Genomic DNA, 72,089 nt, shown 5'->3' on the forward strand with positions numbered 1-72,089 from the left:
ATGGGGGTGGAAAAGTGTAAATGATTCTCACTTAGCTTCTCACTCAGCTTCAAAAAATGATGCACTTAACTTGACATTTTTGAGCACCTGAATGAACTTAATTGGAAATTGCAAGGACTGTCAGGCCAAGCTGTCCTTCCAGCATTCAGGCTATGAAAAGCCGTTTCAAATGTGCAAGAACCCAGGAAATACTGTACTCACAAGCCCTTCCCAAGAAAGCGACCAGAAGGCTGGTGGTGAGCATTAAATATGTGTAATTGTAGGTCTCAGACTAACAGAAAAACAGAGACCAGAGTAGAATAATAACAGATAACTATTATATGTTCTGACAAAATAGAAATAATGAACTTAAAATGAGAGGAAAAAAAGAGAGATCAAGGGGAAACAGAACAAACTCATTGATTGTCACATAAATAATAGGTGGCAGACAAAGGATGTCACTTCACGCTGACAAACCAAACAGTATTAGTTTGCACTGTGTGAAACTGACAATATCTGACCATCTTTTCCCTACAAAAATGCTAATCCTATATTGCTCAAGCTAATTAAACATTACAAAGGATATTAGAATAAAGACAGTCACTCAATCAAAAACACAAACGTGCCTAAATTGCAAAAGAAATGTAAAAACAAAAACACACTACAATGTAGGTAAACCATGAAAATACTATGCTTAGTGAAATAAGTCAGGCGTAAAAGGACAAATGTCTGATTTCACTTATATAAGGTACTTAGAATAGGCAAATTCATAGAGACAGAAAATAGAATAGAGGTTACTATGAGCTACGGGGAAAGGGGAGATGGGGAGTTATTGCTTAATGGGTGCAGAGTTTCTGTTTGTGGTAATAAACTATTTTGGAAATAATGGTGATAGTTGCACAACAACATAAATGTACTTAACACCACTGAATTATACACTTAAAAATGGTTAAAATGATAAAGTTTATATTATCTGTGTTTTACCATATGTTTAAATACTAATGTAATAAACCAAAAACCACTGACTTGTACACTTTAAATGGGTGAGTTGTATGGTATGTGAAGTAAATCTCAAAGCTGTTTAAAAAAACACACACATAGAAATAAAGTTATGCTTTAAAAAAATAAGAACAAGGAAAGCATAAAGGAAGTTGTGCTTTAAAAAAGTAGAACAAGGAAAACAGATGACATGGAGAAAGAAACAATAAATATTATATACAATAACATAGAGTGGAGACCAGCATATCAGTCATAGCAGTAACATGAATAGGCTTAACTCACTTATTAAAAGAAAAAGATTTTCAAATTGGCTTACATAGCAAGCCAACACTCTAAACACAGTGACTTAGGAAAATGGTCACAAACAAGCAGGGATTTGACTCTGCTTATTTACAGCCATCATTTTCAAACAAGGTAGAATTCAGGCCAGAAAGCATCAAGTGTGAAAAAGATGTTACATTATTAGGCCAGTGGAAATGTAACAGTTAAGAATACCTATGTGGCAAGCAGCACAGCAGCCACTTTAGAAAGCAAAAGCTACAGGAGATATAAGAAGAAATAGACAAAAATATACTACTAATAGGAGACTTATACACTGCTCCTAGTCAAATGAACAACCGAAAAAGCAAGGTTATGGAATAACTGAACAGTATAATCAATAAGGAAGATCTTCTGGTTATGCGTAAAATTCATATCACAACAAAGATACACCTTATTCTCAGATACGCATGGAACATTCACCAAAATAAACACACACGCACAGATCACAATACTCTTCATAAATAGAAATGATACAAATAATCCTTGTTGGTTATAATACATTAAAACTAGACGTTAAAAACTAATTCAAAAAGCAAATTTTTTGCCTGAAAATTTAAAATCTCTCTCAAATAACTGTCAGCTGAAAGTTAAAATACAAATGGAAACTGCAGAGCTTTTTTAAAAAATATATAATGGCAAGGCTACATACCGGCATTTTGGGGATACTGTAAGATGGTCGTCAAAGAAAAATTCACAACCTCAAATACTCGTATCAGTAACAAAGATAAGTGAACTAACTTTCCAATTCAAAAAAATTAGAAAGTTAACGAAGTAAACCAAAAGAATATGCAATAGGGAAATAACAGAGATTAAAGTAGCAGGAAGGTAAAATGATATAGCCAATTTGGGAAAACAGTCTGGCCGTTCCTCAAAAAGTTAAACAAAAAAAAATTACCATATGACCCAACAATTCTGCTCCTAGGAATATACCCCAAAGAAATGAAAGCATATGTCCACACAGAAACTTGTACATGAATTATTCATGATGCCCAAAAGATAGAAACAACCCAAATGTCGTTCAATGGATGATGGATAAACAAAATGTGGTCTATCCATACAAGGGAACATCACTCAGCCATAAAAAGGAACAAAGTACTGATACCTGCTAAAATTTGGATGTACCTCAAAAACGTTAAGTGAAAGTAGCCAGACACACAAGGTCACATGTTGCCTGGTTTCTTTTATATGATATATGCAGATTAGACAAATCCACAGAAACAGAAAGCAGCTTTTCTAGGAAAGTACAATTTACCAAAATTGATCCCAGTAAAGATAAGAAGTTGAAACCATTTAGTTCCACAAAAGAAATAGAGAAAATTGTGAATATATGTAAAAAGAAATAGAATAAAACAGAAACCAACAAAATTGGTTAACTATAAGAGTAGACACCTTAAATACAAATTTGTAAATGCTCACCCCCACTCATAGTAAGGGAAAGGAAAGAAAATGAGACTTCTCTGAATACATCTTTTTTAACTATTTTGACTTTTAAATCATGTTAATATATTATACATTTATAAAATAAAATTAAATAAGATTGGAGGAAAACACTGAAATCACATGAACAGAAACAAGTGGAGATAACTGTATATCAGTTTGATATCATAACTGTATAGGAGAAAATGATAATAAATGCAAACACTTTTTGAACACATTGGTCTGTTTGTGTAGAAGAAGAAGAACTTAAAGAAGTCCTGAACTTTATTGAAAAGTTTGTTGTTGGCAGTGGATTTGGGGCTGCAATCCCTAAACTATTTTCTGTTCATTGTAAGATTGAGCAAAAAGTAAGTATATGGATGTTATTGAAAAGTGGGGTTCTTTTGGAGAGAAGGAGGATTCAAAAATAAAATGGGAGGAGGGGAAGAACTTCAGGATGTTGGAATGACATTAGAAGTATTGGTATGAAATAATTTTTGAATATTTACTTTTTATCTGTCTCCACTAAACTGTCCTAGAAGCTAATTAATAGGCCTGGGGCAAGGGAAGTAAAAATTATTTGTGCCAGAAAGTAAGGAAGCATTCAAAACTGATGGAGACACGTCAAGTTTTCAAGAACGCTTGAAGAGGCTATCGTCTGACAAATTGGTAAAAATTTTATCCTCGATGTACCATAATGCATTAAATTTTAAAAAGAAATTCTGAAGGGGAATGGGATTCTGACTCTAGCCATGATAGAATGACTTGTAGAGCTAATCCTCTTACTGACAACAACTGCAAAAGATAGTTAAAGCATGTAAGACAATTATATGAAGGCATTAGAGACCAGCCAAAGCCAACAGAACTTGAAGGGTTATGAACACTGAGAGAAGGTAAGTACATAGCATACATTTCACAAATATCCTCACATTTTCCATAAGGGCATTTTCTACTTCCCAGTTCAGAAAAACAAAGTCCAAGAAGAAAGTAAAAGTCTTTGTGGGTTTAGGAAACAGAAGTTGGAGTTTAGAGTTGCCTAACCATCTGAGACTTAGGGGATAAAATTCTGAAGTGGTGGGAACCATGAGGAAGTAAGTATAAAACTCTCTGTACAATTCAAATTAGAGTTTTATAACTAGACTGTTAAACATAATCACCACAGTAACCACAAATAAAATAGCTAAATAATATACAAAAAAAATGGAAATGAGAAAGAAATTTAAGTGTGTCGTTACAAGAAGAAAAAGTAAATCAGGTAATGACGGACAAAAGAGCTATGAGGCTTACAGAAAACCAGCAGCAAATAACAAAACGACAGAAATAAGTTCTTTCTTATTGGAAATTACTTTAAATGTAAATGGATTAAACTCTCCAATCAAAAGTGATTGGCAGAATGGATTTAAAAAGAATGATCCAACTATATGCTGTCTACAAAAGGTTCACTTTTCATCCAAAGACAGAAATAGGCTGAAAGTGAAGAATGTAAAGAGATATTCCATGAAAATAATAGCTAAAAGAGAACAGTAGTAGCTATACTAATGTCAGATAAAATAGATTTTAAATCAAAAAAGCTCGTAAGAGACAGAAAAGGACTTATATATTAGTAAACGATTCAATACAGAAAGATGACCTAAACAGTTATAAACATTTTCACAACTAGTATATAAAGCATCAAATATAGAAAGCAAAAACTGACAAAACTGAAGAAAGAAATAGATCTATAATAATAGTTGGACAATTCAGTATCCCATTTTTAATAATGGATAGAACAACCAGACAGAAGATAACTAAGGAAATATAGGACTCGAACGACACAATAAACCAATTAAATCTAATAAACATGGACAGAACACTGTACCCAATAACAGTATACACATTCTTCTCAAGTGTTCACGAGATATGTTCCAGGATAAAACATATGTTAGACTACACATTTGCCTCAATTAATTTTAAAAGATACATATAATACAACGTATCTTCTCTGACCACAACAGAATGAAGTTAGTGATCAGCCACAGAAGGAAAACTGTAAATTTCACAAATTTGTGGAAATTAAATAACACACTCTTAAACAGCCAATGGATCAAAGGAAAATAACAAGAGAAGTTAGAAAATACTTAGAGATGAATGAAAACAGAAACAACACACACCAAAATGTATGTAACACAGCAAAATCAGTCCTAACAGAGAAATTGATACCTATAAATCTTCCATTAAAAATTAAGAAATATCTCATATCAACCACCTAAACTGTACAACCTAAGGAACTAGGAAAATGAAAACAGACTAACCCCAAAGCTAGCAGAATGAGGAAAATAATAAAGATTTTAAAAATCTTAAAGAAAAATAATAAAGAAAAGGAACAAAACCAAAATTTAGCTCCTCAAAAAGATCAACAAAATTGACAATCCTTTAGCTAGATGGACCAAAAAAAAAAAAAAAAACCCTCAAGGGAGAGCAAGAGTACTCAAATTATTGAAGTCAGAAATAATTTCTAAATTACTGGGAATATTACTACGAATTCTACAGAAATAAATAGGATTGTAAGAGAGCACTATGGATAATTGTACATCAACAAGTTAGATAACCTAGATGAATAGACAAATGTCTGGAAACCCAAAACCTGACTAAATGTGAGAAACTAAAATGTGAGAAAATGGAAAATCTGAATAAACCTATAACCAGAAAGGAGATTTTAGCAGTAATTTAAAATCTTCTAACAAAGAAAAGCTCCGGACATGATGACTTCTTTTGTGAATTCTAAAAAACATCTAAAGATGAACAAATACCAATTCTTCTCAAACTTTTCTAAAACATTGAAGAGGAGAGAACACACCCAAACTTATTCCATGAGGCCAGCATATGCTGATATCAAAGCCAGACAAAGATACCACAAGAAAACGACAGACCAAGATTCCTTAGAAAATTATGCAAAAATTCCTCAACAAAATACTAACAAACTGAATTCAGCAACATATTAAAAGAATTATACAGCATGACCAAGTTGGATTTATTTCTGCAATGCAAGGACGTTTCAACATATGAAAATCAATCAATATAATACACCACACTAACAGAATAAAAGGGGGAAAAAAACATGGTCATCCCAACTGATATAGAAAAAGCATTATATAAAATTGAACACATCTTCATGTTAAAAACACTCAACAAGTCAGAAATTGAAGGAAACTGCCTTAATGTAATAAAATCCATATATGAAAAATCCACAGTCAACATCAAATTCAATAATGAAGGACTGAAAACTTTTCCTCTAAGATCAGGAGTAAGGTAAGGATACCACTGTTACCACTTCTACTCAACATAGTACTGAAAGTTCTAAGTAGAACAACTGGGCAAGAAAAAAAGGAATCCAAACTGGAAATGAAGAGGCAAAATTATCCCTGTTCACAGATGATATTGTGTGTAAAAAACTCTAAAGATTCCACCAAGAAAAATATCTGTTATAGAACTAATAAATTCAGCAAAGTAACAGGATACAAGGTCAACAAGCAAAAATTAGTGCATTTCTATACACTGTCATTGAAAAATCCAAAAAGGAAATTAAGAAAATAATTTCATTTATTATAGCATCAAAAAGAGTAAAATGCTTAAAAATTAACCAAAGAGATACAAGATATGTACAATGAAAACTATAAAATATTGATGAAAGAAATTAAATAAGACATAAATAAGTGGAGAAACATCCCATGTTCATGGATTGGAAGGCTTAATGTTGTTAGGATGTCAGTACTATTCAAAATAATCTACAGATTCAAGGCAATCCTGATCAAAATCTCATTAATGTTTTTGCAGAAATAGAAAAAGCCATCCTACAATTTATGTGGAAGCTCAAGGGATCCCTAATAGCCAAAGCAATCCTGAAAGGAAAAAAAAGAACAACAAAGATGGAGGACTAACACTTCTTGATTTCAAAATTTGATACAAAGCTATAGTAATCAAAACAGAGTGGTATTGACATAAAGACAGACATGTAGACCAATGAAATAGAACAAAGAGTCCAAAAGTCTTGCATATATGGTCAAACTATTTTCTACAAGGATGCCAAGACCACTCAATGGGGTAAAGGCAGTCTTTCCAACAAGTGATGCTAGGAGAACTAGATACACACATGCAAAAGAATGAAATTGAACCCTTACCTAAAATCACATACAAAAATTAACTCAAAATGGACTAAAGGCCTAAACATAAGACCTAAAACTATAAAACTCCTAGAAAAAACATAGGGTAAAATCTTCATAACATTGGATTTGGCAGTAATTTTTTTGGATGTGATACCAAAAGCACAGGCAACAAAAGAAAAAAATAGAAAAAACTGACTTAAAGAAAATGGAAAAATTTTGTGCATCAAAAGACATAATCAACAGAGTTAAATGAAAATCTACATTACAGAGAAAATATACAAAACTCTTTAAACTCAAACACCAAAAAACAAACAACCTGATTCAAAATCAGGCAAGGATTTGAATAGACATTTCTCTAAGAAGTCTACAAATGGCCAATAAGCACAGGGAAAGATGTTCAACATCACTAATCATTAGAGAAATGCAAATCAAAGCTACAATGAGATACCACTTCACACCCATTAGGATGGCTATTAAAAAAAAAAAAACAGAAAATAACAAGTGTTGGCAAGGATATGGAGTGGTTAAGTGATTAGAGCATTTGTACACTGTTGGTGGGAATGCAAAATGATATAGCCACTGTGGAAAATAATACAGCAGTTCCTGAAAACATTAAAAATAGAATTACTGTTTGATCCAGCAATTCCACTTCTGGATTTATACCCAAAATAATTGGAAGTAGGTTCTCAAAGAGATATTTTTACAGCCATACAAATAGTACCATTATTCACAATAGTTAAAACATGGTAGCAACCCAAGTGGTCATTGATGAATGAATGAATGAATGAGCAAAATGCATTTTATACATTACTGGAATATTGTTTGACTTTTTAAAGAAAATAAATTCTGACATATGCATGGATGAAACTTGAGGGCATTGTACTAAGTGAAATAAACCAATCACACAAAACCGGTCACAGACCATACCTTAGGAGTAAGGGGAAATTGAAATAGGCCAAACCTAACATAACTTAAAACCAATGCTCAGCAAGATCAAGGTGGCCTGTTACTCTGCATGCCAGAAGAAAAAGTTAACTCCCTCAGGAGGAAAATAACATGTCCATAGTCTCTTCATATTTATACTTATAAGGCCTGACATCCAAACAAAAATTTTGAAGCATGCTAAAAAGTGGGCGGGGTTCTGTGGGGGTAAAAAAATGACTGAAAACCAAGAGATAAAAACAAACAATAGAAACCGACCCACAGGTGATTTAGATAATTGATCTATCAGTGAAGAAATTTTAAAATAACTATAATTACTATGTTCAAGAAAACAGATAAATTCACTAAGGACTTGGAGTTTATACTTTTAAAATATTCTAATGGGAATTCTAAAAATGAAAAATGTTAGAAGAAAAAAATTAATAGATGGTAGTAGGAGCAAAAGAAAAGAAAGAGAAAATCCAGATTGAATCACATAAATAAAAAATCTAATGAGATTGGAGATTATTCTAAGTGAAGTAACTCAGGAATGGAAAACCAAATATATGTTCCCACTGATATGTGGGAGCTGAGCGATGAGGATGCAAAGGCATAGGAATGATACAATGGACTTTGCGGACCTGTGGGGAAGAGTGGGAGGAGGACGAGGGATAAAAGACTACAAATGTGATACAATATTTACTGCTCAGGTGATGAGGGCACCAAAATCTCACAGATCACCACTAAAGAAATTATTCATGTAACCAAATAAAAACTGTACCTCAATAACTTATGGAAAAACAAAAAAATAAAAAAACTAATGGACAGAGTGTCTCATACAACAGAACAGACTGCAACCTCAAGATATTCATAACCAGGGATGACTGAAACTAACTAGACCAACAACCCAGAACTGATCCAGTTCCTAATCAGTTCCTAATACTATCTTCTTCATGGCCTTGTCAAGAATTAGTTTATGGTACACGCTTAGGTTTATTTCTGGGCTCTCTATTCTGTTCCGTTGGTCTATATGTGTGTTTTTTATTCTAGTATCATACTGTCTTGATACTATTGCTTTGTAATATAATTTAAAATCAGGAAGTATGATGCCTCTGACTCTGTTTTTCTTTATCTCTATGTATAGATATATATAGATATATATACACACACACACGAAAAGAATATATATACACACACTGTTTTTTAGTTTTCTTTTAATTGACATAATGATTGTGTATATTAACGGAGTACAATGTGATATTTTGTTACACGTATACATTGTGAAATGATAAAAATCAGGCTAACTAACATATATATCATGTAAGTTTTTTTTTTTTTTTTTTTTTTTTTTTTTTTTGAGAGGCTCTCTTTCACCCAGGTCGCAGTGTTGGAGTGCAGTGGTGCAATCACGGCTTACTGCAGCCTCAACCTCCTGAGCTCAAGCAATACTCCTGCCTTAGCCTCCAAAGTAGCTGGGATTACAGGCACATGCCACCATGTCTGGCTATTTTTTTTTTTTTTTTTTTTTTTTTTTTTGAGACGGAGTCTTGCTCTGTCGCCCAGGCTGGGGTGCAGTGGCCGGATCTCGGCTCACTGCAAGCTCCACCTCCTGGGTTTACGCCATTCTCCTGCCTCAGCCTCCTGAGTAGCTGGGACTACAGGCGCCCGCCACCTCGCCCGGCTAGTTTTTTGTATTTTTTAGTAGAGATGGGGTTTCACCGTGTTAGCCAGGATGGTCTCGATCTCCTGACCTCGTGATCCACCCGTCTCGGCCTCCCAAAGTGCTGGGATTACAGGCTTGAGCCACTGCGCCCGGCCTATTTTTTAAAAAATTGTGGAGTCTCACTGTGTTACCCAGGCTGGTCTCAAACTCCTGGGCTCAAGCAATCCTCCTGTCTCAGCCTCCGGAGTAGCTGGGACTACAGGCACACGTCACCATGTGTGGCTATATGTTTTTTAATTTTTTTGTAGAAATGGGGTCTCACTGTGTTACCCAGGCTGGTCTCAAACTTCCAGGCTCAAGCAATCCTTCCACTTCAGTGTTCCAAAGTGCTGGGATTACAGGTGTGAGATGCCACACCCAGCCTTTATCTTTCATTCTGTTAATGTGGTATATCACATTGATTGTTTTGCACATGTTAAAAAAATTTTGCATCCCGTGACAGATCCCACTTGGTCGTGGTATATAATCTTTTAGATATGTTGTCAAATTTGGTTTGCTAGTATTTCATTGAGGAATTTTGCATCTATGTTCATCAGAGATATTGGAATGAGAAAGACCATCACTAACACTGAAATGATATTGATGTTGGGATTCTCCAACAAGAATTTAAAGTGGTTCATCATAATGTGCAATTACAAACATGCTTGAAACAGAAGAAAACCAATAAAGTCTCAACAAAGAAATAGAAAATATAAAGAAGAACCAAATGGAAATTCAAGGATTAAAAAGTATAATAAGCCAAAAGGTAAGAACGCACTGAATGGGCTCAACAGCATAATAGAGAGGACAGAGGAAAAAATATCAGTGAACTTGAAGATAGAATAGAAATCAATAAATCTTAACAGAGAGAAAATGGAATGAAAAATATGAATAGAACTTTAAGGAACTATGTGATGATAACAGATGGTCTAATGGTCTAAGCGTCAGAGTTCCAGAAGGAAAAAAGAAAGACAATGGGGCTAAAAACTACTGGAAGAAATAATGATGGAAACTTTCTCAAATTTGGCAAGAAACATAAATCTACAAATTCAAGAAGGTGATTGAACTCCATACAGGATAAATGCAGAGAAATCCACACCAAAATGCATCATAATCAAACCTCAGAAAACTAACGACAAAGAAAAAACTCTTCACACACTGAGAAATGACACATAACCTACAGGGGAAAACCATTCGAATGACAGCGGATTTTTCATCAGAAACCATGGAGGCTATAAGGAAGTTACGTGACATTTTTCAAGAGAAAAGAACTGCCAACCTTTAATTCTACATGGAGCAAAATTGTCCTTTAGGAATGAAAGAGAAATAAAACATTGTAACATGAAAGAAAACTAAGAGAATTTGATGCCAGAAGCTCAACCCTAGTGGGCTGGCCAAAGGAAGTTCTTGAAACAGATAGAAAGTGATAAAAGAAGTAACCTTGGAACATCAAGGGGAGAAAAACGGAACAATATAAGGAGCAAAAAATGGGTATACAAAAGAGTTTCCTTCTCTTTTGAGTTTTCTAATTTACATCTGATAGTCAAACCAAGAAGTATAACAGTGCATGATGCAGACATCAATGAATGGAGAGGAAACATTAAGACAACTTTATTATAAACAGGGGAGGTAAAGAATATAAAGGGAAGAAGGTTTTGTTTTTTGTTTTTTGTTTTTTTTTTTGAGACGGAGTCTCGCTCTGTCGCCCAGGCTGGAGTGCAGTGGCGAGATCTCTGCTCACTGCAAGCTCCGCCCCCCCAGGTTCACGCCATTCTCCTGCCTCAGCCTCCCGAGTAGCTGGGACTACAGGCGCCCGCCACCTCGCCCGGCTAGTTTTTTGTATTTTTAGTAGAGATGGGGTTTCACTGTGTGAGCCGGGAGGGAAGAAGGTCTTACATTTCACTCAAGCTAGTAAAATGTTGACTCCAACAGATCTTTGTGGTATGAAATAGGTCTGTAACTTGATTGCAGTCGTGGTTACATGAATCTACACATGCCATAAAATGGTATACAGCTTTACACACATTTTGTACCAAATGTCAGTATCTTGGTTTTGATTTTGCACTACAATTAAAGTGTAACTATTGAAAAAATTGAATAAAGAGTGCATGGATTTATCTGTGCTATCTTTGCAACTTACTGTTAATCTATAATGATTTCAAAATAAACAGGTTTTTTTGTTTGTTTGTTTGTTTGTTTGTTTGTTTGTTTGTTTTGAGACGGAGTCTTGCTCTGTAGCCCGGGCTGGAGTGCAGTGGCCGGATCTCAGCTCACTGCAAGCTCCGCCTCTGGGTTCACGCCATCTCCTGCCTCAGCCTCCGGAGTAGCTGGGACTACAGGCGCCCGCCACCTCGCCCGGCTAGTTTTTTTGTTTTTTTTTTTTTTTTTGTATTTTTTTAAGTAGAGACGGGGTTTCACTGTGTTACCCAGGATGGTCTCAATCTCCTGACCTCGTGATCCGCCCGTCTCGGCCTCCCAAAGTGCTGAGATTACAGGCTTGAACCACTGCGCCTGGCCAAATAAATGGTTTTTAAAATATGAGGTAAAATAAAGACATTTTAAGAAAAAATAAAATCTAAATCACCACCAACAAACCAGCAATACAAGCAATACTTAAGCAAATTAATAGCCCCAGATGGAAACACAGAATCATGAAAAAGAATGAAGAGTATGGGAAAGAGTAAATAAGTGGGTAAATATGTATTTACATTATTTATAAATAATGTATGTTAACTATTTGGGACAAAAATAATAATGTGTTATGTGGTCATAAAAAGGAAGCAAAAATATATGAAAATTAACATAAAGAGCAGAAGGGAAGCCAGGCACAGTGGCACTCACCTGTATTCCCAGCTACTTGGGAGGCTGAGGCAGGAGGATAGCAAAAGCCTAGGAGTTCCAGGCTATAGTGTGCTATGATCATGTCTGTGACTAGCCTCTGCACTCCAGCCTAGACAATGTAGTGAGATTCCATCTCTTTTTAAAAAAAAAGTGAAAGGGGATAAATAAAGTTAAATTTTTGTAAGATTCTTGCACTTTTTGGGAAGTGATATAAATACTAACTTAAGGTAAACTATAGTAAGTCAAGAATGCACACTGAAATCTCTTGTCTTTGGAATCCACTAAAAATGATATAAAAATGTCTACCTAAAGATCTGATAGATCTAATGAACTAATATCTGATTACTTCTAAATAAGACAGGAAAAGTCAAATAAGGAACAAAAAACAGATGGAACACACAGAAGGTGTAGTAGAATGGTAGATTTAAACCCAACTACATCAGTTAATTTTTATTAAATGTAATGAAATAAGCATTGTCTGGATAAAAATCAAGACCCAACTGCATGCTGTTTACCATGTCCACACTTTATATATAAGGACTGAAAGACACAGAAAGGTTGAAAGTGAAAGGATGGGAGAAGAAAAACCATGCTGTTACTAACCAAAAGAAAACTGGAATGATTACAATATCACAGCACAAAGTTAACATTAAGGCCAGAAGTATTACTACAAACAAAGGTATTCCATGATGATTAAAGAATCGATTCAACAGAAAAACATTAAAAATTCTAAAATAGGTCAAAGAATAAATAGCAGGGGAAATTATAAAATACTTTGAAATGAAAGTGAAGACACAACATACCCAAACTCATGGGATACTTAGAGGAAAATGTATAGCTCTAAATCTATTTATAAAAAGAAGAAAGAAGTCAAATAACCTGCCACCTTAAGACACTGGAAAAACAAACACAAACTAAGCCTAGAGCAAACAGAAGAAAGACAATAAATATTAAAGAAGAAACTAATGAAATGGAGATAGAAAATCAATAGAAAAAATATCAACAAAACCAAAAGTTAGTTCTTTGAAAATATTAATAAAATTGGCAAATTCTTACTCAACTGGCCAAAGAAGGGATAAATTTCTAATTACTAAAATCAGAAATGAATGAGAGTACATTACTAATAGCCTTGTAGAAGTAAAAGAATTGTAAAGGAATACCATGAAAAACTATATGCCAATAAATTAGACACATTGGATAAAATGGAAATTTTTCTAAAAAAGACTCAAACTAACAAAATAGACTACAGAAGAAATAGAAAATCTGACTAGACCTATAACAAGTTAGGAGATTTAATTAGTCATGGAAAAAAGTCACCAACAAGGAAAAGCCAAGACTCAGATGACTTCACTGGTGAATTCCACCAAACATTTAAAGAAGAATTAGCGCAAATTCTTCACAAACTCTTTAGATAAATAGAAGAGGAGAGAAAACTAACTAATTGATTCTATAAGATTAATATTACCCTGATAACCAGACAAAGACATCACAAGATAAACAACTACAGACCCCTATATCTTGTGACTACAGATGCAAAATCCCTCAACAAGATACTAACGAACAAAATTCATCACCTAAAAAAAGATCCCACCATAAGCAAGTGGGATTTACCACAGGAATGCAAAGTTGGTTTAATTAATTAAGAAATTAATTGATATAAAACATCATATGAATAGAATTTTTAATAATACAAAGACTACAATATTATCTCAATAGATGCAGGAAAAGCATTTGACAAAAATCCAGCATGCTTTCATGATAAAATACACACACACACACACACACACACACACACTCAACAAACTAGGAATAGATGAGAATGTTTCATAGATGCTCTTTGAGGGGTCCTCAATCTGACAAGCATCTATGAAAGCATCTATGAAAAACCCAACTCATACTATTGGCTAATATCACACTGAATGGTGAAAGACTGGATGCTTTTCCCTAAGATCAGAAATGAGACAAGAATATTCACTCTTGTCACTTCTGTTTAACATAGCACAGGACATTGCAGCCAGGGAAACTAAGTAAGAAAAATAAATAAAAGGCATCCAGATTAGAAAGGAAGAAGTAAAACAATCTCTATTTGCAGATGACATGATCTCATATGCAGAAAATCTAAGGAATTTATTGAAAATCTGTCAGAACTAATAAATATCTCCAGCATCTGTAAGATTCACCAGGTTTCTTTAATTTGTGAATTATGTTTTTCATCAATTTTGAAAAAATTATTGAGCAGTATCACCTCAAATATCACTTCTTCCCCACCCTCATCTAGGACTTCAACTAAATGTCAAACCTTTCATTCTTTCTCACGTGCTTCTAATGTTCCTTCTATATTTTCCTCTGTATGTTTCAGTTTGAATACATTCTATTGGTCTGTTATCTATTTCATTAACTCTGTCATTGGCTTTGTCTAATTCTTTGTTAAATCCTTTTGGAGAGTTCTATTTCAGATACTGTATTTTTTAGTTATAGAATGCTTGTTTGATTCTTTTTATGGATTTCAATTCTCTCTTGAAATTCGCCAACTTTTCAAGGGTTTTCTCAATCTTTTTTCTGTTTTCTTGAGTGTATTAATCATGGTTACCTTAAAATTGATATCTGCTACCTCCAGTATCGAGATCAATTTTGATTCATTTTTTGTTGGGTTTTTGTCTTAGGTCTCAGTTTGGAGCTATTATAAATAATGTCCTCATCATCATACGTATACATGTCTGTCATGTTTGGGCATTTGGGGTGGTCCTAGTTGGCTTGCTTCCACAGGGGTGACTTCTCCCTTTCTGCTTGATTTGCACCAAAGATGAGTCTTAGTTGCTGTCTGATGCACAAGCAGTTTTTTCTGGACCACTCTTCTTTTCTAAGACTGATTGTGGGAGCAGGCTAGTGGCGTGAACCAGATACAGTCAGGGGTCAGAAGAACGACTGACCAGGAGGGTTTTCATCTAAAGACCATTCTCAGGGTTTGGAAGATTGTTCCCCCTTTCTTATACCTGCATCTAATCTGCATCCGTTTCCAAGTGTTTCTTTCATAAAGGGAATTTAAGCTATTCTTCTAAAGGTAAGCTTTGTTTTAAGTTTATGAAAGTTACATCTTTGCTGTGGTGGCATTGTCTCCTGGAAATCTCTGGGTTGGAAATTCCCAGGTCAGGCTGCATCACATTGCTAAATGACATGCATTAGCCCCGTGAGATGCTTAAGTGGGCCTTATGGCTACCATTAATCTGATAGCCATGATATACCTCTTACAGTATACTATAATCTTTGTGTTTAATGTCTTATTTTCCTAGTTTAAAGTGGAAGAAGAGGTTATTGATTTGAGAATTATCATTTGTAATTTATGTTTATTGCTACAATTCCCCATCCCGCTGTGGTGCTTTTACAGCATCCCACAAATCTAATATGTTGTGTTTTTATTTGCATTCAGTTTCCAATACTTTCTAATGTCTGTTTTGATACCTTATTTGATCTATGAATTATTTACAAGTATGTTGTTTAATTTCCAATTACAAGAGGGTTTTCCAAGGATTCTTCCGTTACGGATTTCTAGTTTAATTCCACTGTGGTGAAAGAGCACACAGGCATTTCGCATTTCATTGCACTTTGCTTCATTAAGATTCACAGATCTTGTGTTGTTTTGTGGCAACCCTGCATCAAGCAACTCTATCAGCATAATTTTTCCAACCGCATGTGCTTGCTTCAAGTCTCTGTGTCACATTTCAGTAATCCTCACAATATTTCAGAAATTTTCATTATTATCATATCTATTATGTTGACCTGTAACCAGCAATCTTTTATGTTACTATTTTAATTGTGTTGGGGGCACCACAGACTGCATCCGTGTGAAACAGCCAACTTAATCGATAACTGTTGCGTGTTCTGACTGCTCCACGGACTAGTCATACTCCCATCTCTCCCCCTCTCCTTGTGTCTTTCTATTCCCTGAGACACAACAATTCTGAAATTCAGTCAGTTAATAAACCTACTGTGTTATTAAGTAATAAGCCTTTTAGTGTTCAAGGGACAGAAAGAATCACACATCTCTCATTTTAAATCAAAAGCTAGAAATAATTAAGCTTAGTGAGGAAGATATATCAAAAATGGAGATAGGCTGAAACTTAGGCTCTTGCATCAAAAACAGCCAAGTTGTGAAGGCAAAGGAAAAGCTCATGAAAGAAATTGAAAGTGCTGCTCCAGTTAACACACAAAGGATAAGAGAGTGAAACAGCCTTATTGCTGATATGAAGGAAGTTTTAGTGGTGCGAGTAAATAAAACCAGCCACAACATTCCCTTAAGCCAAAGCCTAATACAGAGCAAGGCCCTACCTCTCTTCAGTTTTATGAACACTGAGAGAGGTGAGGAAGCTGCAGAAGACAAGTTGGAAACTAGCAGAGGTTGGTTCATGAAGTAAAAGGAAAGAAGCCATCTCCATAACATAAAAGTGCAAAGTGAGGCAGCAAGTCCTGATGTAGAAGCTGCAACAAGTTATTCAGAAGACCTAGCTAAGATCATTAATGAAGGCGGCTAGATTAAACAACAGATTTTCAATGCAAATGAAACGGCCTTATATTGGCAGAAGATGCCATCTAGAAGTTTCATAGCTACAGAAGAGAAGTCAATGCTAGCCTGAAAACATCAAAGGACATGTTGACACTCTTGGCAGGGGCTAATGCAGCTGGTGACTTTGAGTTGAATCCAGTGTTCATTTACCATTCTGCAAATCCTAGGGAATTATGCTAAATCTACTCTGCCTGTGTTCTCTAGATGGAACGACAAAACCTGGATGACAGCACGTTTACAGCATGACTTACTGAATATTTTAAAGCCACTCTTGAGACCCATGCTCAAATTCCTCTCAAAATACTACTGTTCACGACAGTGCCTGTAGTCAACCAACAGCTCTGTTGGAGATGTACAAGAAGATTAATGTTTTTATGCCTGCTAAGACAACATCCATTCTGCAGCCCATGAGTCAAAGAGTAATTCTGACTTTCAAGTCCTGTTATTTAAGAAACACATTTCGATAACGCTATAGCTGCCATAGGTAGTGATTCCCCTGATCAATCCTGGCAACGTAAATTGAAAACCTTCTGGAAAGAATTCACAGTTCTAGATGTCATTAAGAACATTTGTGATTCATGGGAAGAGATCAAAATAGCAGCATTAACAGGAGTTTGGGCGGGGCAGAGTGGCTCATGCTTGTAATCCCAGCATTTTGGGAGGCTGAGGATGGATGGCTTGAGTCCAGGAGTTTGAGACCAGTCTCAACAACATAGTAAAATGGTGTCTCTACTAAAAATACAAAAATTAGCTGGCTGTGGTGCTGTGCACCTGTGGTCCCAGCTACTCGTGCACCTGTAGTCCCAGCTACTTGGGGGGCTGAGGTGGTAGGATTACTTGAGCCCAGGAACTTGAGGCTGCAGTGAGCCGAGATCACACCACTGCCCTTCATATTCCTGGGTGACAAAGCGAGACCTTGTCTCAAAATAAAACAAGAGTTTGGAAGACATTGGTCCCAACCCTCATGGATAACTTTGAGGGGCTCAAGACATCAGGAGAGGAAAGAACTACAGATAAAGTAGAAATAGCAAGAGAACCAGAATTATAAGTGGAGCCTAAAGATGTGACTGGATTGCTACAATCTCATTAGAAAACTTGAACAGATGAGGAGTTGGTTCTTATGGCTGAACAAATAAAGTGGTTTCTTGAAATGGAATAACTCCTGGTAAAGCTGGTGTGAACACTGTTGAAATGATGACAGAGGATTTAGAATATTCCACAAACCTAGTTGATAAAACAGTGGCAGGCTTTGAGAGGACTGACTCCAATTTTGAAAGTTCTACTGTGGGTAAAATGCTGCCAAATAGCACCACACACTACAGAGAAATCTTTCATGAAAGGAAAAGTCCATCAATGTGACAAACTTCATTCTTCTCTCACATTAAGAAATTGGGGGCCGGGCGCGGTGGCTCAAGCCTGTAATCCCAGCACTTTGGGAGGCCGAGACGGGCGGATCACGAGGTCAGGAGATCGAGACCATCCTGGCTAACCTGATGAAACCCCGTCTCTACTAAAAAATACAAAAAACTAGTCGGGCGAGGTGGCGGGCACCTGTAGTCCCAGCTACTCAGGAGGCTGAGGCAGGAGAATGGCATAAACCTGGGAGGCGGAGCTTGCAGTGAGCTGAGATCCAGCCACTGCACTCCAGCCTGGGCAACAGAGCAAGACTCCGTCTCAAAAAAAAAAAAAAAGAAAAAAAAAAGAAATTGGGAAAGGCACAATGGCTCATGCCTGTAATCCTAACACTCTGGGAGGCCAAATGGGGAGGATCACTTGAGACCAGGAGTTCCAGACCAGCCTGGACAATAAAGAGACCCCGACTCTACAAAATATTAAAGAAATCAGTCAGTCACAGTGGCACATGCCTGTAGTCCTAGTTACTCAGGAGGCTAAAGTGGGAGAATCCCTTGAGCCCAGGAGTTTGAGGTTGTAGTTAACTATGATTGTGCCACTGCACGCTAGCCTGGGTAACAGAATGAGACCCTATCTCACAAAAAAAAAAGTAATTGTCACAACCACTGCAACCTTCAGCAACCACCACTCTGATCAGTCAGCAGCCGTAAACATCAAGGTAAGATCCTCTACCAGCAAAAAGATTATGACTTGCTGAAGGCTCAGATGATAGTTAACATTTTTAGGAATGAAGTATTTCTAATCAATATATGTACATTGCTTTTTACATATCATGCTATTGTATCCCAAATTGGTGGGTTCTTGGTCTGACTTCAAGAGTGAAGTCGCGGACCCTTGCAGCTTCTGGGTTACAGTTCTTAAAGATAGTGTGTCTGGACTTGGTTCCTTCAGACGTTCAGATGTGTCTAGAGCTTCTTCCTTCTGGTGGGTTGGTGGTCTCGCTCTCAGGAATGAAGCTGCAAACCTTCGTGGTGAGTGTTACAGCTCTTAAGCGCAGCACCTCTATAGTTGTTCATTCTTCCCAGTGGGTTCGTGATCCAGCTGGCTTCAGCAGTGAAGCTGCAGACCTTCACGGTGAGCGTTTCAGCTCATAACGGCAGCGTGGATCCAAACAGTGAGCAGCAGCAACATTTATTGCAAAGAGCAAAAGAACAAACCTGCCACAGCCTTGAAGGTTGCCACTGCTGGCTGGGGCAGCCTGCTTTTATTCCCTTATCTGGCCCCACCCACATCCTGCTGATTGGTCCATTTTGCAGAGAGCTGATTGGTCTGTTTTACAGAGAGCTGATTGGTCCATTTGGACAGAATGCTGATTGGTGCGTTTACAATCCTTGAGCTAGACACAGTCACAGAGTGCTAGTTAGCTAGACACAGAGTTAGCTAGATACAGAGTACCAATTGGTGTATTTACAAACCCTGAGCTAGACACAGAGTCACAGTGTGCTAGTCTTCCAAGTCACCACTAGGTTAGCTACACAGTACCAATTGGTGTACTCACAAACCCTGAGCTAGACACAGAGTGCTGATTGGTGTATTTACAAACCCTGAGCTAGGCACAGAGTGCTGATTGGTGCATTTACAATCCTTGAGTTAGACACAGAGTCACAGAGTGCTAGTCCTCCAAGTCTCCACTAGGTTAACTAGATACAGAGTGCTGATTAGTGCACATACAATCCTCCGGCAAGATATAAAAGTTCTCCAAGTCCCCATCCGGTTCAGGAGCCCAGCTGGCTTCACACAGTGGATCCTGCACTGGGGCTGCAGGCAGAGCTGCCCAGCCAGTCCCAAGCCACACCTGCACTCCTCAGCCCTTGGGCTGCCCATAGGACCAGGCGCCATGGAGCAGGGGGCGGCGCCAGTCACAGAGGCTCAGGTCCCATGGGAGCCCACTGCAGGAGGAGGAGGAGCTCAGACATGGCAGGCTGCAGGTCCAGAGCCCTGCCCCACGGTGAGGCAGCTAAGGCCCAGCGAGAATTTGAGTGCAGCACGGGAGCGCCAGCACTGCTGGGGGACCAGTGCAACCCCCACAGCTGCTGGCCCAGGTGCTAAGACCCTCACTGCCCTGGGCCACTCCGTGTGTGGGGCCCACAGAGCCTGCGCCCGCACCTGCCAGAACTCACACCAGCCCGTGAGCGCAGCGTGGGTTCCCGCCTGCGCCTCTCCCTCCACACCTCCCCGCAAGCAGAGGGAGGAGGCTCCGGCCTCAGCCAGCCCAGAGAGGGGCTCCCACAGTGCCCTGGCGGGCTGAAGGGCTCCACAAACGCCGCCAGAGTGGACGCTAAGGCCGGAGGCCAAGGACGCGCTGAGAGTGAGGGCTACTAGCACATTGTCACCTCTCACTATTGCATACTTGAAAGCTCCAGAATAGTGTAAACATACTTTTATTTGTTCAGGGAAACCAAAAAAGTCATGTGACTCACTTTATTGCAATATCTGCTTTATTGTGGTGATCTGGAACCAAACCCACAATACCTCTGAGGTATGCCTGTATTGGTATGACTTGAATCATTTTAAATATGTTGAGATTCATTTTATAGCTCACAATATAGTCAAATATGGTGAACCTTCTGAATTTTAAAAAAGTGTGTCCTCCTGTTGTTGAGTAGAGTGTCCTATAAATGTCAATTGGTTCAAGTTATCAACAGCATTGTTCAAGTTTTCATATTCATACTAATTGCTCTGAAAAATTATTGAAAAAGAGGTATTGAAATATCTGGTTTTCGTTGTGTTTATTTCTCCTTGTGGTTCTATCAGATTTTCTTCATGCATTTTAGAGCTCTTTTGTTAAGTGCATTAACATTTAGAATTGGTTTTTTTTTTTCTCATGGTGAATTGAAATCTTTATCATTATGAAATTAGTTTCCTGGTCAGTTGTGGTGGCCCACACCTGTAATCCTAGCACTTTGGGAGGCGAGAGTGGGTGGAGCACTTTGAGCTCAGGAGTTTGAGATCAGCCTGGACAACATGGAGAAACCATGGAGGATCACTTGACCCGGGAAGTGGAGGTTGCAGTGAGCCAAGATCACACCACTGCACTCCAGCCTGGGTGACAGAGCGAGACCCTGTCTCAAAAAAAAAAAAAAAAGAAAGAGAGCGAGAGAGAGAAAGAAATTAGTGTCCTTATCCATGGTAAAAATCTGCCTTAAATCTTTTTTTAATATTAATCTAGTTATTCCAGGCTTATTTTGAATAGTGTTAGCATGGCATATTGCTTTTCATTCTCTTACTTTTAATCTATTTCTGTATCTAAAGTACATTTTGAGCCAGGTGTGGTAGTGCACACTTGTAGTCCCAGTACTCAGGAGACTGAAGTGGGAGGACTGTTTGAGTCCAGGAGTTCAAGGCCAGCCTGGACAACATAGTGAGAACCTGTTTTTATTTAATTAGTTAAAATTTTAAAATAATTAATTAAAATAAAATAAAATAAAGTGCATTTTGTATAGACAGAAGATGCTTGGCTCACTTTTTTATCCAGTCTCTAACTTTTAATTGAAAGTTTAGATCATTTACATTTAATGTATTTACAGTTCTGATTAGACTTAAGCTTATCCTGCTATTTGTTTTCCATTAGTTCCATCTGTTCTCTGTTATCTTTACCCTCTTTTCAGCCTTCTTTTGGATTACTTGAATATTTTTTATTATGTCATTTTAATCTCCTTTTTTGGCTTGGTAGGTCTCATTGTTCTATTATTTTTCTGATTGCTTTCAGAATTACAGTATACATCTTTAATTTATCACAATCTACCTTTAATGATAGCTATTATACCATTTCATGTATAGTATAAGAAACTTGCACTAGTATGCTTCTATTTTCTCCTTATGACCTTTGTGCTATTGTTGTCATACATTTTTCTTTTATAAATGTATAAAACCAACAATAGGTTATCATTCTTTTTGTTTTTAAGATATGTAAACAATTTTTAAAATCTTACATATTTACCATGTAGTTACCATTTAAGATACTCTTCATTCCTTGATGTATATCCATATTTTTACATGGTACTATTTTCCTTCTATTTGACATTTTCTTTAACATTTCCTGTAGTGCAGGTCTGTTGGTCATGAACTCCTTCAGCTTTTGTATTTCTAAAAAAACTTTTTATTTTACTCTCTTTTTTCTTTTTTTTTAAAGGAGTCTCGCTCTGTCGCCCAGGCTGGAGTGCAGTGGTGCGATCTCGGCTCACCGCAAGCTCCGCCTCCCAGGTTCACGCCATTCTCCTGCCTCAGCCTCCCGAGTAGCTGGGACTACAGGCGCACGCTAACACGCCCAGCTACTTTTTTGTATTTTTCGTAGAGACGGGGTTTCACCGTGTTAGCCAGGATGGTCTCCATCTCCTGACCTCGTGATCTGCCTGCCTTGGCCTCCCAAAGTGCTGGGATTACAGATGTGAGCCACCGAGCCCGGCCTATTTTACCCTCATTTTAAAAGATATTTTCACTAAGATAGAATTCTAGGTTGCAGGTTTTTTATTTTAGTACTTCAAAGATGTTGCTCCACTGTCTCTGCTTTTTCCTCACTGTTTCCAATAAGAAATGTGCTATTATTTTTCTCTTTTTTCCTGTGTACAAAATTTCCCAGCCCCAACTCTGGCTGCTTTTTTTTTTTTTTTTTTTTTTTTTCTTCTTATTTTTGGGGGAATGGAGTTTCACTATGTTGCTGAGGCTGGTCTTGAACTCCTGGGCTCCAGCAATCCTCCCACCTCAACCTCCCAAGTAGCTGGGATTACAGATGCGCACTACCAGGACTGGCTCTCTTCTGGCTGCTTTTAAGATGTTTCTCTTATCATCGATTTTGAGTAATTTGATTATGATGTACTTTGGAATAGTTTTCCTTAGGTTTCTTGTGCTTGGACTTCGTTAAGTTTCTTAGGTGAGTTTACAGTTTTTATCAAATTTAGAAAAGCATTTAGCTGTTATTGCTTCAAATATTTTTTCTGTTGAGAACTCCAATTATCCATATTACTCATATATTTGACCACTTTGAATTTGTCCTACAGCTCACTGATGCTCTTTTCTTTTATTTGGGTTTCTTGTAAGTGAAATGTTTTATTGGTGCACAATGTTCCATAAAATGAAAGGTTGCTATCTTTGTTCCTGCTAGAAAAAGAAAATATCCTATCAGATTCTCTGTCAGAGCTTGCCTCCAGCTTCTGCTAAAAGTGCTTCTCAGTATTAACTGTTTTTCCCATTTTTTCCTTGTGGTAAAATACAGATACAAAATTCACCATCTCAACAATTTTCGAGTATACAGTTCAGTGGTATTAAATACATTTTCAATGTTGTGCAACCATCCATCTCCAGAACTCTTTTCATTGTGTACAACTAAAACTCTATATCCATTAAACGGTAACTTCCCATTTCCACCTTCCTCTAGCCCCTGGCAACCACCATCCTATTTTCTGTCTCTGTGATTTTGACTACTCTAAGTACTTCATATAAGTGGAATCATATAGTATTTGTCTTTGTGTGGTGGGCTTATTTTGCTGAGCATAATGTTCTCAAAGTTCATCCATTTTGTAGCATATATCAGAATTCCCTTCCTTTTTAAAGCCAAATAATAATCCATTATATGTATACAGTTGTTCATCCATATCCATGGGTTCTGCATGCATGAATTCAACCAACCACAGATAAAAATATTTGAAAAAAATTGCATATGTACTTAACATGCACAGACTTTTTCCTTGTCATTATTCCCTAAACAATAGAGTATAACTATTTATATAACATTTACATTATGTTAGGTATTATAAGTAATCTAGAGATGATTTAAAGTACATGAGAAGATGTGTATGAGTTATATGCAAATACTGCACTATTTTACATCAGGGACTTGAACATCTGTGGATTTTGTTATCCACAGGAGGTCCTGGAACCAGTCCCCCAAATATACCAAGGGACAACCTTAGACAATTTATTTCTTCATTCATCCATCAGTGGGCACTTGGCTTGCTTCCACATTTCAGCTATTGTGAATATTGCTGCTATTAACAAGGTTATATAAACATTTCTTTGTGAATCTACTTTCAGTTATTTTAGATATATACCCAGAAGTGGAATTGCTGGATCAAATGGTAATTCTATTTTTAGTGTTTTGACAAATTGCCATGCTGTTTTCCACAGTGGCTGTACCATTTTACATACCCACTGAGATGGTACAAGGGCTCTAATTTCTCCACATTCTTGCCAACACTTGTCATTTTGTGTTTTTTTAAATAGCCATGTAATGGGTGTGAGATAGTATTTCATCGTAATTTTGATTTGCATTTCCCCAATGATTAGTTATGTTGAGCATCTTTTCGTGTGCTTACTGGCCATCTGTATATCTTCTTTAAAGTAATATCTATTCGAGTCCTTTGCCCTTTTTTTGAAGCAGGTTGTTTGGTTTTGTTTGTCTTCAGTTTGAGGAGTTCTGTATATGTTCTGAACATTAATATCTTATCAAATACATGATTTGCAAAATAGCTGTTGATTGTTGATGCACACAATTTTTCAATTATTATAAAGTCTAATAAGTCTATGTTTTCTTTTGTTGCCTGTGCTTTTTGTGTCATGTCCAATAAATCACTGCTAAATTCAATGTCATGAAGATTTTGCCCTGTCTCTTTTAAGAGTCTTGTAATTGCAGGCCTCACAAATAGGTAATCCATTTTGAGTTAATTTTTGTATAATAGGTTTAGATAAGGATCTGACATAGTTTGGATATTTGTCCCCTCTAAATCTCATACTAAAATGTGATCCTCGATGTTGGAGGTGAGATCTAGCGGGAGATGTTTGAGTCATGAGGGCAGATCCCTCAGGAATGTTTTTGTGCCCTCCTCATGGTAATGAGTGAGCCCTTGCTCTATTAGTTACCATGAGATCTGATTGTTAAAAAGAGCCTGGCACTTCCTCTTCTCTCTCTTGCTCCCTCTCTTGTCATTTGACACACTAGCTCCTGTTTGCCTTCTGCCATGAGTAAAAACTTCTTAGGTCTCACCAGAAGCAGAAGCTGGTGCCATGCTTCTGTATGACCTGCAGAGCCATAAGTCAAACCTCTTTTTTTATAAATTACCCAGCCTCAGATATTCCTTTATAGCAATGCAAAACAGACTAATACAAAGTCCAACTTTATTCTACTGTATGTGACTATCCAGTTTTCCCAGCACCATTTGTTGAAAAGATAGCCTTTTCTCTACTGAGTGATCTGACACCCTTGCTGAATCTAATTTGACCATATATGCAAGGGTCTGTTTCTAGACTCTGTATTCTATTTCATTGCTCTATATGTTTGTCTTTATGCCAGACTAAACTGTTTTGATTACTGTAGCTTTGTAATAAGTTTTGAAAACAGGAAGTGAAATCAGGAGTGCTCCAGCTTTGTTCTTTTTGTTTTCAGTATTGTTTTAGCTGTTGGGGTCCGTTGAGATTCCATACAAATTTTAGGATGGGTTTTTCCTACTTCTGCAAAAACATAATTGGGATTTTAATCAAGATTGCATTTAATCTGTAGATTATTTTGAGTAGTATTGACATCTTAACAATATTAATTCTTCCAGTCATGAACACAGGATGTACTTTTATTTATTTATGTCTCTAATTTCTTTCAGCAATATTTTGTAGTTTTCATTGTACAAGTCTTTCACTTCTTTGGTTAATTCTTAAGTATTTTTTTTTTCAATACTATTACAAATGGAATTATTTTCTTAATTTTCTTTCTGGGTTATTCAATGTTAGTGTATAGAAATGCAACTGATTTTTGGTCATTGACTTTGTATCCCATTCTTTGCTGGATTTATTAGTTCTAAAAGGTTTTTTGGTGAAATCTTTATGATTTTTTACATATAAGACCATATCATATAGAAGCAGATCATTTTACTTCTTTTCTAATTTAAATTGCCTTATTTGTTTTTCTTGCTTAATTTCTCTGGCTAGGATTTCCAGTAACTATGTTGAACAGAAATGACAAAAGGAGCATCTTCACTTTATTCCAGATCTTAGATAAAAAGCTTTTAGTCTTTCACTATTGAGTATGACATTCACTGTGAGTTTTTTACATACGGATTTTATTATGTTGAGGTAATTTCCTTCTATCCCTAGTTTTTTATGTTTTTATCATGAAAGTGTGTTGAATTTTGTCTGGTGCTTTTTCTGGACCAATTGAGATGACCATGTTGGGTTTTTCCCTTCATTCTGTTAATGTTGTGTATTATATTGATCAATTTTCATACGTTAAAGCACCTTTGCATTCTAGGAATAAATCCCACTTGGTCATGGTTTATAATCTGTTTAATATGCTGCTGAATTCATAGTCAGTTCTGGCTTACATTTAATTAATTTCTCTCCTCATTGTAGATTGTATTTTTCTGCTCTTTTGCATGCCTGTTAATTTTTGCTTAGATAACTAACATTGTGAATTTTATCTGGTTAGGTGCTGGATATTTTCTCAACCCCATAAAGAGCCTTCAACTTTGTTTCAGGATGCTGTTGAGGTCCTCAGAAATATTGTGATCCTTTTGGGTCTTCCTTTTAGGACTTGTTAGATAGACTAGAGCATCACACAGTCTGGGACTAATTACTTCCCACTCCTGAGGCAAAATCTTCCTGCGTGCTCTATCAATGCCCAATGAATATTTAAGACTGTCCAGTATAGCTATTTGGAAATGGCACTATTCCCAGTTCAATGTGAGCACTAAGTACTATTATCTCTAATCCTTTGGGTGGTTCTTTCCCCAGCCTCTGGTAGTCTTCTCACATGCATGCACTGATCAACACCCAGCTAAATACTCAAAGGAGACCCTGCCCAGATCTCTGGAGTTCTGTCTCTGTGCAGCTCTCTCCTCTCAGGTCCCCTGTCCTGCTAACACTAGGAAGCACCTCGCCTTCCTCGGACTCTCAGCTCCATCTCCTCAACTCAGAGAGTCCACCAAGCTCCATCTAAGAAACTCTCAAGGCAGCAAGCTGGGGTAATAATAGGGTTTGCCCCATTTATTTCTCATGTCTCAAGAATCACTATCCTTTGGTGCCTGATTCTCTCATCATGTCATATATTTTGTCCATTCTTTGAATGATTCAGGTGGTAGGATATATCTGATCCCTGTTTTTTGATGTTCATTAGTAGTCCCTGGCTATTCTTATTTAATGTGATTACTGATATATTTGGTTTAAAATATATTAGTAATTACTGACCTATTTGGGCTTAATAATTCTTTACAATCTTTCACTTGATCTATATTCCTTTTTCTCTTTGGCTATCTACTTTGAATGAATTATTTTTATTCCATTTTTGCTTGTCTGTTTTGAGATGGGATTTCACTCTGTTACCCAAGCAGGAATGCAGTGGCATGAAGATGGTCACTGTATCCTCGAACTCCTGGACTCCAGCGATCCTCCTATTCAGCCTCCTAAGTAGCTAGAACTACAGGCATGAACCACTACACCAAGCTAATTTTTTTTTAATTTTTTGTAGAGACAGGATCTTACTATGTTGCCCAAGCTGGTCTCCTGGAACTCCTGGCGTCAAGCAGTCCTCCTGTCTTGGCCTCCCAAGGTGCTGGAGTTATAGGTGTGAGCCAATGCACCTGGCATTATTTTTCCATTTTTTTATCCTGTGAGCTTGAAAGTTATGCAATCTTGTATTATTCTTTTAATAGTTGCCTTAGAGATTAATTATAACATGCTTCTGGACTTACTAAGTCTAATAATAAATGGTACTTTTATGAGAATGCAAAAATCTTACAACATTTTTACTCCATCTATTCTCTCACAAATTATAGGCCAAGTTGCCACACATTTTCATTCTATTCATATTTTTAACCCAACAAGATGTCATTGTCCTATGCTATGAATATTCATTTTTTTTTATTTATTTTTGAGACAGAGTCTCACTCTTGTTACCCAGACTGGAATGCAATGGTGCGATCTCGGCTCACTGCAACCTCCACCACCTGGGTTCAAGTGATTCTCCTGCCTCAGCCTCCCAAGTAGCTGGGATTACAGTCATGTGCCACCAAGCCTCGCTAGTTTTGTATTTTTGGTAGAGATTGGATTTCACCATGTTGGTCAGGCTGATCTCGAACTCCTGACCTCAGGTAATCCTCCTGCCTCAGCCTCCCAAATTGCTGGGATTACAGGAGTGAGTCACCACACCCGGTTGAATATTCATTTAGATTTCCCAATCTATTGACTCTTTTAATTGCACTTCATGCCTTCCTGCATCTCTAACCTTTCGCCTGGGTTCATCCTTTGACCTGAAGATACCTTTTAGTATTTTCTTTTTTGCAAAACCCAATTGTATTGGTTCTGGAAGTATTCTCTTTAGCGTAGTTCTTCTCATGCCAAACATCTATCTGAAGATATCTTTATCTTTAGTTTTGAAGGATATTTTCTTTTCATAGAAAATCCCAGTTTAGCAGCTATTTTTCTTGCAGCACTCTAAAAACGTGGTTCTAATGCTGCTGACTTCCTTTATTTCTGTTGAAAATCAGCTACAAGCATAAGGGAAAGGGGTAGGAGTGCAGGACCCACCAAAGGTAGGCTCTGGGACCTCTCTTGCTTGGGGTGGGGACTCGTGGCCTTGGTGTAAGGGCAACCTAGAGGCATTCCAGCCTTGCTGAGTTGGGGAAGTAAAGTGCGCCTTTGAATCATCACACTTCCTAAAACTGGATTAAGGCAACCATAGAGTTCTGGTGCCCCCTGGTGCCTGACAGAGCCAATTTATCTCACACCTGGAGGGAGGCCTCCTACATCTTGATGTATTTCTACAATACGCCAATGGATGCCCTATCACACAATAGGCACACAAGGAGACAAGACGGACTGTTTGGGCAAACAAAACAGAATGGTCCACAGTCACCCAGATAACGAAATTATGATACACAGATCTCAAAATAAATATGCATTCTTTGTTTATGGAGGAAAAAGACAAAATTTGAGAATTTTGGCAGAGATCTGAAAACTGTTAAAAAGAAAAAAAAAAGAAGAAGAAAGAAAAACGAAAGTTACATCCAGTGCCTCTTAAGACCTGGGCAGACTCTCTCGGTCTCCTTGTTCTGGAGCCGTTGGCTGTGTGTTGGCCGCCTCAGGGCTCCATAGCAAAATTCCACAGGCTGGGTGGCTTATATAACAGATTTATTTTGCACAGTTCTGGAGGCTGACAAGCCCAAAGTCAAAGTGTCGGCAGATTTATTTCCTGGTGAGGGCCTTCTTGGGGGTTTGCAGATGGCCAGCTTCTTGCTGTGTCCGCACATGGTGGAGAGCCAGGGCTCTGGTCTTAGAAGGGGTCTAATCCTTCCTATTATGGCGGCTCCACTCTCATGACCTCATCTCAGCCTAATTTTCTCCCATTGAGGGTTAGGGCTTCAACACGTGAATGTCGGAGGAACACAAACATTCGGTCCATAGCAGCCATCTGTTTGGCTTCCACCACCCCGGTGGTCACCCGTTCTGTGTGGGCAATGCCTGACTCCACAGGGAGTGGGCAGCACATTTCACCCCAAGCCTGCGGTGAATGCCCCTTGTCTCCTACCTCGGTCCTTCCCTGTTGCCAACAAGGCAAGAAACGCCCCAGGACTCACTCAGCACCCACGCCTGTGCCACCCAGTAACGTGAGGTATTCATGCTCCACGGGGTGAACCCCTGATAAATGGGATTTGGCACTGGCTGGTAAATAAATTATTCCCCATTCCTCCTCCTGAACAGAATGTGCTGAGAGTCTGTCATTTTACGGCCTTTTTTTTTTTTTTTTTTTTCCGACAGGGTCTCCCTCTCGCCCAGGCTGGAGTGCAATGGCGCGATCTCGGGTCAATGCAACCTCGAACTCCCGGGTTCGAGGGATTCTTCTGCCTCAGCCTCCTGAGTAGCTGGGATTACAGGCACCCGCCACTACGTCCAGCTGACTTTTGTATTTTCTTCAGTAGAGATGGGGTTTCACCATATTGGTCAAGCTGGTCTCGAACTCCTGACCTCAGGTGATCCGCCCGCCTTGGCCTCTCAAAGTGCTGGGATTACAGGCCTAAGCCACCACACCTGGCCGTTTTGCAGACTCTTAGAAGGTATGTCTCTGAGAAGCGGTCATCAGTCGCACTTGTCTGCAGCCCTGTCTCTGCCATATCTGTGTCCCTTCCCTTCTTCCTCACTGCGCCCCCTGGATTTCACTCTCTAATAAAACAGGAGCGTTGTCCTTGCCTGGCACTCTGCCTTCCAGGGGGATCTGTTACCTAGGGAGGCCATGAGGATGCACCACAGCTGGAGGGCTTCACACAGCAGGAATTCATTGTCCCACGGTTCTGGAAGCCGAAGTGCAAAATCAAGCAATCAGCCAGGCTGTGCTCCCTCTGCAGCCTCTAAGGAGAATTCTTCCTGCCTCTTCCAGCTTCTGGTGGCTCCCAACATTCTTCAGCTTCTGGCGGCCCCCAACATTCCTCAGCCTCTGGCCGCATCCCTCCCATCTCTGCCTCCATCTTCACGCGGCGTTCTCACCTGCATGTTTTCCTGTCGTCTTCCCTGTATGTCTGTCCATCTATGTCCACATTTCCCCTTTCTATAAGGAAGGACCCCAGTCATATGGAATTATGGTCCATCTTAATAACTTCATGTTGACGGAATACCCCTGTAAAGACCCAATTTTCAAATAAGGTCACATTCTGAGGCACTGGGGGTTGGGGCTTTGCCATATCTTTTTGTAGAGCACAAAATTCAATGGAATCCAATCACTAGGGAACCCTGGCTAAGACGAAAATCAAGTAAAAATCCTATAGCTAAATAATAATAAAATAACTGAAATTACACACTTAATTGATTAGCCTAATAGCTAGTTAGACTGGGCTAAAGATAGGCTGGGTGACAGAATCCGGAATAAAAGAATAGAGAATTTGGGGGCATAATGAGGACAAAAAAAGAATAAGGGAAAATCAGAAAAGCTGCTAAAAGAAAGAGAAGATAAAGAAAGACTGAGGCATATGTTGACCTTCTTCATATATGTAAAGAAAACACATGGGTGAGGGGGCAAAACAGTAACTGAACAATACATGTTAATGGAATCAAATTATCATGGAAGAGATAACACCCTAGGATTTACTCAAAGTGTTGAAAGAGATCAAGCACAGATTTAAGAAACTTTGAAAACCCAAGCAGAAAAAGTACAAGAAATGCATACCTGGATATAGCATGGTAGAACTACAGAAAAGAAAGAAAAAGAGAAAATATCAAAAGCAGACTATAAAAGACATATTACTTTCCAAAAAAGCATCATTCAGCCTCTCAGTACCTCCCACACTGAATTGGCAGTTTCTTCTGAGAGGAGAAGCAACCCAAAATGGTTTGTCACTTCTGCCAAATTTGGGGCCAGTATTTCTTCACTATTTTATTATGTCCTAATACCTTCAAGTAGATTTTTTATTTAACTTTTCTGGCTGTCTTCAAAAGAGGAGATAAATTACCTAGATTTCAGGTTTACCAGAAGCCTAGGTTCAAATTAATTTTAATGCTTAAAATACCTAAATGATGGCATCCCCTATAAAAGTGTTCTAGGCCAAAATGATTTTACAAATTAGTTTTAGCTTACATTCCAATAAGGATAATTTTTATGTTAGTCAAAGTATTCCACGCCATAGAAAAAAAAATTAGAAATTTCCTCAATTCATGATGCTAACACACCTTAGTATCAAAACTTTCTTATTTCAAAAAAGAACAGTTTTCATTTCTTATGATAGATGGAAAAAACAAATGTATATTAAAATCATACACTGTGTGAAACGATGGCAATCATCTTTTGGGACTGACCTGAAATGAAGAGAATACTCATTGCTGATCTCTTGATTATTTGGGCATAATGCATGTTCCAAATGGAATACATGGTGTGAAGTAGAAGTGACAATTTGATGTGGGATCGGTAAATACGTATCCTACTTTTTTCAGGGTATGATGTGATTGCTCAAGCTCAGTCAGGTACTGGCAAGACAGCCACATTTGCTATTTCCATCCTGCAACAGTTGGAGATTGAGTTCAAGGAGACCCAAGCATCAGTATTGGCCCCCACCAGAGAGCTGGCTCAACAGATCCAAAAGGTAATTCTGGCACTTGGAGACTATATGGGAGCAACTTGTCATGCCTGCATTGGTGGAACAAATGTTCGAAATGAAATGCAAAAACTGCAGGCTGAAGCACCACATATTGTTGTTGGTACACCGGGAGAGTGTTTGATATGTTAAACAGAAGACATCTTTCTCCAAAATTGATCAAAATGTTTGTTTTGGATGAAGCAGATGAAATGTTGAGCCATGGGTTTAAGGATCAAATCTATGAGATTTTCCAAACACTAAACACAAGTATTCAGGTTGTGTTGCTTTCTGCCACAATGCCCAACGGATGTGTTGGAAGTGACCAAAAAATTTATGAGAGATCCAGTTCGAATTCTGGTGAAAAAGGAAGAATTGACCCTTGAAGGAATCAAACAGTTTTATATTAATGTTGAGAGAGAGGAATGGAAGTTGGATACACTTTGTGACTTGTACAAGACACTGACCATTATGCAGGCTGTTATTTTTCTCAATACGAGGCGCAAGGTGGACTGGCTGGCTGAGAAAATGCATGCCAGAGACTTCACAGTTTCTGCTCTGCATGGTGACGTGGACCAGGAGGAGAGAGATGTTATCATGAGGAAATTCCAGTCAGGGTCAAGTCATGTTCTGATCACTACTGACTTGTTGGTTCATGGGAATGATGTGCAACAAGTGTCTTTGGTTATAAATTATGATCTACCTACCAATCGTGAAAACTATTTTCACAGGAGTCAATAGCAGCAGTCGATGACGAGATGGCACTCAGAAATGGTGCTGACATAAGTTAGGACGTGGAATCATAAGTGAAACAGCACACTGTTTGAATAAAGAGTGAGTCGACTTGGCAGAGGGGGTCGATTTGGGAGGAAAGGTGTGGCTATAAATTTTGTTACTGAAGAAGACAAGAGGATTCTTCATGACATTGAGACTTTCTACAATACTGCAGTGGAGGGGATGTCCATGAATGTGGCTGACCTTATTTAATTCCTGGGATGAGAGTTTTGGATGCAGTGCTCGCTGTTGCTGAATAGGTGATCACAACGTGCATTGTACTTCTTTCTTCAGGAATATTTGAATCTTGTCTCAATGCTCATAACGGATCAGAAATACAGATTTTGATAGCAAAGCAACATTAGTCGCGAGCTCTTGTGAGGAAAGTCATTGGCTTTATCCTCTTTAGAGTTAGACTGTTGGGGTGGGTATAAAAGATGGGGTCTGTAAAATCTTTCTTTCTTAGAAATTTATTTCCTAGTTCTGTAGAAATGGTTGTATTAGATGTTCTCTATCATTTAATAATATACTTGTGAACTAAAAGATATAAGTGCTGTACAAAATCAGCCAATTATATTAAACTAGCATATCTGCCTTTGTTGTGTTTGTTATTAGCCTGAGTAGAAAGGCCTTTAAAACTTTTTTAGAATGCATTTTATTTGGTATTGTATTTATTCAATAAAGTACTTAATTAGTGAAAAAAAAACTCATACACTTTGGTCAAGTAGGTTTTATTCTAGGAAAAGAAAGATATGTCAATATAAGACACAGCTACACAGAGACTACACAGCTATGCTCTCACCAGTGACAGAACCACTGCACACCACCAGCAAGCACCCTTCTACCTCCCTGTAGGGGAAGGTCTTTCCACAGTGAAAATAGTCTGTAAAGTCTGCAAGAGGTGACTCCATCAAATATACAGACATCAATGAAAGGCAACAAGAAACATAAAACCAAGGAGATATATCAGCCACAAAAGAACACAATAATCTCCCAAAATTGACCAGAAAGAAATGAAAAAAAGCCACTGCACTCCAGCCTGGGGGACACAGCAAGACTCCATCTCAAAAAAAAAAAAAAGGAAATGAAAAAAAACTAACAAATAACTCAAAATTCAAAATAATTTAGGAAGCTCAGCAAACTTCAAAAAATACAGAGAAGTAATTCAGTGAAATCAGAAGAACAATAAGTGACCAAAATGAGAAATGTAACAGAAAGATTGAAATTTAAAAAAAAAAAAAAACAAAACAGAAATTCTGGCACAGAAGAATACAATGAATGAAATTTTAAAATGTAACAGAAAGCATCAGTGACAGAATGATCAAGCAGAAGAAAGAATCTGTGAACTTGAAGACAGATTATTTGAAAACATACAGTCAGAGGAGAAAAAAGAGTGAAAAAGAATGATGAAAACATATGGGACTTTGGGGAGAGTATCAAAAGAGCAAATGTTTATGTTATAGAAGTTCAAGAAGAAGAAGAGAGAAACAAAGGAGAAGGAAACTTATTTAAAGAAATAATAGCAGAAAATCTTCCAAACCTGGGAAGCAATATAAATATCCAGGTACAAGAAGGTTAAAGATCTCCAATCTGATTCAATCAAAACAAGGCTACCCCTGAGACATAATCAATTTGTCAAAAACCAAAAACAAAGAGAGGATCCTGAAAGCTGCAAGAGAAAAGAAACAAATCACATGTAAAGAAGTTCCAGTAAGGCTAACAGTGGATTTCTCAGCAGAAACCTTACAGACCAGGAGAGAGTGGGATGATATTCAAAGTGCTGAAAGGGAAAAAAAAAACTTCCAACCAAAAATACTTTACCCAGAGAAGCTATTCTTTAGAAACAAAAGAGAGATAAAGATTTTCCCATGCAAATTAAAGTTGAGGGAGTTTATCACCACCAGACCTGTCTTACAAGAAATGCTAAAGGGAGTTCTTCAAGCTGAACAAAAGTATGCTAATTAGTAACATAAAAACATACAAAAGCAAAAACCTCACTGGTAAAAGTATGTAATACACAGTCAAATTCAGAATACTCTAACATTGTAATGGTGATGTGTAAATTACTTATTTTGTAAGTATAAAGGTTAAAAGACAAAATTATTTTGAAATATAGTTATATTAATGTGATAAAGGATATACAATATTAAAAGATGCAAATTGTGACATCAATAACATCAAATGTGGAGAGGTGAAGTCTAGAGTTGTTGTATGCAAAGTTAAGTTGTTATTGGCTTAAAACAGCCTATTATAAGATGTTTTATACAAAGCAAAAACCTGTAGTAGATACACAAAAAAGAAAGAGAAAGAAATCAAAGACTACCTCTACAGAAAATCATCAAATCACAAAGGAGGACAGCAAGAGAGGAAGAAAGAAACAAAAACTCCACAGAACAACCATAAATCAATTAACAAAATGGCAGTAGTAAATCCTTACCTATCAAGAATTACCTTGAGTGGAAATAGATTAAAATATCCAATCAAAAAACAGAATGTTCTATGAGTTTTTTTAAAGACCCAACTATATGCTGCCTACAAGAGATTCACTTAACCTAAAAAGACACACAGATTGAAAGTGAGAGAATGGAAAAAGATATTCGTGCAAATGAAAACCAAAAGAGAGCAGGATAGCTGTACTTATAACAGATAAAATAGAATTTAAGCCAAAAAACTGTAAATTGAGACAAAGAGGGTCATTATGTAATGATATAAAGGGATTGATACATCAAGGAGATATAACAATTATAAATACATAGGTATCCAACATCAGACCACTTTAATATATAAAGCAAATATTAATAGATCTGAAGAGAGAGAGAGATGGCAGTATGATAATAGTAGGGAATTTCAAAACTACACTCTCAACAATTGACAAATCATCCAGATGGAAAATCAATAAGGAAACATTGGCTTGAACTATACTTTACATCAAATGAACCTGACAGACACATATTTTAAGTTGGTGCAAAAGTAACTGCATTAATGGGAAAACCACAATTACTTTTGCACCAACCTAAATAGAACATTTCATTCAACAGCAGCAGAATACCCATTCTTCTCAAGAGCATACACATGGAAAATTCTCTAGGATACACCATATGTTAGTCCACAAAACAAATCTTAACAAATTTATGAAGATTGAAACCATTTCAGACCCCAATGGTGTAAAACTAGAAATTAATAATAGAAGAAATTTTAGGAAATTTACAAACATGTGGAAATGAAACAACATGCTCCTAAACAAGGGGTCAAAGAAGAAATTAAAAGGATAATTGTTTTAATATCTTAAGATAAAAGAAAATGGAAGTTCAATATACCAAAAGTAATCCTAAGAGCAACAAATGCCTACATCAAAAAAGAAAAAGAAAGATCCCAAATAAACAACCTCACATTACATGTCAAAGGACTAGAAAAAGAACAAACTATGCCCAAAGACAATAGAAGAAAGGAAACTAAGGTAATGATCAGAGCTGAAATAAGTGAAATAAACACTAGAAGAACAATAGAAAGATCAACAAAACAAAGATTTGTTTTTTGAAAAGAGGAATAAAATTGACAAACCTTTAGCTACAGTAAGAAAAAAGAGAAGACTAAAATAAATAAAATAACAAATGAAAGAGGATACATTACAACTGGATCACACAAATATGAAAGATTAAAAGAGACTATTATGGGCAGGGCACGGTGGCTCACATCTGTAATCCCAGCACTTTGGGAGGCCAAGGCAGGTGGATCACGAGGTCAGGAGATCAAGACCATCCTGGCTAACACTGTGAAACCCCATCTGTACTAAAAATACAAAAACAAAATTAGCCAGGTGTGGTGACAGGCACCTGTAGTCCCAGCTACTTGAGAGGCTGAGGCGAGTGAATGGCATGAACCCAGGAGGCAGAGTTTGCAGTGAGCTGAGATCATGCCACTGCACTCCAGCCTGGGCAACACAGCAAGACTCCATCTAAAAAAGAGAGAGAGACTATTATGAACATTTGTAGGCCAACAAATTGGATAACCTAGAAGAAGTGAATAAATTTCCAGACACATGCAATGTGCCAAGACTAAATCATGAATCAATTAAAAATCTGAACAGATTACTAATGAGTAAGGAGATTGAATCAGTAATAAAAAGTCTCACGTTTGAGACTTTTCCACTGAGACCTGATGGTTTCAATGCTGAATTCTATCAAACATTTAAAGAACAATAATACTAATTATCTTCAAACTATTCCAAAATATTGAAAAGGAGGGAATACTTCCAAACTCATTTTATAAGGCCAGCATTACCTGGATACCAAAGCCAAGTAGGACACTACAGAAAAGAAAATTACAGGCCAACACCCCTGATAAATATAGATGCAAAAATCCTTAATAAAATACTGGCAAACAGAATTCAACAACACTTTGAAAGGATCGTTCACCATGATCAACTGGGATTTATCCCTGGGATGCAAGTACGGTTCAACATATACAAATCAATAAGTGTGATACATCATATTAACAGAATGAAGGACAAAGTCATATGATCATCTCAATAGATGTAGAAAAGACATTTGACAAAATTCAACATCTTTTCATCCTAAAAATTCTCAACAAATTAGACATAAAAGAAACTTACCTTAACACAATAAAGCTCATATACCCATACCCATAGCTAACATCATTCTCAGTAAATCTTTTCCTCTAAGATCAGGAATAAGACAAGGATGCCCACTCTCACCAGTTCTATTCAACAGAGTACTGGAAGTCCTAGCCTATGCAAGAGAAAGATGTAAAAAACCATTCAAGTCAGAAAGGAAAAAGTTAAATTGTCTGTTTGCAGACTACATGATCCTCTATGTAGAAAATCCTAAAGATTCCACCAAAAAGCTCTTAGAACTAATAAATAAATTCTGTAAAATTGCAGCATACAAAGTAAACATACAAATATAAGTAGTGTTTCTAAACACTAACAAAAGCTACCTGAGAAAGAAATCAAGAAAACAACCCCACTTACGATAGCTATTAAAAAAAAAAAAATTCCTTAGAAATAAATATAACCCAGGGGGATAAAAGATCTGTAATCTAAAAATTAAAACATTGATAAAAAATTAAAGACACAAACAAATGGAAAGATATTTATGTTTTACGGATTTAAATAATTAATATTGTTGGGCTGGGCATGGTGGCTCACTCCTGTAATCCCAGCACTTTGGGAGGCCAAGGCAGGTAGATCACAAGGTCAGGAGATCGAGACCATCCTGGCTAACACGGTGAAACCCCATCTCTACTAAAATTACCAAAAAAATTAGGTGGGCGTGGTGGCGGGCGCCTGTAGTCCCAGCTACTCCAGAGGCTGAGGCAGGAGAATGGTGTGAACCCGGAAGGTGGAGCTTGCAGTGAGCCGAGATCGCACCCCTGCACTCTAGCCTGGGCAACAGAGTGAGACTCCATCTCAAAAAAAAAAAAAAAAGTAATACTGTTAAAATTACAAGTGATCTACAGATTCATTGCAATTCTTATCAAAATTTCAATGAACTTTTTCACAGAAATAGAAAAAAATCCTAAAATGCACATAGAACCACAAAAATCACTGAATAGCCAAAGCAATCTTGAACAAAAAGAACAAAGTTAGAGGCATCACACTATCTGATTTCAAAATCTACTAAAAAGTTATAGAATGGTAAACCCAGGGGATTTTTTAAAATTAAAAAAAAATTAATTTTGTTTTAAATTTTTTAAAAATTATAGTAATCAAAACAGCATTTTGACAAAGATTCCAATAAAACACAATAAAGAAAGGACAGTCTCCTCAATAAATGGTGCTGGGAAAACTAGATATTGATATGCAGAAGAATGAAATTAGACCCTTGCCTCACACCATATACAAAAATGAATTCAAGGTGGATTCTTAAAGACATAAACATAAGACTTACAACTGTAAAACTACTATAAGAAAACATAGGGGGAAGCTACATAATATTGTTCTGGGCAATGATTTTTTTGGGTATGACCCCAAAAGCACAGGCAACTGTAGCAAAAATAAACAAGTGGGACTATATCAAACTATAAAGCTTCTGCACACCAAAAAAAGAAAGCAACCAACAGAATTGGGAACCCAGAATATCTGAGACAGGTATTTAATAATTATAATTTAGAAAGTTTATTTTGCCAAGGTTGAGGACATGAGCCCATAAGACAGCCTTGGGAGGTCCTGAGTATATGTGCCCAAGGTGGTCAGGGCACAGCTAGGTTTTATACATTTTAGTGTACATTGGTACCATTCAGAAAGGTGGGACGACTCATAGCAGGGAAGAGGCTTCCAGGTCACAGGTAGGTGAGAGACAAATGGTTGCATTCTTTTGAGTTTCTGATTAGCCTTTCCAAAGGAGGCAATCAGATATGCATTTATCTCAGTGAGCAGAGGGATGACTTTGAATAGAATGGGAAGCAGGTTTGCCCTAAGCAGTTCCCAGCTTGACTTTACCTTTCAGCTTAGTGATTTGGGGGCCCCAAGATTTATTTTTCTTTCACATTTCCCCCCTTTTCTTTTTAAAATCTTTTGGAGAAAGCATTTTAGAAGAAAATGAGTCTCTGGTCTCAGGTTTCATCTGATCTCTCATGGCTAGGATGGTTTATTCCTAAATGGGTAGGTTCCAAGTTATTAGGAAAGCTCATTTTTAGCAGGTTGTAAAGTCTCATGTCGTATGAAGAGAAAATAGGGGGAGGAAGGAAGAAAAACAACAATAAACAAAAGAACAATCCTGGAAAATCAATATAGGTCACATTACTGTAAAGTCCATACATCAATAGACAGGTATAACAGTGGCTTATGTATGTAAAATGTTGCTGTTATTTTCTTCCAGAGATTAAGTTGTCTAGTGTTAGTTTTGTAAGGCTTTAAGAAAGCACAGCTTAGTTTTCAGTGATTTCAAATTAAGAAAAGTGGGGGAAATAAGGAAAAGAAAGAAGAAAAAAATTGAAAACATTATCTTGGAGACTTGTAGCCAGGAAAAATTAGAATTCAATCCAGACTGTAGAAAAATAATAAAAATTGAAAAACATTAGGCAAGACTAGACTCTAACAACAGGTGTACCATAGTTTTTGAAACATAATTTTTCTCTCTGCAGTTTCCCATTTTTACAAAGACAAATCATGTTACGATTGATTTGCTTTGTTATACTTGGCCAGATTATTTGTACAAAGTACAGCAAGAATAATGATTTTTCACATAGGCATTTTAAATTGGCTTTGATGGAACTTTGTTCCATAGAAGGAATCTCAGATTAGACTTTTTTAAAGCCAAGCCCAACCACGCATTTGTATCATCAAATACCTATGAGTTGGGTGAATTCCTCTCCTCTTGAGATCCCAAGATAACCTGGGGCTCCTGGGCCTGTCAGAAAGTGACATTCTTTACTTACCACAGGTCAGGAACCCTGTACAGGGACTGTGTAGGTATGAGACCAGTTTTTCCAAAGGGCTTTTATTGGCTCTATAAGTCAAGTTTGATTCCTTAGAGGAAAGCACACCATTCCAGTCAAAGGCTTGGTAAAATAACCAGTTTATCCAGTTGTGTCCTATTACAAATGAAAACAGATTCACATTGCACTTTTGCAAATAACTATATAGCCATAAGTTAAGAATACTCACAGTTTCCAAATTCTGGAGAATCAGGTAGAGAGAAACAAATATGCTTCAAATTTTGTTCATAGAGTATATTTAATTGTTAAAAGCTATTAATAGCTCAAAAGAAAAGTTTCCTTGACTCTGAAAAACGAAACAAAGGATCAGCAACATTTTAAGCAAAAAGTCAAAAAGACTACTTCAGTTTTCTACTAGTTAGTCCATGCAGTTCTGCTTGATATTCATGAACATTTAAGCTTTCCAGGAGTCCTAAAAGGTTTTTCTCTATTCTAATGTCACCATCTCCAAAGTTTTCAGAAACCTGCATTCAAAAGTGCCTGTTAGAATTTTATAGCTGATTATAAAACCACTTTCTAAAGAGGACCAAAACAAGACAATTGTCCACGGATGACAAAAGGTTTTAGGGCACCCATAGTCAAAGACACAATTGACATGGAAGTTTGTTACCTCTGTGGCATACAATAATTTCACACAGCAATTATAGTTATTACTGATAATGTATACTGAGTCATATCAGAATTATAGGAGTTTCTCATAATTTTGGAACACATACCAATAACATATTCATACAAATATAACCCAAAGAAAACCAAACACCATTTCATATTTGACAATGCTTCCTGTACACATTTTATACCAAACAAGCCAAATATGCCATTTTGGACTTTAGGGAATCTAATATCTTAAAGGATTAATTAGGTCAGAAAGAGATATAATTTATAATTTTATTTTGGAAAGTTTGTCAAATATCAAAGGTTTAAAACACTTGATATCACAAAATAGGATCACAGGTCATTGTAAAATAAGTGATTCATTTAGAGTGATAACTCAAGGATTTCAAAAAAAAAAAGCAAAAACCTTCATTCTTTGAGAGAGGAGACTTAATTTTCCAAGCAATAAGCCCTAATAAAATCAGCATGAAGCCAATTAAATTTGTTTTTTAAAATTTTATAAGCAATCTATAAAATGTTCATCTTGACCCTAAGGTATAACTTCATAAGCCTTTTATAAACTTTATTAAGGAGTTGGTTAATGCTTCAAGGAAAACTTGTTAATCTGACATGGGGGCCCATTTGCTGGTCTTGCATCAGTGGGTCTTTGACATTAATGGTTAAATTCAGTTCAGAAAAACTGAACTTATTTTATCTCTCAAAATCAGCCCTTACAATCTCACACACCCACCTCTTCTGCAATAGTCCCTGGGCCTTGAGGAGTTGAATAGCTTTAATTTTTGCCCCTGTGTCTCAGGAACACAGTTAATTTTGATTGGCACCCCCCACCAGGCCTGAAGATGAGGCTTTAATTGTTGTCAGCGTTTAAGATTTAGCAGGACTTGGTGTCCTTTTTGGGCCAAGGAGTCAAAGCCCCATAACTCAATGTCACAAGGACTTTAAAAGCACATACATAAAGATACACAGATGTAATAACCATAATTTTTTTTAAAAAATTAATCTCTGGTTTTTTCTAAGCAAATCAAAACTTAATAATAATGGCATAGGAATTATTTTGATAAAATGTAAAAATCTGTTAGGCCAGTTACCGAGAGGCAAAAGAAAGACCTTCTGCAGTGCACAGAATATATGTTGGAAGAAAACATTTTCTTTAGACCCTTAAGAAAACATTATTAGCATCAGGCCACAACAAACAGAAACCAATGCAAAAAAAACTTAACACGAGCTGAAAAATGAGTTGAAGGACAGTGTTATTTTGCACCTTTTAAAAGGGGAGAGGAAACCAAAAATGATGAGATGCAATAAAAATTGAACTTTGGGTTAAAATTTTTAAAAAGTAAAATATCAGTTGGGCACAGTAGCTCATGCCTGTAACCCCAACACTTTGGGAGGCTGAAGTGGGCAGATCATTTGAGGTCAGAACTTCAATACCAGCCTGACCAGTATGGTGAAACCCCATCTCTACTAAAAATGCAAAAAAATGGCCGGGCGCGGTGGCTCAAGCCTGTAATCCCAGCACTTTGGGAGGCCGAGACGGGCGGATCACGAGGTCAGGAGATCGAGACCATCCTGGTTAACACGGTGAAACCCCGTCTCTACTAAAAAATACAAAAAACTAGCCGGCCGAGGTGGCGGACGCCTGTAGTCCCAGCTACTCGGGAGGCGGAGGCAGGAGAATGGCGTGAACCTGGGAGGCGGAGCTTGCAGTGAGCTGAGATGCGGCCACTGCACTCCAGCCTGGGTGACAGCGCGAGACTCCGTCTCAAAAAAAAAAAAAAAGAAAAAAATGCAAAAAAATTAGCTGGGCATTGTGGCATGTATCTCCCAGCTACTCAGGAGGCTGAGGCAGGAGAATTGCTTGAACCAGGGAGGCAGAGGTTGCAGTGAGCTGAGATTGTGCACCTGTACTCCAGCCTGGGCAACAGAAAAAGACTCCATCTCAAAAAATAAATAAATAAATAAAATACCTTATAATTTACTAAGAGCAAATCAACCCCTTAAGAAAATTTCACTGTTCTAACCAATTAATGTATAAGTGATTTTCTTTACATTAAACCCAATCTCTAGAAAGATCATGATAATTTCCCTTTAGTTGTAGACAACTTGATCATATAAAACTTTCTGGGTTCTTTTTTTGTTTTCTTTTAAAGCTTTTTTGGTATATTTATTAGTTCATTGAATTAATTCTTTTTTATTTTACTTTAAGTTATGAGATACATGTGCAGAATGTGAAGGTTTGTCACATAGTATACATGTGTCATGGTGGTTTGCTGCACCTATCAATGCATCATCTAGGTTTTAAGCCCTGTGTGCATTAGGTATTTGTCCTAATGCTCTCCCTCCCCTTGCTCCCCAGCCCCCGACAGGCCCTGGTGTGTGATGTTTCCCTCCCTGTGTCCATGAGCTCTCATTGTTCAATACCCAGTTATGAGCGAGAACATGGGGTGTTTGGTTTTTTGTTCCTGTGTTAGTTTGCTAACTAACAGCTTCCATCTTTATCCATGATCCTGTAATGGGCATGAACTCATTCAAGGGTTTTTTAAAAATAAATCCACTTATTGTGACTTAGACCATTCATGACATGTTTGGACTTTCTGATTTATCCTGAACACCCTCTTTCTTAAACAACCAGTCATTTTATTCTAGGACAAAATTTACCATTCTTTCTTTCTCATTTAAAATTATTTCTCTTTAAGCTTTCTTACCAAAAAAAAACTCTTTATTTCTATAACTTTCTTCACATCTCTCTTATTTCCTGATTCCTTTTACCTTGTTTTATACATAACCTCTAAATAAGCTTTGAATCAGACAAAAACAATTCACCTTTTTAAAAGGACTTTTTTTTAGAAAGCATGTTTTCCTACAATATATTATGGAAAATACCCAAATAACGAAATATCTAATGTTTGATTTAACTTTAGATTCTAAATTATGACAAGTTTGCCTACAAGTATTTATCCCATTAAATTTACCTAATTATTTTAATCATTTATCTAGATTATTTGTGAAAACTGTGATAGTCATCATTTAAACTTGTGAAACCACTATAACTGAGACAGTGAAAAAGATCTGACCCAACTGACTCCATCTTGCTTTGAACCTCCAAGCTATCCTTATTTATTCCTGGGCATAGGCCAAACTAACTTTGGGAGGAACTTAGTTTATAGTTTAGGTTTGAGACAAAGACAATAACTGTCCTTTCCCAAAACAAATCTCCTTTCTGCCTGTGGACTAGGCTGCTAAAGCCACAAGATTAAAAGTTATGGTAATTTTACTAAATAATTAAAGATGACTGTTTTCACTAAACCAGTAACAATTACACAAGCAAAGATCATTCAGTTTGGGGCTGGGTTTATAGTTTTGTAATCCTGATGCCAAATTTTGACACCTTATAGTATTTGGCAGGGGTAAGTATGAAATTGCTTAATCAATAAATGCAAACAAAAATGTATGCTGGAAATTCTTAAGACATTTCTAATATTACTTTACCAATAATTTTAAAGCTAGCTTATTTATTAAAGATTTTACTTAAGTCATGTAAACTTGAAAAAGCATTTGACCAGTATTTCCTTTTTTCTGATAAAGTATTTGATTTAAGTGCTTTTATTTTCCTTTAAGCCAATTAATTAGAGATCTTTTATATATTTTTAGTAGTTAAATGTGTACCCAACACATAAATACATCAATGTATTAGGCATGCCAATAGAAGTACATCTTATAGATTCCTAAGACCTTTTTTTTCTTACCTCAGACTTTCAAACTCTTGATAATCTGTTTCATTACCCTGGCAGTTGTCAGCTAAATAGCCCTCAGTCTGCATATTGAAGGAAATAATTCTTAGAAGAAAAATCAGATGGCAAAATGTACATCTCAAGGTACAGAGAGAAAAGATGTGGTGGAGCTAGAGGGAGATTAAAGATGAATGCCAAATCAAACATGAAATTATAGAAATCTATGATAGGATTGTATAAGGAGACCAATTTTATTTAGATGGAAACTACCTATCTTTTAACTGGATCTCTGAGCTCTGGGCAGAGCCCACACTGAATCCTGGGTCTCCAAAAAGGGAGACTTGAGGCTAGAACACGTGATGTTTTTACAGTACAGTTTTTTAAAAAATTTTAATCAAAGACATTTCTAAGTGTCTAAACTACAGTCTTCCTTAAAAACCCAAGAGTAGCCCCTGTTACAACAGCTATTTTAGTCAAAAACTCAGGTAACACAATACGAAAGCAAGCAGTTTACGAGCTGAGACAAACTTGTTTGTTTACGCTCTCGGGATTGCATAAGGAAAAGCAGGGAGCCTGGTGCCTTCCTCATTTTCTTTAAGGAACCCCAGGCTCTTATAAACTATTTGAGGTCCCTCATGCAGCAGAGCATGCAGGAGAAAGGAGAGACAGCAGAAGTGAATGGAGAAAACAGAATTCAATCAACTGAGAAGAAAAAACTTTTGCTCAAAAAAAGACAAGGTCCTAAGAGAGGGAAAAAAACAAAAACATGAAAGCCTGTTAAATACAAACACACACGCACATATACACACACATGCACACATACACACGCATGCACACATACACATACATGCACACACATGCACACACATGCACATGCCTACATACACATTCACACTTGTGCATGCACACACGCACACATACACAACACACACATACACATGCACACACATGAACATGCATGCACACATACACATGCACACATGTGCACACACGCACACAGTACACATGCACACAGACACGCACACATACACGCACATACACACGCACACATATGTGCACACATACAGACATGCACACATACACATGCGCACACGCACACACATACACATGCGCACATACCTGCACACATACATGCACATACATGCGCACACATACACAATGCACACATTCACACATGCACACACATACACATGCACACACATACACGTACACACATGCACACACATATACACATGCACACATACACATGCACACATGTGCACACACGCACAGACATGCACACAGACACGCACACATACATGCACATACACATGCACACATGCACCCATACAGACATGCACACATACACATGCACACACACGCACACACATACACATGCACACATACATACCTGCACACATACACACATGCACATATATGCACACACATACACATGCACACATACACACATGCACACATTCACACATGCACACATACACACATGCACACATACACACACACATCTTGGATGTTATTGTCAATTAAGCTTTTAACCATTGAGCTCCTATTTTAAAAATCTTTTTAAACCTCATTACCATATTTTAGCTAGGACAAATTGCTGCTATTTCAGAAGTACCAAGTATCAAACCAGAAAGGGCTTGATTTAGGAACCAAAGTCAGGCTGTCATAGTGGAAAAAAAAAAGGCAGAACCTTAGCTATGAAACTGCAGCGTGGGGCGACAGCCATTGCTCTTTCAGTTTGGACTGGCTAGCAAAAACATAGCCCTGTTACGTAAATAAATAAAGCCCCTTAAGGGGCCAAAATAAAAAATCTTTCCTTTTTTTTTCCTTGTGCTGGCTATTTTTCTCTCCCCACCACATCACCTTTTGTGTGTGTTGGTGGAGGGGTGGAATTTAGCCAGTTCAGAGGACCTGTTCCCCATAATTTGGAACTTTCCTTCAGATGTGATCAAGGAAAAAGACCAAAACAACAACAACAACAACAAAAAAAAAAAATTAAATGAAACAAATGATCACACAATGTGTGTGATTACTGAGCGCTCTAATGGCAAGCAGAAATTAAGACCAGTGGGTTGTTAATCTTAACTTTAGCCAAAACAAACCTCCATTCAGTTACTTAGCTAGGGATGGGTCTCAGGCTGAAGACTGCTCTCCTCCATCCTAGAAGCAGGAAAAAACACAAACTCATCTTCCCTGTTGGAAGTGAGTTCAGACTCCATACAAAAGTTGCCTGCCGTCCATCGTGATGGAAGCAAGAAAAACTTGACTTCCTTGTGTTGGAAGCAAGTAAAACTCCAAAACAGGAGTCGTACAGCAAAATAAACTTTATATCTCTACCAAATTTTGGGAGATCAGGGATTTTCTGGAGGAGGAACTTCCAGGCCTCAGCAAATTGTCCCATTGGTTTCAGCCATATAGATAGCTCAAGTCAGTACCAAGCACTGATAGATTTGTCAAACGCCAGGGGCACCTTCACTGAAAATCCCTTCGTGGTTACCAAAATGTGAACCCAGAATACCTGAGACAGGTCTCAGTTAATTTAGAAAGTTTATTTTGCCAAGGTTGAGGATACACGCCTGTGACCCAGCCTCAGGAAGTCCTGATGACATGTGCCCAAGGTGCTCAGGGCACAGCTTGGTTTTACATATTTTAGGGAGACAAGACACATCAATCAATATATGTAGGATGTACATTGGTTCCATTCAGAAAGTCAGGACAACTCGAAGCGGGGAGGGGGCTTCCAGGTCACAGGTAGGTGAGAGACAAAAGGTTGCATTCTTTTGAGTTTCTGATTAGCATTTCCAAAAGGAGGTGATCAGATACACATTTATCTCAGTGAGCAGAGGGATGACTTTGAATAGAATGGGAGGCAGGTTTACCCTAAGCAGTTCCCAGCTTGACTTTTCCCTTTAGCTTAGTGATTTGGGGGCCCCAAGATTTATTTTCCTTTCACAGCGTGAAGAGATAATCTACAGAATGGGAGAATATATTTGCAAACCATACATGTGGTAAGGGATTAAGACCCAAAATATAAAAGAAACTCAACTCAATAGTAAGAAAACAAATAACCTGATATGAAAATGGATAAAGGGCCTGAATAGACATTTCACAAAAGAAGACATACAAATGGCCAACAGGTGTATGAAAAAATGCTCAACATCACTAAACATCAGGAAAATGCAAATTAAAACCACAGTGAGATAACCCCTCACACCTGTTAGAATGGCTCTCATCAAAAAGACAAAAGATAAATGTTGGCAAGGATGTGGAGAAAAGAGAAAGCTTGTACACTGTTGTACAAGGTACAATACACAAGCATCTACATTTGGTACAACCATTATGGAAAACAGCATGGAGGTTCCTCAAAAAATTAAAAATAAAACTACCATATGATCCAGCAATCCCAACACTGAGTATAAATCCAAAGGATATGAAATCAGTATGTCAAAGAGATAGCTGCACTCCCATGTTCTACAGCGTTACTCACAAGAATCGAGTTAGGAGTCAACCTAAGTGTCCACTGATAGATGAACAAATAAAGAAAATACAGTATGTGTACACCATGAAATATTATTCAGCTTTAAAAAGAATAAAATCCTGTCATTTGCAACAACATGGATAAACCTAGAGGACTTTACATTAAGTAAAATAAGCCAGGCACAGAAAGACATATACGTAATCTCACTTAAGTGTATGTGGAGTGTAAAAAAGTCAAACTTAGAGAAGCAGAGAGTAAAATAGTGGTTACCAGATGCTGGGGGTTGGGGGATTGGGAAGATATTGGTCGCAGGACACAAAATTTCAGTGAAATAAGAGAAATAAGTTCAAGAGATCTATTGTACATCATGGTGACTACAGTTGATAACAATGTATTATATACTTGAAAATTCCTAAGACAGTAGATTTTGAGTGTTCTCACCACACACTAAAGAAATGATAAGTATGTGGGGTGACGCATATGTTAAACAGTTTGATTTAGCCATTCCATAGTGTATCACAACATCAGGTTGTACACCACAAATATATATAATTTCTACTTGTCAATTAAAAAATAAATAAACAAAAGATATTGACACAGGAAATATGTACTTAAGTTCCTTAAAAGTCTTTTTTTTTTTCTTTTTTTGGAGATGGAGTCTTGCTGTGTCACCCAGGCTGGAGTAGAGTGGCATGATCTTGGCTCACTGCAACCTCTGCCTCCCATGTTCAAGCAGTTCTCCTGCTTCAGCCTGCCAAGTAGCTGGGACTACAGGCACACGCCACCATGCCCAGCTAATTTTTTTGTATTTTTAGTAGAGACGGGGTTTCACTGTGTTGCCCAGGCTGGTCTCGAACTCCTGAGCTCAGGCAATCCACCCGCCTCAGCCTCCCAAAGTGCTAGGATTACAGGCATGAGCCACCGCGCCCAGCCTAAAAGTTTTAATTTATGCTGTATTATTCAAAATAACAATATTTTCAAAACAAAAGAAAAAAATGTGGGCAAAATGTTTAAAGGAATAAAGGCCACTGTTACAACTAACAGAGATCACTGGAAAAATATCAATATAAGGGCCCGTGAAAAGACTACAAGCAATAATTCCTCAGTTCCAGTGAGCACAGTGAGCAACCGATCTTAAAGACTGAATCCTTCCCGTCAGTGGCTCTTTAGAGAAGTGGCTGATTTGAGGTGCAAGACAGGGGGTGCCCAAGATAGGTCAGGGCATCTGTGCTAAAATCATGGAAGAAGTGAAAGACTATTTGGTTCTTGCCAAAAAGACATGGAAGCTGGCCGGGCGTGGTGGCTCACGCCTGTAATCCCAGCACTTTGGGAGGCCGAGGCAGGCGGATCACCTGAGGTCAGGAGTTCAAGACCAGCCTGGTCAACATGGTGAAACCCCATGTCTACTAAAAATACAAAAATTAGCTGGGTGTGGTAGCCTGCGCCTGTAATCCCTGCTGCTGGAGAGGCTGAGAGGCAGGAGAATCGCTGGAACCCAGGAGGCAGAGGTTGTAGTGAGCCAAGATCGTGCTCCAGCCTGGTTAACAGAGTGAGACTCCGTCTCAAAAAAAAAAAAAAAGACATGGAAGCCAGCTTGACACCACATTTGATGAACAATTTGCGTAAAGCAAAGTTCATCCATAGTGGCGTTCATAAAAAGAGAAAGAAAAAAAGGTGGAGAGCTTTTTGTGAAAGAATGCCAGTTAATTCATCCAGAAGTCATGAATTTAGAAAATCACAATTTTGCAACCACCAATGTAAAAACTGATTCAGGTGAGGGCCATCAGTGAATAACAGCACTAGGTGAAAGATGGTTGGATGGAGCCAATCATCACTGCCCCGCCCACTTGCCTCAGACTCTCCACTCACTATGCTCCAGGTGACTTCCCGTTGCCATTTCAGCAACTCCACCGTGGGGGCTTTCTGCCCACGCTTGGGGGAAGCAGAAGTGCCGGGCTATTAACAACCCTCTGAAAGAGCTTGTGCCAACGACTGATGAAAGTTGGCACATAAATATTTCGGCTCCCTTGGCCCTCCTCCAAGTGAGATAACTCTAAGGCATGTTACACAACTTCCCAGCATCTCCCAACAGTGTTAAGCTCTGGTTTCCCCTGTGGTGGCTAGCTTAATGACACAACTTTGATTGGCTGTATCCCCTTCCAGGTATCACTTCTTCACCCAAATAAACACCCTGCTCTCAAATTTTCATCTCAGGATCAACTGTGGGAAGGACGCAATCTACAACCGTTGGTGTCAGTGACAGAGCAGAAGCACCGCCATCTTGGACAAACGCCACTATTTTAAGTTCCAGCTCCCTTTCTAACCTCATGCATTTCAAGGAAATCACTTCTCTTCTAACAACAAGCAGGCAGAAAGAGCAGACAGTAAAACACAGATAAGACCGCTCAGGCACAGGAGGGAGGGGGGAAAGTCTCTTGGGTAACCACCGAGCTTCACACTCATACAATGGGACCCAGTAAAACAGTGGGTCCTAATAAACACATTCCTTTCGCTTTAGGTGCACTAAGATAGGGAAGCTAAAAGTAAACTCGGGGGTATGCCTGCAGCTGCAGGAAGGTGTATGGGAACAGACACAAAACTCTCCCTCCTTGATAAGCAAGACAAAGAGACACAGAACATTTGAAGCCTGGGATAAGCTCTCCCGCCCTGAACCCTTAAACACTCTTAGTCTGTAAGAGAGAGTGCTCCTGACCTAACTCAGCCAGAAGGCCCTCTCAGGTTTATTCTCTGAAATAAACCTGTCTTTGATTACTCAGCCACTTTTCATGTTTCTTTCTTCCTTCTTCAACTCTTACAGCCGGGAGTAGGAGGCAGATCCTCTAGTGGGGCCCTGGAATTAGACCACTAGCCACAGGATCGCTGGTGTGATTGGGGTTGTCATCACCCTATGGGGCACATCACAGCATTGCCATCATGAGGCGGTCTATGCTGAACTGGGAGAAGATACAGAGAGAAAAAGTTGTACCTTCCTGTGTTAGTCAGTTCTTGCACTGCTATAAAGACAGACTGGGTAATTTACAAAGAAAAGAGGTTTAATTGGCTCTTGGTTCCACAGGCTGTACAGGAAGCATGGCTGGGGAGGTGAAGGGGAAGCAGGTACATCTTCACATGGTTGGAGCAGGAGGAAGAGAACGAAGGGGCAGGTGCTACCCACTTTTAAACAACCAAATCTCCTGAGAACTCACTATCACAAGAACAGCAAGGGGGAAATCCACCCCGTGACCCAATTGCCTCCCACCAAACCCCTCTACCAACACTGGGGAGTACAATTCGACGTGAGATTTGGGTGGGGACACAAATCCAAACCCTATCCCTTTATATTTGTGAAATGTCCATAGCATGAGAGAGATGCAGAGGGAATGGGAAGTTTTCAGTGCGGTGGAGGTGTCTGCATGCCGTGAAGTGCCAGAGATGTGCTGCAGGGGAGAAAATGATGGTTCAAGTCAACCAAACACTAACACAGGGAATGATGTAGAGCCAGAGGCCTCTGTGAAGATGCAGAAAGTGACCTCCTCTCCTGTTGATGGAGGGCAAGACCTGATGCTGAAGGGGATAGAATTACAGAGAAGCCCAACGTCATATCCCTGGCAAATCTCTGCCACATGCAAGGCTCTGCCAGGGGAGATGTGGGACCCTAAAACCTGGGATAAGGACATCAGATGGGTGCACTTGGGAACTTTGAACACCCAGAGTGCCCCGTATCCTCCAGTCCTATGGAAATCATGCACACTGCTTGTTAAAGGGTAGCTACCTTCCTTGGCCTAAAGACCCTGCAAAGCCCACTCCTGAGGCAAATGCTTTGCACGACGGTTCTTGCCTTCCTCAAGATCTACACAGCTTCCTCCCCTCACAGCTTCTAGGACAATAAATAAGGTAAAATCTCAACTTGGTCCATCTTAGATTGGCCCAGGAATCAGGTCAATTGTGGCAAAAAGCAAAACCAGCAGAGATACGAGTGGTCATGGGAGGCTGAGATAACAAAATCCAAGAGTAGGGACCTCAAAAGGCTGGATCCTGTAGCTTCACAAGTGAGAGGCTAAATAATTCACCAAATTTAGAAAAGCGAAGTGGAATATTCTTCAACCTCATGGTGCTCAGGTGACAAAGGCCTACTGGAGAAGGCCCCAGAAGACAAGTGAGAGTGAAAACCTCCAGGAGTATGAGCTCACACTAACAAGCTGCAACCACTTTCTCCTGCGAGCACTTGCCAATCTGGGTGCAACTAAGGGCTGATAAATAAAGAAACTTACACACACACACACACACACACACACACACACACACACAAAACCACCTAAGGGAATCTGTTGTCAGTAGGTTCTGCATTAAAAGAAATAATAGAGCTCCTCAGATCGATGGAAATGATGCGAACAAAACAACATGGAAACTCAGGCAGGAATGAAGAGCACTAGAGAGAATGATTGTGTGGTCAAATCTACCTGAATATTGACTGTGCCAAGCAAAACTAGAAATACTGTGTTGGGTTTAAAATCCATGCAGAAAGAAAATATATTACAATAATAAAGCAAAAAATGGGGAGGAATCATAGAGTTAAAAATATTCTGATGGCCCGGCATTATTGGTGAAACGAAAGAGTAAACATCTGTACTAGATCACAAGTCAAGAATATGGGCTGTGGCCATTGGCGGTGACTCACACCTGTAATCCCAGCACTTTCGGAGGCCGAGTCAGGTGGATCACCTGAGGTCAGGAGTTCAAAACCAGCCTGACCAACATGGTGAAACCCCGTCTCTACTAAAAATACAAAAAATTAGCTGGGTGTGGTGGCAGGAGCCTGTAATCACAGCTACCCAGGAAGCTAGGGCAGGAGAACCTGAGAGGCAGAGGTTGCAGTGAGCCAAGATCACACCATTGTACCATTGTCGCCTGGGCGACAAGATCGAGACTCCATCTCAAAAAAAAAAACGTGCTGTAATCTCTAGGGTAACTTTTAAAAGGCTAATAAGAGAATATATAACTTACAAGCAAATAGAAGGAAAAATAGAATAATTGTAAAAATTGAAAAAAAGCCAGAGAGGGGAAAAAAGAACATAAAAGAGGTGAGTAAAATACAAAATGAATAATCATGTCATAGATTTAAACCTAACTATATTAGTAATCACAAGAAAAATATTAAGATTGTCAGACATGATAAAGAAACATCCCAAACATACATTACGTAGAAGAGACACAGCCGAGCATTATGGCCTGTAATCCCAGCAACTCAGGACGAGAGGATAGCTTGAGGCCAGGAGTTTGAGACAAGCCTGGGCAACACTGCAAGATCCCATCTCTAAAAAAAAAAAAAAAAATTCAGTCGGGTGTGGCAGCTCACACCTGTAATCCCAGCACTTTCGGAGGCCAAGGCAGGTGGATCACCTGAAGTCAGGACTTCGAGACCAGCCTGGCCAATATGGCGAAACCCCGTCTCTACTAAAAATACAAAAAATTAGCCAGGTGTGGTGGCGAGTGCCTGTAATCACAGCTACTCGGGAGGCTGGGGCAGGAGAATCGCTTGAACCCAACAGGCGGAGGTTGCCGTGAGCCGAGATCGCACCATTGCACCATTGTCACCTGGGCGACAAGAGCGAGACTCTGTTTCAAAAAAAGTGCTGTAATCTCTAGGGTAACTTTTAAAAGGCTAATAAGAGAATATATAACTTATAAGCAAATAGAAGGAAAAACAGAATAATTGTAAAAATTGGAAAAAAGAGAGGAGAAAAAAAGACTATAAAACAGGTGAGTAAAATACAAAATGAATAACTGTATCATAGATATAAACCTAACTATATTAGTAATTACAAGAAAAATATTAAGATTGTCAGACATGATAAAGAAACAACCCAAACATATAATATGTGGAAGAGACACAGCCGAGCATTATGGCCTGTAATCCCAGCAACTTAGGAGGTTGAGGTGAGAGGATAGCTTGAGGCCAGGAGTTTGAGACAAGCCTGGGCAACACAGCAAGACTCCATCTCTACAAAAAAACTTTCGGCCAGGCTCAGTGGCTCATGCCTGTAATCCCAACACTTTGGGAGGCCGAGGTGGGTGGATCACCTGAAGTCAGGAGTTAGAGACCAGCCTGACCAACATGGTGAAACCCTATTTCTACCAAAAATACAAAAAATTAGCCAGATGTAGTGGCACATGCCTGTAGATCCAGCTACTCAGGAGGCTGAGGCAGGAGAATTGCTTGAACCCGGAAGGCGGAGGTTGCAGTGAGCTGAGATCAAGCCACTGCACTCCAGCCTGGGTGACAGAGCGAAACTCCATCTCGAAAAAAATTTTTTTCAATAAGCTGGACATGGTGATATGTGTCTATAGTCCCAGCTTCATGGGAGGATTGCTTGAGTCCAGGAGTTTGAGGCTGCAGCGAGCTGTGATTCTGCCCCTGCACTCCAGCCTGGGTGACAGAGCAAGGCCCTGTCTCTAAAAAAAAAAAGGGGGGGGTACAACTTTAATGCAAATTTAAGATCACAAACAGGTTGAAAAAAAGGGATGAGAAAAGGGCTAGTAGACAAACACAAGATGGAAAGAACAGGTACAACTATGCTAATACCAGATAAGATTTAAGGCAAGAACCATTACTAGGGGAAAAGAAGGACTTTTCACCAAAACAAAGGGGTCAATCCACCAAGAATATATCAACATCCTAAATCTAGAGGCCCTAAAGAACGCAAGTTGGAATAAGTGAAACAAAAATTGGCATATTTAACAGGAAAAATAAACAAATTCATCATCAGAGTATAAGATTTTAAAACTGCTATAACAGCCAGGCACAGTGGCTCACACCTGTAATCCCAGCACTTTGGGAGGCCAAGGCAGGTGGATCAGTTAAGGTCAGGAGTTCACGATCAGCCTGGGCAATGTGGTGAAACCCCATCTCTACTACAAATACAAAAAAATTAGCTGGGCGTGGTGGCACACACCTGTAGTCCAGCTACTCGGGAGGCTGAAGCACGAGAATTGCTCAAACCCAGGAGGTGGGGGCTGCAGTGAGCCAAGATCGTGCCACTGCATTCTAACCTGGGTGACAGAGCAAGATCCTGCCTCAAAAAAGGAAAAAAATGAAAACAAAAACAAACAGCTATAACTACTAAAACAAACCAAAAAATAAGTAAAGATATAAGAGAGCTAAACAACAAATCAGCAAGCTTGACTTACATGATGTATATATGAAACTCTGCATGTTAGCCCTACTGCCTAGGCACTGAAGAGGTGTCTATCTGCAGAAGGATGAATAGTTAGCGTCCTACTTGCACAGTGCAATACTATTCAGCAATGAGAACCAACAAAATGCAACTACACACAATACGGACAAATCTCAAACCAATGGTACTGAGAGAAGACAGACAGACAGAAAAGTACGTACAAATTTATTCTATTTATGTAAAGTTCAAACAGACAAAATTATTATATAATAATCTGTAGTGTTGGACATCTATAGAGAGATCACCCTTTGGGAGGTTTAAAAACCGTAAGATGGCATAAGGAGGGCCCCTGGTGGTTTGGTAATTATGTTCCTTGATCTGCATGCTGGTTACCTAGAAGAAATGGCTAAGTTCCTAGACACATACAATCTACAAAGATTGAGCCATGAAGAAATCCAAAATGTGAATAGATTAATAACAAGTAATGAGAGCAAAGCCACAATAATAATAATAAATTTCCCAGCAAAGCAAAGCCCACGACCCAATGGCTTCACTGCTAAATCTTACCAAACATTTAAAGAAGAACTTAAACCAGTCCTACTCAAAGTATTCCAAAAACCAGAGGAAGAGAGAATACTTCCAAACTCATTCTATGAGGCTGGTATTACCCTGATATGAAAACCAGACAAAGACACATGAAAGAAAGAAAATTACAGGCCAATATCCACAATGAATATTGATGCAAAAATACTCAACACAATATTAGCAAACCAAATTCAGCATCACATTAAAAAGGTCATTCATCATGACCAAGTGGGATTTATCCCAAGACTGCCCGCATGGTTCAACATACACAAGCCAATCAATGTGATAGATCATATCAACATAATAAAGGAGAAAAACCATATGATCATTTCAATTGATGCTGAAAAAACATTTGACAAAATTCCACATCCTTTCATGATTTTAAAAAAACCCTCAAAAACTGGGCATAAAAGGAATATGCCTCAACACAATAAAAAGCATGACTTTTGTGTTGAGGCATGTTTCTTCTATACCCAGGTTGGCATCCTGCAACTTTCATATATGTTATATATATATAGAAGTTGATCATACTGATATCATAGTGAATGCGGAAAAATGAAAGCCTTTCTCTAAGATCTGGAACAAGACAAGGATGCCCACTTTCATCACTGTTATTCAACATAGTACTGGAAGTCCTAGCTAGAGTAATCAGACAAAAGCAAGAAATAAAAGGTATTCAAAATGGAAAGGAAGAAGTGAAATTATTTTTATTTACAGATAATACGATCTTATACTTGAAAAAATGAAAGACTCCACCAAAAGGCTATTAGAACTGATAAACAAATTTAGTAAAGTTGCATAATACAAAATCAACATAAAAAATCAGTAGCATTTTTATATGCCAACAGCAAACAATCTGAAAAAGCAATCAAGAAAGTAATCCCATTTACAATAGCTACAAATTAAACAAAATACCTAGGAATAAACTTAACCAAGGAAGCGAAAGATCTTTACAATAAAAACCTTTATGCAAGATATTGAAGAGGACAGCAAAAAATGGAAAGATATTCCAAGTTCATGGTTTAGAAGAATCAATATTATCAAAATGTCCATGCTACCCAAAGCAATCTACAGATTCAATGCAATCCCTATTAAAGTACTAATAAAATTCCTCACAGAAATAGAAAAAACAATCCTAAAATTTATATGGGACCACAACAGGCCCAGAACAGTCAGAGCCATCCTGAGGAAAAAAAAAAAAAAACAAAAAACTGGAGGAATCCCATTACCTGATTTTAAATTATACTACAGAGCTACAGCAACGAAGTAACAAAAACAGGATGGTACTGACATAAAAACAGACACATAGACCAATAGAACAGAATAGAGAACCAGAAATAAATCCATACAGCTACAGTGAACTGATTTTCAACAAAGCTTTCACGAACATGTATTGAGGAAAGGATTGTCTCATCAGTAAATTGTGCTGGGAAAACTGGATGTTCATATGCAGAAGAATTGAACCAGGTCGCTTTCTCTCATCATACACAAAAATCAAATCAAAATGGATTAAAAACTTAAATCTAAGACCTGAAACTATGAAACTACTAAAAGAAAACATAGGAGAAACTCTCCAGGACATTGGTACGGACAAAGATTTCTTGAGTAATACTTCACAGGCACAGGCAACCAAAGCAAAACAGGACAAATGGAATCACATTTTTAAAAATCACATCATTAAAAAGCTTCTGCATAGCAAAGGAAACAATCAACAAAGTGAAGAGACAATCCACAGAATGAGAGAAAATATTTGCAAACTACTCATCTGGCAAGGGATTAACAACCAGAATATATAAGGAGCTCAAACAACTCAATAGGAAAAAAATCTAATAATCTGATTTAAAATGGGCAAAAGGTTGAATAGACATTTCTCAAAAGAATACATCCAAACGGCAAACAGTTATATGAACAGGTGCTCAACATCACTGAACATCAGAGAAACACAAATCAAAACTCCAATAGGATATCATCTCATACTAGTTAAAGTAGCTTTTGTACAAAAGGCAGGAAATAATGAATGCTGGAATGTTGAGAAAGGGAACCCTCGTACACTGTTGGTGGGAATGTAAATTAGGACAGCCACTTGGAAAACAACATGGAATTTCCTCAAAAAACTAAGAATAGACATGGCGCGGTGGCTCATGCCTGTAATCCCAGCACTTTGGGAGGCTGAGGCGGGAGGATCACCTGAGGTCAGGAGTTCGAGACCAGCCTGGCCAACACAGCAAAACCCCATCTCTACTAAAAATACAAAAAATAGCCGTGTGTGGCAGTGCGTGCCTGTGATCCCAGCTACTCAGGAGGCTGAGGCAGGAGAATCTCTTGAACCTGGGAGTTGGAGGTTGCAGTGAGCCAAGATCACACCACTGCACTCCAGCCTGGGCAACAGAGTGAGACTCCATCCCAAAAAAGAAAAAGAAAATCAGAAAACAAAAACAAAACTAAGAATAGAACTACCATATGATCCAGCAATCCCACTGATAGGGATATACCTAAAAGAAAATAAATCAGTAAATCAAAGAGATGTCTGCACTCCCATGTGCTGCAGCACTATTCACAATATCCAAGATTTGGAACCTAGGTGTCCATCAACAGACAAAAGAATACATAAAATGTGGTACATACGCACAATGGAGTACTATTCAGCCACAGAAAACAATGAGATTCTATCATTTGCAACCACATGGATGGAAATGGAGGACATTATGTTAAGTAAAATAAGCCAGGCACAGAAAGACAAGTTTTACATGTTCTCGCTTGTTTGTGGGAGCTAAAAATTAAAACCATGGAATTCATGGAGATAGAGGGTAAAATGATGGTTACTGGAGGCTGGGAAGGGTAGAAAGGGGTGGAGGGTAGGGACAGTTAAGGAGTACAAAGATATACTCAGATAGAATGAACAAGATATAGTATTTGGTAGCACAACAGGGTGACTAAAGTCAACAATAATGTATTAAACATTTTTTAAATAACTAAAAGAGTATAATTGGATTGTTTGTAACACCAAAACAATGATAAATGCTTGAAATGATGAACACCCCATTTTCCCTGATGTGATTATTACAAATTGCATGTCTGCATCAAAATATCTCATGTACCCCATAAATATATACACTACTATGTACCCACAAAAATTAAAAATAAAGATAAATGAATAAATAAAATATAAAAAACAATAGGGGAAACTGAATGAAGGGCATATGAGAAATTCTCTGTCATCTTTGAACTTTTCTGTAATTCTAAAAAAAAACAATCAGAGTAATTCGCCACTTGTGATGGTTAATTTTATGTATCAACTTGACTGAGCCACAGGTGGCTCAGATATTTGGCCAAACATTATTCTGATTATGTCTGTGAGGGTGTTTCTAGATGACATTAACATTTGAATCAGCAGACTGAGCACAACAGATTGCCCTCCCCAATGTGGGTGGGCCTCACCCAATCAACTGAAGACTTAAGTAGAATAAAAAGATTAAGAGGGAATGCCTCCTGCCAAACTACTTGATCTGAGACATTGGTCTTTCAGGCTTTCAGGCTCAGAGAGAAACATTACCCCTCTTGGGTCTTGAGGTTGCTGGCCTTTGGATCAGCAGCTCGCCTGGGTCTCCACTTGCCCACTGCAAATCTTGGGACTTCTAAACCTCCATTATCACATGAGCCAATTCCTGATAGCAAATCTCTACCTACCTATCTATCTATCTATCTAATATGGTTTGGCTCTGTGTCCCCACCCAAATCTCATCTTGTAACCCTACCAGGGCACTGCTTATTGGAGCTGTGAGAAGAGGGCCGCCATCCTCCAGATCTCAGAACAGTAGATCCACTGACAGCTTGCACCCTGTGCCTGGGAAAGCTGCAGACACTCAACACCAGCCCATGAAGGCAGCCAGGAGGGAAGCCATACCCTGCAAAGCCACAGAGGCGGAGCTGCCCAAGACTATGGGAACCTACCTTTTGCATCCACATCACCGGGATGTAAGACATGGACTCAAAGGAGATCATTTTGGAGCTTTAAGATTTGACTGCCCTGCTGGATTTTGGACTTGCATGGGGCCTGTAGCCTCTCTGTTTTGGTCAATTTCTCCCATTTGGAATGGTTGTATTTACCCAATACCTATACCCTCATTGTATCTAGGGACGGAATTATATGGTTTGGCTCTGTGTCCCCACCCAAATCTCATCTTGTAGCTCCCATAATTCCCGCGTGTTATGGGAGGTAAGCAGTGGGAGATGATTTAATTATGGGGCAGGTCTTTCCCATGCTGTTTCATGATAGTGAATGAGTCTCACGAGATCTGATGGTTTTGAAAACGGGAGTTTCTCTACACAAGCTCTCTCTCTTTGCCAGCTGCTGTGTCCAGAATGGGTTCCTTCTGGTGGGTTCTTGGTCTCGCTGACTTCAAGAATGAGGCCGTGGACCCTCACGGTGAGTGTTAGAGTTCTTAAAGATGGTGTGTCCAAAGTTTGCTCCTTTAGATGTTCAGATGTGTCCAGAGTTTCTTCTTTCTGGTGGGTCTGTGGTCTCGCTGGATTCAGGAGTGAAGCTGCACACCTTTGTGGTGAGTGTTACAGCTCATAAAGGTAGTGCAGACCCAAAGAGTGAGCAGCAGCAAGAGTTATTGTAAAGAGCAAGAAAACAAACCTCAAGCAGCCTGGAAGGGGACCCAAGCAGTTCCGGCAGTTGGCTCGGGTGGCCAGCTTTTATTCCCTTATTTGACTCCACCCACATACTGCTAATTGGTCCATTTTACAGAGAGCTGATTGGTCCATTTTACAGAGTGCTGATTGGTCCGTTTTTACAAAGTGCTGGGTGGTGCATTTACAGACCTTTAGCTAGACACAGAGCGCTGATTGGTATGTTTACAATCCTCTAGCTAGACAGAAAAGGTCCCCAAGTCCCCACCCGACCCAGAAGCCCAGCCAGCTTCACCTCTCACTGCCATCCACATAAGATGTGACTTGCTCCTCCTTGCCTTCCACCATGATCGTGAGGCCTCCCCAGCCATGTGGAATGCTAAGTCCAATAAACCTCTTTCTTTTGTAAATTGCCAAGTCTCAGGCTGTCTTCATCAGCAGAATGAAAACAGACTGATACACTATCTATCTGTCTATCTACCTACCTACCTACCTATCTATATCTATCCACCTATACCTATATCTATCTCTATATCTATCTATCTACCTATCCTATTAGTTCTGTTTCTCTCTGAAAAACCCTAATACACCACAATCACAGAAAGAAAAAAAGGAGAAAACTCCCATGATTATGTCAATAGATGCAGAAAAGGCATTTAACAAAATTAATGATTAAAAACTCTTAGAAAACTAAGAATAAAATAACACTTCCATGATCTGAAAAAGAAATCTACAGAAACCATCATATGAATTGGTAATATGTTGAGAGTTTTCCCCCTGAAACCAAGAACAAGACAAAGATGTCCATTATCACCACTTCTATTCAATATTGTATTGAAGGGCTTAGTCAGTGTAGAAGGACAAGGAATGGAGATGAAAGGCATCCAGATAGAAAAGAAAACTATAAAACTGTTATTATTTGCAAATAACATGATTGTGTATTAGAAAATCCAAATGAATCTACCAATAAATGATTTTAAGTAATAAGTGCATTTAGCAACGTTGCTGTATCCAAGGTCAGTATACAAAGAGCACTTGTATTTCTATATGCCAGCAACAAATGTTAGAAATTTAGAAAAGCCTTTGAAAAACATAAAACGCTCTTAGGTGAATGAATATAATGAAAGATGTATAAGACTTCTACACTGAAGGCTACAAAACACTATTAAGGGAAATTAAACCCTAAATAAAGAATATATACTATGTTAGTCATTGAAAGGCTTAATATTTTTAGATGTGAAATTCTCCCCAAAATCATTTAAATATTTCGTATAATCACATCCAATTCCCAGGAGAAGTCACTTTTGGTGGAAAATGATAACCTAACTCTAAAATGTGTATGAAAATGCAAAGGGCTGACAATAACCAAGGTGATCTTGAAGAAGGAGGAGGCAGACAATGAGGATGAGAAGGGGAAAACTAAAGGTAATTAAGACACTGTGACTGGTACAAAGGTAGAAATATAAACCAACAGAAAAAGAGTTTAGAAACTGATTCAAAAATATACAATCCCCTGATTTACAACAAGGACACAGGAGAGCACTGGAGACATGAGGGTCTCATCAGTAAATGGTGGTGTTAACTGGGTATTTATTTGGGGAAAAAAGGTATCTTCACCCCCGACTCAAATCATGCCTAACAGTTGAGGTAGGAGGCAGGATTAGACTCCAGAGATGAGGCTCAGACACCAGACCAAATTGACGATTAGCTAAAACGGGTCCAGGACCAAAGCACCTCCATGTAAGACACACCCACCAGTGTGCTATGCCAGTGTACCATTGCCATGGCAACACCAGGGATTTACCACCCCTTTCCGTAGCAACAACCTGATAACCCAGAAGTTACCGCCCTCATCCTAGAAATCTCTGTATAAACTACCGCTTAATTTGCATATAATTAAGCATGGGTGTAAATGTGAATGCAGACCTGCCTCTGAGCTGCTGCTCTGGGCTCACTCTCTAAGGGGTGGCCCTGCTCTGCAAGGGGCAGTCCCTCCGCCACTGCTGTGCATTGCCGCTTCAATAAACGTTGCTGGCTAACACCACCAGCTCAACCTTGAATTCTTACCTGGCGGAAGCCAGGACCCCCCCCCCCAGGGCTAAGCCCCAATTTGGGGGCTTGCTTTTCCTATATCACAATCTAGTCTAGACAGATTGTAGATCTAAATAGTAAACATGTTTTTAGAAAAATTTTATCTTTTCTGTTTTCAATTGAGTTAGTTTCTGCTCTCGTATGGTTTTTCTGTTTGTTTTTTGGTGGATTTTGTTTTGTTTTGTTTTGTTTTTGAGACGGAGTCTCGCTGTGTCGCCCAGGCTGGAGTGCAGTGGTGCAATCTCGGCTCACTGCAAGCTCCGCCTCCCGGGTTCACGCCATTCTCCTGCCTCAGCCTCCCGAGTAGCTGGGACTACAGGCGCCCGCCACCATGCCCGTCTAATTTTTTGTATTTTTAGTACAGACGGGGTTTCACTGTGTTAGCCAGGATGGTCTCGATCTTCTGACCTTATGATCCACCCGCCTCAGCCTCCCAAAGTGCTGGGATTACAGAGGTGAGACACTGCGCCCAGCCGTTTTGTTTTGTGTTTGAGATAAGATCTTGCTCTGTTGTCCAGGCTGGAGTGCAGTGGCACGATCTCGGCTCACTGCAAGTGCCGCCTCCCAGGTTCCAGCGATTCTCCTGCCTCAGCCGCCTGAGTAGCTGGGGTTACAGAAGTGCATCATCGTGCCCGACTAATTTTGGGGGGGTTTTGTTTGTGTGTTTGTTTTTTAAGACAGAGTCTCACTCTGTTGCCCAGGCTGGAGTGCAGTGGCACAATCTCGGCTCACTACAACCTCTGCCTCCAGGGTTCAAGTGATTCTCCTGCCTCAGCCACCCGAGTAGTAGCTGGGATTACAGGCGCCTGCCACCACACCCAGCTAATTTTTTCATTCTTAGTAGAGACGGTTTTTGCCATGTTGGCCAGGCTGGTTTCGAACTCCTGACCTCAGGTGATCCGCCCGCCTCGAGCCTCCCAAAGTGCTGGGATCACAGGGGTGAGCCACTGCGTGTAGCCTTTTGTGTATTATGTCCTGCTTTCTGTTTGCTTTGGACTTCTGTTGCTCTTCTTTTCCTAGTTTCTTAATGTAGAAGCTTGGGTAATTGATGGGAGACCTTTCTTTATTTCTAATAGAAAGCTTTAATGTTCTATCTTTAATGCTGTAAATGCTTAAGGGGAAATTGATTTAGAAGTGAAGTGTCACAGTGTCTGAATATTACTTTCCAGTGGGTTGTGGGGGGAAGGTACATATATAAGAAGAGTGACAGAGAGCGAACGTGACAAAAGAAGGCAAAATGTTAACTGTGAAGAATTATGAGAGATTATTTGGGCATTTCGTTTTTCCGTGGATTTGGACATTTTTGTCCAGTCCCCAGAGATGACAGCGTGGCCTCTATGCCTGCCCCATGCTGTGTGGCCGGCGCGTATTCACCACGGGTGAGCACCTCGAGCTGAGTCCCGGGGAGAGAGAGGGCGGTGCCCAAGCCAGGACCCTGCGGGCCGGGGCTGGAGGAGGCGCAGCCCAGCGGGCGGAACGCGAGATCTCCCCGCAGGCGGCCGCTCCCCCGCCGGGGCTTCCGGGAGCAGCCGAGGCCTGAACCTGAAAAAGGAGCCGGGACCGCAGCCGGCGGGGGTAGCCGTCTTCCGCGCCCTCCCTGGAGCCCGGCCCTGGGCCCACGCCGTGCCCCGAGCCTTCTCTGCGGCCCGCCCCCAGTTCCCCCGGTCCGCCGCGGCCGGGCACGGGGAGGTGAAGGCCTCCGTGGGGTGACGGGGGGCGCGGGGCCGCTTGTCCCCAGCGCAGGGGGAGCCAGGACCAGACGCACACCCTCCCGCCTGCTGCAGGCTGAGCCGCCGCAGGGAAAGCACGTGGGTGAAGGGCCGGGCGCGGCAGTTCGTTGAAAACTCGGGAGCCTGGTTTCAGCTAGGGCCTGGGGCCTCCCCCGCCCATGCAGGGGTCGCGGGAGCAGGGGTTCGGCCTCCTTCCCAGGCCGTGGCGGCACCGCCCCGGGGGCAGGGACAGGGGCGAGCTCCCGCTGAGCCGCACTTCCTGGGCGAGGCCGCCGCAGGCAGCGCTGGAGGCACGTGCGCCGAGGGCCTCCTCTTCCGCCCCAGCTTGACATGCAGCCCTGGGTGGGGTGAAAAGCTGCTGGCGCCGGATTCCTGCCCCAAACTCCCTTCAGGAAGAAATTCAGGAGGCCCAGGCCGAGAGAGGAGGCTCCCCGGCAAAAAGGGAAGGACTGGGCAGCGGCAGCAGGAACCACGGCCCGAGGGGTGAGAGCTTCTGGGCTCTGAGAGCCTGACCCTGACTTCCCTTTGCCAGTGAACACGACCTCTCCAGGTCCGATTCCTCCACCGCAGAACGGAGGGCATGGTGCTGGCAGGAGGTTGTACCGACCTCAAGGCCATCTCGAGGGCTCAAGGAAACGCCTACCACGCATGGCCCTTGGACAGAGCTGGTAAATATTGGCTGTCACTGAGTTCAAGGCCGCAGGGAACATGGCAGAGTGGCCCAGGTGTCAGCACAGGCCTTGTGCATGAGGAAGCGCTGGGGGAAGGGAAGACCTCTCCACTCACTGCCTGCACCCCCGGGACAGGACTCCGGAAGTCCCGCCCAAATTCCCCTCCAGCTCCCCCTCTAACCTAAGCCCCGGGTGCTGTGCCATATCCCCAGCACCCAGCACAGTGCCTGGCGCACAGAATGACTGCCCACAGGGGCAGGGGCTGCAGAGAACCGCAGGGATACAGCCGACCTGCAGGCCCGGTAACAACTAGGTTTTTAAAATCCAGAATGAGGCCCTGCCGTTCACATGGAGGCATGAGGGTTGGGTCTGGCGCCACACGCACACGCACACGCACACGCACGCACACAAAACAGGGTCTGTCGTCTCCGTTTCGAAGGCCCCGAATCCCTGGCAGTCCTCAGCCCAGCTGCAGCAGGGACCAGCTTCCTTAGCTGAACGATGATCCCCCTCGAGGCATCAGAGACAGGAGCTAGTTCTGAAGAGTCCGGGACAGGTGTAGTGAAGATGCCTGTCCAGTGAAATCCTCCCCTTTAATGAGGAGGCTGCCTACCACAGGGGCCAAGGAACTGAAACGGAGCAAGAAGGGGCCCCAGGCAATTCACCACCAGCAGGGCCTGTGAGTCCTTGAGCCCCGCGTAAAAAATTGAGCTGGGCGTAATCTAAGGTGTAATTGTACCATTTGGCCGCCAGAGGGCGCTCAATCATCATCTTTGCTTTTAGTATCTCAAATTACGCAGCAGAAAACTTCCTGCGCATTCAGCACATGCAAGCCACTGTTGGGTGTTTCTTGCGTCAGCTCAATTCTCACAACCAACCATGAAGTATTTGTTGTTGCCTTTACACAGCCGAGAATCTGAGGTTCAGAGTATTTGAGTAACTTGCCTGAGGTCACACAGCAGTAACTCTTAGAAGCAGGACCGAGCCCAGGTCTTGTCTCCAGAGGCTGCACTGTGCACCCCCATACTGCTTCCTGTTGGACCTGTATGATACTACATGCATTTAAGTTCATGTTCTAGCAAAATATCTCCCTGTATAAGGTGCCAAACTTTAATTTGAAATGCTAGGGGCGCACACAGTGCAGCAGAGAGGAAAGTCCTCTGTTTTGTCCCAGAAGTTTGGGTCTGACCCTGTAGTAGGGTGTGCTTGTGCCAGCTCACGAGCAGACCATTACGGTGCGGGGTGCATAGTAGGACCGACCCTCTGGGCTCCCTCATCCCCACCAGTGCTCACATGCTCCTGATCGCCGAGGACAGCCATCCTGGACCTCCCCAAGCCATCACGCAGGCCATCTGGGAAGGGAATACGCCCAGGAGCTCTGCCTCTGAGCTGTTGGAATTGCATGCCCCAGGGTGGGCTCGGAGAGAAGGGAAACACACAGCGTATTGTCCAGGTGAGTGAGGGGGTCCTGGGCCCGATATGGGGGCTGCTGTAGGGTTAGCAGCTGAGAAAGGGCCTCATGGCTCCAGCCAAGGAGTCTTCCCTATTCACCCAAACCTGGAAGCTTCATGTGGTTCTGGAGACCCAGCTCTGAGAAGACACCAGCTCCAGTGGGCGGAGGCCACATTTGCATCCTCCGGCTTTGCAAAGTCCTGCCACATAGCAGTGGGCTCCGTAAATACTCAGAGGTAAAGAGAGGGTGAGAAAGAGAAAGGGAAGGATGAAGGGAGGGAGGCTAAGACAGAGGGTGGAAGGGCAAAGACCAGCAGAGTCCATCTGGGCCCCACAAGCGGATCCAGGGAGCTAGCATGAGGCGCGGCTTGTGGAGGAGGGTGAGTCTGGACAGCAGTGGGCCACCCGTTTAGGCTTTGTCCCGGGAGTCTGGGTCTGACCCTGTCCCAGCTCACAAGCAGACTGTTAACGTTTTCAGGAATTCTGCAGATCGCTGTTATGCACAGCCATTATTAAAGATTACAGTATATTCAAAAACAGGTAATACATACCCAAAACTTTCTAACATTTCACTATACTGTATTGTTTCCTCTGCCGTTTCCTCTGGGCGGTGTGTCTGCACAGTAGAGCCTGTGTGACGATGTGCCACTGATCTCTTCCCCACGGCATAGTCAGTGACTTCAGATTGGTAGTTTGAAATTGGCCGTGACAGGCAGATTGACACCACGGAAACTGGTAAACGCTGCCAATCAGGGCTTTTTATCCAGAGCAGTCGTTAAACATTTACACATAAGTGCACTACTGCCCATAAGGGGCAGCATGGTCGGACTGCACTTTTAAAAGATCTTGAGGGCAGGGGAACCAAGAGGCGTTCAAGTAAAGGAGTGAAGAATCAGAGCGTCATGCAGTTTAGCAACTTGGACCAGGACACGTTTGAAAGCCCAAGTACCTTGGAGGAGCCATTGGCTGACATCCAGACGGCAGAAAGAAAGCCGCCCCAAATCAGGCCCTCTCCTTCAGTGCCAAGGAGCACGGTCTAGATGGCTTTTAAACACACGGGAAAATAATCCCCACCAGGACACAGTCCTGCCACCCTGAATCCCAGCCTGCCCCAGGGTATCTGTCTGCTGCTTCTGCCACCCTGCCACTGCACAAATGTTTGGGGAGGAGTCCTGTCTGCCAGCACCTCCTTTCACCGCCCAGATGCAGCAGGGCAGGCCTGGGCAGCTCTGTTGGACACCAGCCCCACGCTGCCTCCGTTGCCTTCATTCTCAGATGAGAAGGATGCAGGGAAACAGGGCAGGGGTGGGGGATGGGGGAGGGACAGAAGGCGAGGACTGAAGTTTTGGGGCATTTTCGACATCATCAGCCACATCGAGTAGACAGCTGGAGGTGGGTGGGCATTGCTGGCACGCAGGTAGGATCTCCACGGGGGCCAGTGTAGGTAAAGAGAAGAACTGAGGTCAGAGGGGAGCTGAGAACATGTGGTGGGGGCATCGGTGGAGGCAAAGGACCCCCCAAAACAGCTCGCTCCCTGACTGGAGATGCTGTGCCAACAGAAGGAGGAGGACTCCATTGGAGGGGCCAACCTAGTGCCACCTAGCAGTGCCCTACACTTAGGTTCCGAACGCTTGGTGTCTCGGGTTCTCAGGCACCATAGGCTACAGTCCTCGAAGATAAAGGATATGGAGATTAAAAAAAACCAAAACAAAACCTCTGTCACCAAACGGTCTACTGACCAACACACAGCTCACAGCTGAGTTCTGCCTCTATTGGAATGAGGTCTCCCTGACTCCATAACCTCACATCGGCCCCAACTGGTCAACAGCAGCTGCCACGCCCATTCCAGAACCTTTGCTAGACCAGCTGAGGCTGCAGGGGAGAGGTCTCGGCTTCAGCGAGGAGGAAATGAAGGGTACATCAGCCCCAGATATAGCCTAGGCCCTACCTATAGTCCAGGTCAGCACACGGGACCTGTCCCTCTTCCTGTCGGTCAGCACAGGGATCCAGGAAGCCGGAAGTGGGGAGGCGGTGCCTTTTATGCGGTGACCCTGCCCACCGACCACACCTGCTGGCCACGCCCACTGTAAACACGGACCAGCCAGGGAGTCAGCGTCCACCAATCCAATCAGCATCTGTTCCCCCATGGGAGGTGTTCGGAGAGGGAGTAGAGATGAGCTGGGGTCCAGAAGACTCCTCTCCAACAAACATCTCGGGGGGACCCAAACACCAAGAGGCAGGAGCAGAGCTGCTCTGCCCAGAGGAAAAGCCTCGAGCCCACTTAGTCTTCACCTCACTAGGAGCCGGGGCCCACTGCCTGTGAGAATGCTGGGAGCCCACTCACTCCTTCAAACCACACTGTGAGGCCAGAATCACTACGCCTCTTGCACAGAAGAAGAGACTGAGATTCAGAGAGGCCCACTATACACCCAATGGCACGCAGCTGTTGGGTAGCAGCCTCACTGGCCTCCTTCACTGGGCTTGTCCCCCTCCAGTGACTGCTGGGTTACAGACACCAGGCATGAGGCCAGGACAGGCACCCGATGGATCAGCACCACCTACCTCTCAATGGCACACCCAAAAAAATGCAAGTAACTCAAAGGAAGGGGTGCTGTGGTCTGAATGGTTCCCCCAACATTTATGTGTTGAAATCCTAACTCCCGGCCGGGCGCGGTGGCTCAAGCCTGTAATCCCAGCACTTTGGGAGGCCGAGACGGGCGGATCATGAGGTCAGGAGATCGAGACCATCCTGGCTAACCCAGTGAAACTCCGTCTCTACTAAAAAAAATACAAAAAACTAGCTGGGCGAGGTGGCGGGCGCCTGTAGTCCCAGCTACTCGGGAGGCTGAGGCAGGAGAATGGCGTGAACCCGGGAGGCGGAGCTTGCAGTGAGCTGAGATCCGGCCACTGCACTCCAGCCTGGGCGACAGAGCGAGACTCCGTCTCAGAAAAAAAAAAAAAAAAAGAAATCCTAACTCCCAGGCGATGGTATTAAGAGGAAATTGGTACCAAGATGGGGAGTGTTACTGTAACAAATGCTTAAAAATGTGGAAGCAGCTTTGGAACTGTAAGAGTTTGGGGTACCTGCCAGGAAACCCCTATACTGCTATGAATCATTAAGGGCGGTTCTGGGGAGGGCTCAGAAAGACAAGAGGCTTGGAACCCTGCAGACCACATCCCCTGGGGCTGCCTGTCCACCCCCCTGACTCAGGCACTGGGCTATTCAGTGCTGGGGATGAGGAAACAGCCGGGCCCCTGCCTGCCTGTGGAGGCCCCATCTCGTCATCTGCTCTCACCCATGACGAAGTGCAAGGAGCTCTATGTTTGAATGTCCCAGAGGACAGCTCAGCCACTCCACTGAGAATCTCACCCCTCCCAGGCGTCACCTCCCTTCCCGGCTTCATGTAGCACCAGGACACAGAAAAAAGCATTCCTCCTTTACCCTGTTGCCTCCACCCTCCACGACAACATAAACACCAGGCAGGTTCTTTCCAGCACTCTGTTCCCTGAACCCCTTGCCACTGACCCACACTCATTCCCCGAAGGGAGGGAGGCAGGCAGAGAGGCGGCATGAGGACCCCCCCACACACAGAGCCTGCTGCCCCAGCTGCAGGGCCAGAGAAGGGAGGCAGCCTGTGTGAGGAGGGGTGGCGGCCAAAGGAGTGCCACAGGGGAGCAGCAGCTGGGGCTGGGTCCAGACACTCAGCAGAGGTTGACTGGAAGCTTCCACTGTGGCTAAGGGACAGCCACTCCTGCCTTGTCCCCTCACAGGCCAAGTCCTCAGGGGAAACACAGAGGACAGAACTCAGCACTCCTAATTGCAATCTCACCCCACCCACTGAGATCTCACCCCTCCCACCGTCATCTCACCCCTTCCACCGTCATCTCACCCCATCCACTGAGATCTCACCCCACCCACTCAGATCTCACCCCTCCCACTGTCATCTCACCCCACCCACTGAGATCTCACCCCACCCACTGTCATTTCACCCCACCCACTGAGATCACATCCCACTCACTGTCATCCCACCTACCGAGATCTGACCCCACCCACCGAGATCTCACCCCACCGATTGTCATCTCATCCCACCCACTGTCATCTCACCCCACCCACCGAGACCTCACCCCACTCACCAAGATCTCACCCCACTCACTAAGATCTTACCCCACCCACTGAGATCTCTCCCCACCCCCTGAGATCTCTCCCCACCCACTGAGATCTCTCCCAACCCACTGAGATCTCTCACCACCCACTGTCATGTCACCCCACCCACCGTGATTTCATCCTACCCACCAAGATCTCACCCCACCCATTGTCATCTCACCCCATCCACTGTCATCTCAGCCCACCCACTGAGATTTCTCCCCACCCACTGAGATCTCTCCCCACCCACCGTCATCTCATCCCACCCACTGAGATCTCAGCCTACCCATTGTCATCTCACCCGACCCTCTGTCATGTCACCCCACCCACTGTCATCTCACCCCCACCCATCGAGATCTCACCCCACCCACCGAGATATCTCCCCACCCACTGAGATCTCTCCCCACCCACTGAGATCTCACCCCACCCACTGGGATCTCTCCCCACTCAACTATAATCTTGCAGCACCACTTTTCTTTCTAATGTCTTGACAAGTATATGAGAAGATGCTGGGTGTTCTTGGTCCATTGCTGTGGCTACAAAGGCTGGTTCTAGTGTCTCACTGGCTGTCTTCTGCTCATGCATGATTTTAGCAGTTCCCTTCTTATCCCGGGCCGTACTAGACCTACTGTCTTCCCTGGCTTGCACTGTGCTATGGTTTAAATATTTGTCTCCGTCCTCATGTTGAAATTTAATCCCTAATGTGGCAGTATTGGGAGGTGGGGCCTTTAGAGGTGATTATGTCATATGTCCCCTTCTCTTATGAGTAGATTACTCCATTCAGGCAGTAATGGGCTACTGGATGTTCTTGGGAGTAGGACTTGTGGCTCCATAACAAGAAGAGAGAACTGAGCTCACACACTCAGCTCCTCATCTTGTGATGCCGTGGGCTGCCTTGGGACTTTGCAGAAAGTCCCTGCCAGCATGAGGGCCCTCACCAGATGCAGCCTCTCAACCTTGGACTTCCCAGCCTTCAGGACTGTAAGAAATAAGTCTTGTTTCTTTACTTACACAGTTTCAGGTATTTTGTTATAAGCCACAGTAAATGGACTAAGACAGGCTGTGGTAACAAACTACCATTAAGTGGGTGACTTAAATAACAGATTTATTTCTTAGAGTTCTAGGGACTGGGGAGTCCAAGATCAAGGTGCTGGTAGATCCGCTGTCTGATACGAGCTCAATTCCAGGTTTGCAGATAGCCACCTTCTCATTGTGTCCT

At 40.6% G+C, this 72,089-nt stretch overlaps 1 non-coding gene and 1 pseudogene across 1 annotated transcript; both read left to right on the forward strand.

Annotated features, from left to right (window-relative positions):
* Positions 1-32,021: 32,021 nt before the first annotated feature.
* On the forward strand, positions 32,022-32,090 carry LOC123575054 (small nucleolar RNA SNORD2). Its single transcript, XR_006700220.1, has one exon. It is a non-coding gene; the product is annotated as a small nucleolar RNA SNORD2 (small nucleolar RNA).
* Positions 32,091-32,189: 99 nt separating this feature from the next.
* LOC102137550 (eukaryotic initiation factor 4A-II pseudogene) lies at positions 32,190-33,173 on the forward strand (annotated as a pseudogene).
* The last annotated feature ends 38,916 nt before the right edge of the window (positions 33,174-72,089 follow it).

The sequence above is a fragment of the Macaca fascicularis genome, chromosome 7 (genome assembly GCF_037993035.2).
Source record: "Macaca fascicularis isolate 582-1 chromosome 7, T2T-MFA8v1.1".
Taxonomy (NCBI): Eukaryota; Metazoa; Chordata; class Mammalia; order Primates; family Cercopithecidae; genus Macaca; species Macaca fascicularis.